General features: G+C 45.6%; 1 long non-coding RNA gene across 4 annotated transcripts; it reads right to left on the bottom strand.

The window, feature by feature from the left end:
• Positions 1 to 31,069: 31,069 nt before the first annotated feature.
• On the bottom strand, positions 31,070 to 35,285 carry LOC123063759 (uncharacterized). Of its 4 annotated transcripts, none has more exons than XR_006430550.1 (4): positions 34,789 to 35,285; positions 33,004 to 33,148; positions 32,344 to 32,883; positions 31,070 to 31,511 (listed from the first exon to the last, which is right to left on the bottom strand). It is a non-coding gene; the product is annotated as an uncharacterized lncRNA (long non-coding RNA). The 4 variants fall into 4 exon arrangements; XR_006430547.1 differs by having other exon boundaries at positions 32,344 to 32,433; XR_006430549.1 differs by having other exon boundaries at positions 33,004 to 35,285.
• Positions 35,286 to 72,089: the final 36,804 nt, after the last annotated feature.

Genomic DNA, 72,089 nt, shown 5'->3' with positions numbered 1-72,089 from the left:
TGCGGGAGAAAGTCTTCACTTTTTCTTCGCTTGTGTCATTTGCTTATTGCGCCGTAACGATGGATAATCTTCATCGTTTATCAGGATGCTTGGGTCAGCCTTGACATTGAAGGGAGGAATTTCATGAAACTTTTCATAATCTTCAGACATGTCTGTCTTGCCCTCCACTCCCAGGATATCCCTTTTTCCTGAAAGAACTATGTGGCGCTTTGGCTCATCGTATGATGTATTCGCTTCCTTATATTTTCTTTTTCTCGGTTTGGTAGACATGTCCTTCACATAGATAACATGTGCCACATCATTGGCTAGGACGAACGGTTCGTTAGTGTACCCAAGATTTTTCAGATCCACTGTTGTCATTCCGTACTGCGGGTCTTTCGTTACCCCGCCTCCTGTCAGATTGACCCATTTTCACCGAAACAAAGGGACCTTCAAATCACGTCCATAGTCAAGTTCCCATATCTCCTCTATGTAACCATAATATGTGTCCTTTGTCCTATTGGTGTTTGCTGCATTAAAGAGGACATCACTTGCACTATGGGTCTACCTGTACCCCGCCTCCTGACAGATTGACCCATTTGCACTTAAACAAAGGGACCTTAAAATCATGTCCGTAGTCAAGTTCCCATATGTCCACTATGTAACCATAATATGTGTCCTTTCTGCTCTCGGTTGCTGCATCAAAGCGGACACCGTTGTTTTGGTTGGTGCTCTTTTGATCTTGGGCGATCGTGTAAAATGTATTCCCATTTATCTCGTATCCTTTGTAAGTCAATACAGTCAAAGATGGTCCCCTGGACAACAAGTATAGCTCATCACAAACAGTGTTGTCACCTCTGAGACGTGTTTCCAACCAACTGCTGAAAGTCCTGATGTGTTCACATGTAATCCAGTCGTCGCACTGCTCCGGGTATTTGGAGCATAGACTGTTCTTGTGTTCATCGACATACGGGGTCACCAGGTAGAGTTCTGTAGAACTGTGTAGTGTGCTTGAGACCAAGAATGTCCGTCCCTGCATATTATTGAGTCACTTCCAAGAGTGCCTTTTCCAGTCAGTCTCCCCTCATACCGTGATTTAGGGAGACCTATCTTCTTAAGGCCAGGAATGAAGTCAACACAAAACCCGATAACATCCTCTGTTTGATGGCCCATGGAGATGCTTCCTTCTGGCCTAGCGCGGTTACGGACATATTTCTTTAGGACTCCCATGAACCTCTCAAAGGGGAACATATTGTGTAGAAATACGGGTCCTAGGATGACAATCTCGTCGACTAGATGAACTAGGACGTGTGTCATGATATTGAAGAAGGATGGTGCGAAGACCAGCTCGAAACTGAAAAGACATTGCGCCACATCACTCCTTAGACTTGGTACGATTTCTGGATCGATCACCTTCTGAGAGATTGCATTGAGGAATGCACATAGCTTCACAATGGCTAATCGGACGTTTTCCGGTAGAAGCCCCCTCAATGCAACCGGAAGCAGTTGCGTCATAATCATGTGGCAGTCATGAGACTTTAGGTTCTGAAACTTTTTCTCTGGCGTATTTATTATTCCCTTTATATTCAACGAGAAGCCAGTCGTGACCTTCATAATGAGCAGGCATTCAAAGAAGATTTCTTTCTGTTCTTTCGTAAGAGCACAGCTGGCAGGACCTTTATACTGCTTCGGAGGCATGCCGTCTTTTTCATGCAAACGTTGCAGGTTCTCCCGTGCCTTAGGTGTATCTTTTGTCTTCCCATACACGCCCAAGAAGCCTAGTAGGTTCACACAAAGGTTCTTCGTCACGTGCATCACATCGATTGAAGAGTGGACCTCTAGGTCTTTCCAGTAGGGTAGGTCCCAAAATATAGATTTCTTCTTCCACATGGGTGCGGGCCCCTCAGCGTCATTCGGAACAGCTAGTCCGCCGGGACCCTTTCCAAAGATTACGTGCAAATCATTGACCATAGCAAGTACGTGATCACCGGTACGCATGGCGGGCTTCTTCCGGTGATCTGCCTCGCCTTTGAAATGCTTGCCTTTCTTTCGACATTGATGGTTGGTCGGAAGAAATCGACGATGGCCCAGGTACACATTCTTCCTGCATTTGTCCAGGTATATACTTTCAGTGTCATCTAAACAGTGCGTGCATGCGTGGTATCCTTTGTTTGTCTATCCTGAAAGGTTACTGAGAGCGGGCCAATCATTGATGGTCACGAACAGCAACGCCTTTAGGTTAAATTCCTCATGTCTGTGCTCATCCCATGTACATACACTGTTTCCATTCCACGGCTGTAAAAGTTCTTCAACTAATGGCCTTAGGTACACATCAATGTCGTAGCCGGGTTGCTTAGGGCCTTGGATGAGAACTGGCATCATAATGAACTTCCGCTTCATGCACATCCAAGGAGGAAGGTTATACATACATAGAGTCACGGGCCAGGTGCTGTGATTGCTGCTCTGCTCCCCGAAAGGATTAATGCCATCCATGCTTAAAGCAAACCATACATTCCTTGGGTCCTTTGCAAACTCATGCCAGTACTTCCTCTCGATTTTTCTCCACTGCGACCCATCAGCGGGTGCTCTCAACTTCCCGTATTTCTTCCGGTCCTCACTATGCCATCGCATCAACTTGGCATGCTCTTCGTTTCTGAACAGACATTTCAACCGTGGTATTATAGGAGCATACCACATCACCTTCGCTGGAACCCTCTTCCTGGGGGGCTCGCCGTCAACATCACCAGGGTCATCTCGTCTGATCTTAGACCGCAATGCACCGCATACCGGGCATGCGTTCAGATCCTTGTATGCACCGCGATAGAGGATGCAGTCATTAGGGCATGCATGTATCTTCTCCACCTCCAATCCTAGAGGGCATACGACCTTCTTTGTTGCGTATGTACTGTCGGGCAATTCGTTATCCTTTGGAAGCTTCTTCTTCAATATTTTCAGTAGCTTCTCAAATCCTTTGTCAGCCACAGCATTCTCTGCCTTCCACTACAGCAATTCTAGTACGGTACCAAGCTTTGTGTTGCCATCTTCGCAATTGGGGTACAACCCTTTTTTGTGATCCTCTAACATGTGATCGAACTTCAGCTTGTCCTTTTGACTTTCGCATTGCGTCCTTGCATCGACAATGACCCGGCGGAGATCATCATCATCGGGCACATCGTCTGGTTCCTCTTGATCTTCAGCAGCTTCACCCGTTGCAGCATCATTGGGCACATCATCTGGTTCCTCTTGATCTTCACCAGCTCCCCCTGTTGCAGCATCACCATATTCAGGGGGCACATAGTTGTCATCGTACTCTTCTTCTTCGCCGTCTTCCATCATAACCCCTATTTCTCCGTGCCTCTTCCAAACATTATAGTGTGGCATGAAACCCTTATAAAGCAGGTGGGAGTGAAGGATTTTCCGGTTAGAGTAAGACCTCGTATTCCCACATTCAGTGCATGGACAACACATAAAACCATTCTGCTTGTTTGCCTCAGCCGCATCGAGAAACTCATGCACGCCCTTAATGTACTCGGAGGTGTGTCTGTCACCGTACATCCATTGCCGGTTCATCTGCGTGCGTTATATATAATTAAGTGTCCTAATTAATAGAAGTTCATCATCACATTAGAACCAAAGTACATACATAGTTCTCATCTAACAACATATAGCTCTCCAGAGCATCTAATTAATTAAACCATACATTGAAACTATGTAAAACATTTCAATGTTAAAACAAATGCGATCATAATCACAACCAAGGTAACAATTGATCCGACGGCATAATGATACCAAGCCCTGGTATGAATGGCATATTTTCTAATCTTTCTAATCTTCAAGCGCATTGCATCCATCTTGATCTTGTGATCATCGACGACATCCGCAACATGCAACTCCAATATCATCTTCTCCTCCTCAATTTTTTATTTTTTCCGTCAAAAAATTGTTTTCTTCTTCAACTAAATTTAACCTCTCGACAATAGGGTCGGTTGGAATTTCCGATTAACATACATCCTACATAAATAAAATCTATGTCATGTTGGTCGGCATAATTTTCATAAACAATAAATGAACCAATAGTTATAAAGATAATATATATACCACATCCGAATCATAGACAGGACGAGGGCCGATGGGGGCGGATACCAAAACCATTGCACTATATAAGATTCAATAATGAAAGTAAGAAAATAATACAAGTATCTATGTAAACATACAAGTAAGAATATTTTTTCCTTTAACAAAGAAGATAAGAACAAGAGGCTCACCATGGTGGTGCCGGCGATGAGCTTGGCGCGGGTGATCGACGGCGGTGAAGACGGGGACGGGGCGTGACAGACCGCTAAACCTAGACAAATATTGAGGAAAATGGAGCTTGAAGGTCGAGCTTGGAGAGGAGAAAGCTTAAGTAGTGTGGCTCGGGCATTCCATCGAACACCTTGTGTGCATAGGAGGTGAGCTAGAGCACCACCAAGCCCTCTCCCCCTCGGCCAGAAAAAAACAGAGCAGTGTGCTCTGCTCTTACGCAAGGGGGTATATATAGGCACCTCATTGGTCCCGGTTGGTGGCATGAACCGGGACTAAAGGGGAGCCTTTGGACCCGGTTCATGCCACCAACCGGGACCAATGGTGGTGGGCCAGGAGCGAGGCCATTGGTCCCGGTTCGTCCCACCAACCGGGACCAAAAGGTCTAGACGAACCGGGACCAATGGCCCACGTGGCCCGGCCGGCCCCCTGGGCTCACGAACCAGGTCCAATGCCCCCATGGGTCCCAGTTCTAGACTGAACCGGGACTAATGGGCTGACCCGGCCTGGACCGTTGCCCCCTTTCTACTAGTGGTACTTGATCGGTCGGATCATGAAGACGTACGACTACATCAACCGTGTTGTGCTAACGCTTCCGTTTTCAGTCTACGAGGGTATGTGGATAATACTCTCCCCTCTTATTGCTATGCATCACCATGATCTTGCGTGTGCATGCGAATTTTTTTGAAATTACTACGTTCCCCAACACCAAGATCTTGTGGATGAAGCTTTTAAAAGTGCATAACATCTCTGAAGAATTTTGAGCCGGGCGGTGAAAAACCCCGGTTCATATGGTCAGTAAAGACGATGACTTCACCATCTTTGGACTAAGGTCTTTCTTCGGCCGGGTCAGGAGCGCAGTAGGACATAATGCTCTTCTCTGGTAAATACCCAATGGTGACAAAATCCTTCAGAGTGTCATCAGTAACTGTGGAAGGGAACCAGTTGCAAATTGTCGTCGTTTTTGGCGGCATGGCAAAAGGACAAGCTAAAAAGGAAGTAATTTGCCGGTTCAAGTTAAGTGGTGGAATCACAGGTTAATGATTGCAATACAGATGAGTAATGGCGGCTTAAATAACGGCTAATGGTATATGGAGGAAAAATGAACCGGCATGGTAAGCCGCCATGACTAAAGATATTCAAAAGTTGCTAGTGACAAAAAATTGGTTAAGTACTGAGGTAAACAAGTTTCACAAACTGCAGATTTTACTTTGGATCAACGGTTGTTCAGAAAAGAAAAATAAATCTAGACCTAAAAGTCAGTGCAGATGAGTTCATAAGCTTGTACAAGATTTTTCTTCCAAGAAAGGGGATCTACTGATATTGCAAGTGGAAATAAAACGGCTACCGCATCAGTTTAACACCGTTCTCAGATCAAAGAGGCTTGCAGTATAACCTGAAGGATGAACTAACGATGAACTCTGACAAACTACAAAGAACACGAAGGAGCTCGCAAACCCTAGTACGGATCTAAGGTACGGAAAAGCAGAAACTTACAGCTGCAGATCTGTTGAGGAGGGTCGTTGCCGCTGGTCTGGATCGATTCGGGTTGATGCAGTGGCTGAGGTTGAAGAGGACGAAGAAGAATGAGGAAGACCAGTCGTGCCTATTTATAAGGAGATATGCGAACAGGCAGGCGCGAAAAACGAGGAAGGCAAATGAAAGTTATCCAGCTAGATGGACGCCTCGATTTTCGGAAAGTCATTAAGATAAAGATCCATTAAGGTGACGTCATGGCAGGTTTCCAAAATTTCCGGAGATGACGTCATGGCGGGTCACAAAGCTTTCACAGCAGTGGCAGATGGATTTTTCTAAGTGTTGGAGATTGACATGAACAAAGTTCAAATCAACCTGGGGCCTAATGTTGGGGATATGACTACGAGATATGACCCACCCAGGAGGGACTGGGTCAACCACAATGGCGGTTTACCTAAATGAAGCCCAAGAGTATACAAGATGACGGTTTACGATTAGGCTTATAATAGGCCCAAGCCTGGAGGCGGCTTAAGGCCCGTAAGTATAAACCGCCATGTATGAATAGACTTGTAATACAAGGCATGTAAGATGCGTCACCGAGCCGGACACGTTGGATGAGCCGGCCGGGACTCTGTAGGCTGCAGGGCGTCAACCCATGTATATAAGGGGACGACCCGGCAACGGCTTATGACAAGAAACAACAGATCAAGAGCCAAGTTAAGCGTATTCGCTCCTTGGTCATCAAAACCTAGCAATACCATATCAACTAGACTAGGCCTTTACCTTCACCGCAAGGGGCCGAACCAGTATAAACCTCTTGTGTCCTTTGTCCCGTTTAACCCCTTTAAGCTTCCTAGTTGTGATGGCTCCACGACTAAGTACTTTCACTAGGACATCTGTCGTGACAATTCCACGACAGTGAGGTACACAATAGGTATGGTACACATCATATCATACTTTATAGAACCTATGACTAAGGCATAGGGAATGACTTTTCATTCTATTTCTATTTTCTGCCATGGTCAGGTTTTGAGTCTTTACTCAACTTCACACCTTGCAACATAGGCAAGAACTCCTTCTTGGACTGTTCCACTTTGAACTACTTCAAAAACTTGTCAAGGTATGTACTCATTGCAAAAACTTAACAAGCGTCTTGATCTATATATGTAGATCTTGATGCTCAATATGTAGGTAGCTTCACTGAGGTCTTTCTTTGAAAAACTCCTTTCAAACACCGCTTTATGCTTTCTGTTGGGGATATTATTACTGGACGTAAACCGGCCAGGAGCAGCCGGATTAACTTTATGAAGATTAGAAGCCCATGAAGACGTAAGAATGATGGCACTTTATGAAGGCCCAAGGCCCAAAGGCGAGTTAAAGCCTGTAGATATAAACCGACCTTACTATGTAACTTGCATTGTAAGATATGAAGTACAGAGACCGAACCGGACACGTTTATGATCCGGCTTCGGGACTCTGTAAACCGGCGGGCATCAACCTATGTATATAAAGGGACGACCCGGCAGCGGTTTAGGGACATCACACAACAACTCGAGGGCCAGTCAAAGCGGATTCGCTCCCTGGTCATCGAAACCCCAGCAATACCAATCACAACTAGACGTAGGTTTTACCTTCATTGAGGGGGCCGAACTAGTATAAACTCCCCGTGTCCCCTTATTCGGTTTAACCCCTTTAAGCTAACCCGTTGCGATGGCTCAACAACTAAGTCCTTTCAGAAGGACATCTGCCGTGACAAACCCACGACAGTTGGCGCCCACCGTGGGGCTATCGCACGATGGTTTCGAGTTCTTAAAGGGTAGCTTTGATGGACTCAAGGGATATGTTGTGCGCCGGATGACGAAGAGTCGTCGCAGCAAGCTCTACATCGAAAACGCAGGATGGGGCCCGGAGGCCGATTCAATCGAATACGGGTACCGGGTCCCCTTTGGTGGGATTCACGTCTTCATCGGAAAGATTGCCGAACCGGGCCCTGAGCCGGACAGCTGCACCGACATCATCGACACGGCTCAGCGTGCAAGCCCTTCCCCGGTTCAGCCTGTGGCGAAGCATGTTTTTGTAGATGTCATCCATGGAGCAGAATATGAGGACAGACCGGCATCCTATGGAGAAACCGTTGTCTTCTCCGACGATGAGTCTTCTGGAGAGACCGAATCGTTTTATCAGTTCCAGGATGGCCGGATTGGTGGAGGTTCCGAGGGCAACAGTATTCCGGACTCCCTGATCTGCCAAACCGGGCCGCTATCTTCATGGCTGGTACACAATCAGTGCCCCACTCATCAACCGCCGCAGCAATGCTCTCCGGTTCAGCAATAGCCATGCCGGCGGGGGCAGGGAGCTCTGCGCCACCTTCTGCTCAAGTTCTGTCTGACTTCTTCGATGCTTTGGCAACATTGATGGCCGCAGAGGTGGATGCAGTAGCCCGGGATCAGCACAACGCGGAGATCACAAAGGTAAATGATCAGATAACTCAGACTAAAGCGGACCTAGCAGCAGAGAATGCTAGGATGGCTATAGAACGGGCCGAGTTGGAAGATCAGGCCTACCGGCTTAGGCTGGATCAGAATGCTTCAGAGGAAGTCATGAGAAGAAGATACCGATCGCATCTCCCGCCGAGTTATGAGCCAAGAAATCTCTTCAATACGCCAGGAGCAGGAACGAGTAACCAGCCAATATTAAACCTGGCGGAGGCGCCAGGAACAGGAGCGCCGGCTCAGCCGCGCGCGACGGACCTGCCTCGTTAGAACAACATTGTGCCATAGTATGTTCCAACACCTCCCGGGCATTACTCCAACCCGTTAGACAACATTGTGGCCACCTCTTCACGATTGGCAGCCCTCCCAACCAACGGCGAATCACCGCTTGCGATTGAGGCACGACGGGCCAAAGATCTCCTTCAAATAGCTCTAAACAGTTTTGAGAGGATTCATTCCACCCCCCCCCCCCGTCCAAGCCGGAGCTACAGCAGGCATGTTGAGGATGAACCGGCTGTATCAAGAAGTGCACGTCACCATAATTCGCCGCGAGGGCACAACCCGGCACGGGGAGGTGCTAATGCACAGGATGTGGTGGACCATGGTCACGCACGTCGAGAGGCCGAGTTAGCAGCTCTGCACGGAGCCCGTCAACCTACTCTGGTTCACCCTACCGCTTCAGTAGAGCCAGGTGTGTTATTCAGTTCCTTAGGGGTGCCATGTCTTACCCCCGCTTTGCGTAATGTGAGACTGCCCAAGGATTTCAAAGGACCTCATAAGGTGCCCAATTATACCGCCGATCTACAACCAGAGGCATGGGTTGAAAGCTACGAGATGGCAATGGAGATGTTAGATGTGGATGAAGCAGTATGTGCTAAATACTTCACCATGATGTTGTAAGGAACAGCTCGTACTTGGTTGAAGAGCTTACCAACTAACTCTGTCGGATCATGGGCCGAATTGAAGCACTGGTTTATCCAGAACATCAAAGATACTTGTAAGTAGCCCATGTCAATTATGGATCTGGACGCTTGTGTCCAAGAGGATGGGGAGTCCACAACCCATTGGGTAAAGAGGGTCTCAGCTATTTTGCATTCATCATATCGTATCAATGCAGATATCGCAGTGCTAACGTTGGAGGGCAATTGCCATTTTCTACCGCTCAAACAGAAGTTAGGAAGGCTCAAACGTCACTGCAATGATATGTCAACGCTTAGGGCCGCTTTGGTTAAATACACCAATTCAGATAATACCAAAGACCTTGACTCAGAGGAGGACAAACCGGGGAAAGGGAAAAAGAACGGCAACACCAAGGGTCAGCAGCATAATCCGGCAGGCCATGGGAACAATGGTAAGCGCAAGGCCGACAACAATTTGGACTTTGTGGCTAACACCAATGCTCAGGAGAATGGTCAGCGCCGTAAGGGCAAACAGCCCCAGAGGGCCGGAGGTTCAGGCCCCAATTTGGAGCGCCTGTTAAATCAACCATGTCCAAAGCATGGAGCAAAGGAGAAGCTAGCATCACATCTTTGGAAGGATTGTTATATCATGCGAGATTTCAAGAACTCCAATATGTTTCAGTACGATAATGGCCCGCCCGGCGGTTCAGTAGGTGGTATCCACGGGCCGGGTTATGGAGGCGGCATCTCCGGTTCAGGATTTCAGGGCAATCAAACCGGACACAACAATCAAGGGAACCGGGGCAACCAGGGAGGTTACAACCATCATGGGAACCAACAGCAGCAGCAGCAGTCGGGTTATCAGAGCAATCCTAAGCAGTTAAATAGTGAGCAGTATCATGTCTTCACCACTAGCTTGTGTAAGCGTGATCAGAAGCTTCACAAGAGGGCAGTAAACTCTGTTGAATCGGTGGTGCCTCAGTATTTGTGCTGGTCTCAGCAACCCATTTTGTGGAGTAGAGAGGATCACCCCCCCGGTTGACAATCCGGGTCATCTGGCTTTAGTGGTGGCCCCTCAAGTTGGGGGATATAAGTTCACTAAGGTACTCATGGATGGGGGAAGTAGTATCAACATTCTATACTATGATACCTTCCGTCGTATGGGGTTGACAGATAAGAATCTTAAACCGTCAAACGTCATTTTCCATGGTGTGGTGCCTAGCAAGTCTGCATATCCAATGGGCAAGATAGCCTTAGAGGTGGCTTTTGGAGATGACCATGATTCAAGATCAGAAACATTGACTTTTGAGGTGGTGAAAATCAAAAGCCCGTATCACGCTTTGTTTGGGCGACCGGCTTATGCTAAGTTCATGGCGAGGCCGTGTTATGTTTATCTACATCTTAAAATGCCAGGTCATAAGGGGACCATCACAGTACACAGGAGCAGGAAGATCGCTTTGGAATGTGAGGAAGGTGTTGCGGCTTATGTTGAGTCGGTTTGTGCCACGGAGGAGCTGAAGTTTTATAAAGACTAAGTTGATCCGGCAGATATGACCTCTTTGAAAAAGCCAACTACGGAACACGATCCGGCATTGAAATTTAAATCGGCCACAGATACTAAGATGGTTGATTTTGTTCCTCGCGATTCATCCAAGCAGTTCAGCATCAGTGCTAACCTGGATCCCAAATAGGAAAGCGCGCTCATCGAGTTCATCCGTGATAACCGGGACATCTTTGCATGGAAACCTTCTGACATGCCAGGTGTACCAAGGGATCTCGCTGAGCACACACTTAACATTGATCCTAAGTTTAAACCGGTCCGGCAGTTTCTCCGCCGCTTCAATGAAGAAAGGCGCAAGGCTATTGGTGAAGAGGTAGCTCGATTGTTGGCCGCAGGGTTTATCGTGGAGGTCTTTCACCCGGAGTGGTTGGGTAATTCGGTGTTGGTTCTTAAGAAAAACGGCACTTGGCGTATGTGTGTAGATTACACAGACTTGAACAAGGCTTGCCCTGCAAACCCCTTTGCCCTCCCTCATATTGATCAGATCATTGATGCTATGGCGGGTTTTGATCGTTTGTGTTTTCTGGATGCTTATTCTGGTTATCATCAGATCAAAATGGCAATTAAGCACCAGGAGAAGACAGCTTTCATAACTCCCTTTGGAGCCTTCTGCTATGTCTCCATGCCCTTTGGGCTTAAGAGTGCCCAAGCAACTTATCAACGTTATGTTCAGAATTGTCTTCATAAGCAAATTGGGCGTAATGTTCATGCATATGTGGATGATATTGTGATAAAATCCAGAAAGGAGGAAACATTGATAGATGATTTGAGAGAAACCTTTGACAACCTCCCGGTTTACAAGATGATGCTCAATCCGGAAAAGTGTGTCTTTGGTGTCCCGGCAGGCAAACTCTTGGGTTTTCTGGTATCAAACAGAGGCATTGAGGCTAATCCGGAAAAAATCTCAGCAATTACATCTTTGGCTAAACCGGCGTGTATCAATGACGTTGAACGTTTGGTCGGCCAGATTGCGACTTTGAGCCGGTTTATCAGTCATCTTGGGGAGAAGGCTATCCCTTTATATCAGATGCTAAAGAAAACAGATGATTTTGTCTGGAGCGAGGCGGCTGATAAAGCGTTTGAGGATCTGAAGAGGCAGTTAGCTGAACCACCTGTGCTTGCAGCACCGATCGATAAAGAGCCGTTATTGCTATATGTGGCTGCTAATGCCCGAGCTGTTAGCGTGGCTATTGTGGTGGAGCGCAAGGAAGCTGGAAAGGAGTATCCGGTTCAACGGCCGGTTTATTATATTAGTGAGGTGCCCATTGAATCAAAGAAGAGGTATCCACATTGGCAGAAGCTGGTGTATGGAGTGTTTATGGCAAGCCGGAGGCTTAAACATTATTTTTTCAGGGCCATCCTATCACAGTGGTTAGTTCAGCCCCTCTGGGAGATATCATTCAAAATAGAGAAGCAACTGGCCGGATTGCCAAGTGGGCTATTGAGCTTGGACCTCACGGGCTCAAATACATACCTGGCACAGCGATCAAATCCCAAGCACTCATGGACTTCATCAATGATTGGACGAAATTGCAGGCACCAGAGGAAAAGCCAGATAATACGTATTGGACTATTCACTTTGTTGGATCCAGACAGTTGGAAGGCTCGGGGGCTGGAGTCATACTAACTTCCCCACGAGGTGACAAGTTTTGTTATGTCCTCTGTTTAATGTTCCCTTGTACTAACAATGCAGCTGAGTATGAGGCCTTACTACACGGTCTTCGGATGGCTAAGGAGATGAACTTAAGCTGGGTTAAGTGCTTTGGGGATTCAGATCTGGTGGCTCAACAGGTGTCTGGCACTTGGGATTCTAAAGACCCACTCATGGCTGCATATCAACGAGAGGTGGACCATATAGACTGGTGAAAGAACGAAGCGGCGGACGCTTTAAGCCGCCTTGGTTCTCAGCATAAACCGGTCCCACCAAATGTTTTTCTTGACGTGCTGCATAATCCGTCGGTCAAGGTACCAACAGAGGAGGAGTTGGCTATTCCTGACTCGGAGGCTCAATTGGTGGCAGCTTTGCATGTCATACCGGATTGGACAATCCCATACCTAGCTTACATGAACCGGGGCGAGTTGCTGGAGGATGAAACATCGGCCCGACGGATAATCCGGCGTTCCAAGTCAATGACCATACTCAACGGAGAGTTACATCGTTACAACATCTTAGGGGCAATTCAGCGTTGTGTCTCTCCTCAAGAGGGTTGTGAGATTTTGCGAGAAATCCATGAAGGGGATTGTGGTCACCATGCCGGTTCAAAGTCTTTGGTAGCTAAAGCTTTTCGCCATGGTTTTTATTGGTTATCATCTCACGCTGATGCGGAGGACTTAGTCAAAAGATGTGACGGTTGTCAAAAATTCACACACCGTGCTCATATTCCGGCTTAGGAGTTGAGGATGATTCCAATAACGTGTCCGTTTGTGACTTGGGGGCTTGATATGGTTGGACCCTTTAAGTGCTCCAAGGACAAAAAGACCCACTTATTAGTGGTAGTTGACAAATTCACCAAATGGTTGGAAGCACAGCCAGTCAGTCAGTGTGATGCGGCCACGGCGGTACAATTCATGAAAAAGGTGATATTCTGGTTTGGCTTTCCACACAGTATTATAACTGATAATGGTACTAATCTGTCAAAAGGAGAGATGGGGGAATTTTGCCAACATGAGCACATCTGGCTTGATATAGCATCGGCGGCTCACCCCCAGTCTAATGGTCAAGCGGAGAGGGAAAATCAAGAAATTTTGAGAGGTATTAAACCCCGGCTTATGGTTCCTTTGAAACGGACACCGGGTTGTTGGGTTGACGAGTTACCTTCTGTGTTATGGAGCATCAACACCACACCCAACAGATCTACGAGTTACACGCCTTTCTTCATGGTTTATGGAGCGGAGGCAGTTCTTCCTAGTGACATACGTCACGACTCGCCTCGTGTGGCAGCTTATATTGAAGCTGATAATGAGACAACACGTCAGGACTCACTGGACTTGTTAGATGAGGAGCGCGATCTTGCAGCAGCATGTTCGGTGATTTATCAACAAGATCTCCGACGTTATCACAGCCGCCGGGTTAAGACCAGAACCTTTCAAGAGGGTGATTTGGTGCTCCGGCTCATCCAAGATCAGACTGATATGCACAAGTTATCCCCACCTTGGGAAGGACCCTTTGTGGTCAGCAAGAATCTGCACAACGAGTCATATTACCTCATTGATGTTCGAGAGCAAAAAGACTCACGTAAATCGGAGGAGGAGACCAAGCGGTCGTGGAATATAGCTCTTCTTCAGCCTTACTATACTTGAGCCACAAGCTCTTCTTATGTACATATTTATGACAATGTATATATTATATAATAAACCGGAGCCTCGAATAAAGCGGGGTCTCTGTTCTTATTCAATCATGTGTGAGCTTACAAGGCGCTTCTGTTGATACAACAGAGTTTTGTTAAACCGGCTTATACGGCCACACGGATATAAAGAAAATCACTAGGGGGCTTGGTCGTATCCGAACCATAGCTACACCTCTTGATCGGTTTAAACACCACAAAGGGATATCACTAGGGGGCTTGGTTGTTGTCACACCATAGCTACACCTCTTGATCGGTTTAAACACCACAAAAGGATGTCACTAGGGGACTTGGTTGTTGTCACACCATAGCTACACCTCTTGATAGGCGTTAAGCCAAAAGGAAATTATGTGGAGCCAAAGAGAGTCTGTTACATTACGCACAACTCAAACATAGGTAACCACCAAGCACAACTCACATATTACCTGGGGGCTCTTTGCTTCTCAAAGAACAATGAGTTTTGAACCCTTGTAATAGGCTATCAAGCCAGGCTTGGAAGCCAGGTGTATTCACCTAAAACCCCGGGTTATCCTGCCTCTTTAAGTAAGTCACTCCGTCCAGGTACACCTGGTATGACCCATCAAACGTTTGACAAGTCAATCCCATGGACCCTGAACTTGTCACAGTTAAATCGGTGATTGGTTAAAGATTGAGGTCCATCTAAAAAGGCTTTGTAAAATGGTTTAACTCAGTGACCTGGCAGCCCATGAAAAGCCTCGATTTGGAGCTTGGCAGCTCGTAAAAAGCCTCGCATGTTCTTTTTGAGTTATATTTTCCAAGTTTTTCACCTTTGTTAAGGTTCATAATATCTTCTGATAAACCGGTGTCCTTGACCCGGCTTGGCTTTCAACTACAAGTTGTCAGTACATGATCAGTTATAATCCGGCGTTCATTAACCTGGTCTGGTTTTGACTAACAAGTCACCAGTGTTATAAGGAAAACCCGGTGTTTATTATATCCCGATACGGTTTATTATCATAATCCGGCAAATTAAGGACGGAGTGATCAATGCTCCGGGTTGGTGTTTACACCTTTACCATACAAGCAGTTGGTCAGCCAACGAGGTATGTTGCAGATATTATTTTTTATACAAACTTTGATTATCCATCCAAGTATTGTATATTTTTGGGCATCATAACCCGTCCAGTGGTAAACCACTTGGACACTTTCAAGTTCTTGTATCCAGGAACACAAATCATCATGGGCTATGCATAAATAGATCCCAAAAAGTGGAGCAAGTTTTCACAATATCAAAGCACCACAAAACATGCTCGATGGCATGACAAATAAAGGAGTTTTTTCTATCCTATTACAAGAAGCTTCAAAACAGCTCCAATTGAATAATTGTTTTTAAGCATTGGCACACAATAGCTGGTAAATCGGCTGCCGGTTTAAGATGCTTCGGCTGGACGGTTTGATGGTTGAGGGTCATTTGGTGCAATCACTTCTTCTTCATCCCTCCCCAGACGCTGGAAATCAACCATTGACCAATCGATTCCGATTAAAGCTTGAAACACGACTTATTCATGGATAAGGCTGGAGGGGTTAATGTCAGGAGCGTAAGTATGCTTACGGATTGGAGGCACAAGTTCTTCGACTTCATGGATCTCGGCAGGCTGTCTCTTCCCTTCAGTGTCGTAAGCCGGCTGGAAATGAGATAAGTCCGTGTCTTCTGCCAGTTTGCTGGCTATTGGCCGCATTTCTTTTGTCAGCCTTCGGAGATCATCATTGTCGAAGTTTGAACCGTCCTCCTTCACACCTGGATATCCTTTAATGATATCATCCGCTTCAAGATCTGGAATCCATGCTTTGGCCCGGATTAGTGCGGTCAGCGCTCCTACTCTTGCGGCTGCCTTCTTCAGTTCGGTAATCCGGGTTGGTAACATGGTCAGCTTCTCAAGAGTTTCTTTTATCAGTGATGGCGCCGGTTTATTGTAGGCTGTAGTGCATATAGCATGCTGGGATCCAAAGTAAAGTTGTTCTATTAAGGTATGCGCCTCTTTAAGCTTCATCCGCATATCAGCACCCAGATGAGTAATGCGAGTGCATGTCATGGTTTAATATCAGCCAGACTGGTAAACAATAAGGTATCATGAATTGGACAAACAACATAAGGAGATACTTACCAAATACAGCGGACGTCATAGTGTTGATTTGCCGCTTCAAACCAGTCAGTTCATCTACAACTGGCTTCAGGGCTGCTTCGGCATCCTCGGCTCTTTTGGTTAAACCGGCCTTCTCGGTTTCCCAGTCAGCATGTTCTTTGTTAAAAGACTCCTTTAGCTTTTCCATAGTTGTCGGGGCTTTGGTCAACTCCTCCTTGGCTTTCACAGCCTCTGCTTGCTGGGACTTCACGTTCTCTTGCAAATCAGCAGTTCGGGCGTCTCTATTGCTTAGCTCGGTCTGTAACAGCGAAGATATGTCAACAACAGGATATGTTTTTTCTAAGTACTAAGTGTATAACAAGTTATGCACTTCGTACTTGGGGGCTAATGCCTATTTGCTCTGTTATCAATACATCTTTTATAAGTCTCTAGAACAATGCAAGCATTATCCTTGACACTTGGGGTCTAATGTACATCTGTTCAAAATGGACGCATGGATTTCAAGACCCAGATTACCTCGCAAAGCTAAACCGACCCTTGGGGGCTACACTGAGGAAAGCTACATAATTGCATTGGTAAAGTATCGGTTTTGTTTTCACTAAGGGCCTTACATTTTGAGGGTCAGCAGGAGAGGATTAAAGTATTACAAAGTCCCGGTTTAAGATTAACATCATAAAACGGCCCTTGGGGGCTACCTGGGCTAGTGTTTCAACTTTGGAATCAAGAAATAAAGGGAGATGAAAATACCTCATAGAGTTCCTTCATCAGGTTCACCAAACCGGCTTCATAGTCACGGTTTGAGTGCAGACGGTTTAAGAAACCGGAGTGAAGTTCTTCAGCACTGAGATGAGCATAGCTTGATAAGTTAGTGCTCCATTTACCCTTTTCCCTGGCAACACACTCTTCTCTGGCACTATGTTGGGCCAAGATTACAGGATGGCCAGGAGAGCTGTGGCCCATGCCAGTAATGATAACATCATCTCCTTGGCCATCAGTAGTTTTTGCGGGTGATGATGGAGTATCAGTACCTCTCACTGGACTAGCCCGGTTTGGAGCTGTCGGTTCAATGTCAGGCATAGCAGGATCAGCTTCTGGTTGTTCATCAATATTCTGGTCTTGAAGGGGCGGTTCATCAAAGGTAGCTTCAGGATGAGGACCCTCCAGTTCATGAGTTTGGTCCGGTTCTCCTATTTGCTCTTCTTCAAAAACCACTTGGTCTTCTGACGGATTGTTGACCCGAGCTTTCTTGTTGGGTATGGCTTTGGCTCTGCAAACAAAATTAAAAAAAGGTTTAGCATCTTATTCAAGATTTGCAATGCATTTGAAGAAAGAGTTTGAATGCTTACCCAACTATAGTTTTAAGAGGAGGGAGTTGGGTTGCTGTTGATTGGCTAGAAGATGAGGGAGGTGTCACCTGATAATTTGAATCGGATGGATTAAGAGGTTGTCTGAAATAACTTGCATGGGGATAAAAATTGTCAAAAGCGGGGGAGACCTCAGATCGGCGCTTTCGAACCGGGGTATCAGGTAAACCGGCTGAAGTGACCTCTTGGCCACTGTGTCAGGTCGTCCGGCGAGCTTCATGCTGCTGCGTCTTCAAAATAAATGTTGGATCCAAGTAAGCAAGAGGATGAGAAAAGCTTACTTTCCGGACTGCTTGACGTGTTTTTTGTGTTGGCATAGAGTCTGAACCGGAGGAAAGGGTAATTACCTCTACATCATTAGCCTGGCTGCCTTCTATGTCCTCCTGATAAAGATCATTGTTAATGAGGTGCATGAAAAGGGAGCCATGTGAATCAAGTTCTACCTCAACTTCCGGATCATCTACATCTTCATCAAGTTCCATGTTGATCCGGTCAGCCGTTTTCCGCTTTGAGGTATGCTTGACGGCTTTGGTTTTGGGACGGGATGGCTTTGCCGCTTTATCTGCGGATTTCCGCTTCCAGAAGGGATCATCACCCTATTCATAAAAACAGAGGAAAGTTTACAATTTGAACAATTTAAAAGATATCAAAGATAAAAAGGAAGCATAGTGCTTACAGCAGGCGGTTTATTTTGAGTGTAGAAGGGGTTCAATCCGGTTTGGCGACAGACTGATTCCGGTTCATTCAAAATTTTCTTAGCACCTTCAGTGACCTCTTCATTGGTTATCTGAATGTTGATGTGGCGTTGGGGGTCTTCAACCTTAGTGGTATACTCACACATTAAACCAGGGCGGCGGCTTAGTGGCAAGACGCTCCAAGATATCCAGCAACGCACAAAATCAACGCCTGATAAACCGTTGACCATAAAGGCCCGGAGCTTGGCGAGTTGAGGGGCATATTTGGCTCGTTTTGCAGAACTTAAACGTTGCGGCATTGGATGAGTGTTGGAAAGCCGGTGATCACGGTAGCCTGGAAGAGGGTTCTCATCTTCAGGAGAGGTATCTATGCAGTAGAACCAAGTCTGGTTCCATTCCTTAGGGTTACTGTGCAGTTTGGCATGAAGGAATTCAACTTCCTTCCACTTTTGAATAGAGACACCACCAAGTTCAGATGAAAAAAGTCCCGGAACAGCTCACCAGTTGGTTCTTCTTGTAAGTACACTTCACAGAAGACTTGTAAGTTGCATTGATTGGACACCGAGTTGGGTCCGATATCTTGAGGATGGAGTTGGAAACTAGCAAGAACATCCCGGAAAAACTTCGACCCGGGCGGTTTGAAACCACGGCCTATGTGGTCGACAAAGACCACTACCTCACCCTGCCTCGGGGTAGGAGGATTCTCTATTCCTGGAACTTGCCACTGAATTTCCGTTTTCTTGGGCAAGGTGCCGATACTGACCATTCCGTTCAACTGTTCTTCCGTGATCCGGGAAGGAGCCTAGTTGCAAGCGGCAAACAGTTTGGCCATTGTGAAACGAAAAGCTGGAAAAGAAATGCTGGTTTACAAATCATTCATGATGATATGCAAGATGCAATGGGATAAAGATATACAGATATGTGAAATTGCGTAAACCGAAGACTGATACAATAATAACTGACAAGGTCATATCAAGGGTATACATGTGTTGTTAAACTGGACTGTTACAATGAATGTAAAGGGGGTTTGCCGGTTTACCAGGGGACTAATGGGATGAGATAGATTGTTTTTACAAGGGTAACCCGCCTACATGGTAAAGAGGATACAGATCTAAGATGAAAAGGGCTAAGTAAGGTAAAACAGATTTCATAGTTTGGCATGGAAATTTCAGATCTACCGTGCGTTGGATAATAAAAATATATTATGTTCTAATTTCAAGTGCTCAAAAGGCTCAGTAAGTTCAGATGAGTTTGATATCAAGCAGGTGCCTTAACAAGAAAAAGGGAGTTTAAACTACAAAGGGCACTGAAAACGTTTAAATCTAACTGGCCATTGGTGTTACTAAAGGAGGAACAGTTTCAGGTTATGAAGAACACCGAACCCTAATGGCAGATCTGGGGTGAGGAGAGGAGAAACTTACTGGTGCAGGAGGAAGCAGCGGAGGATCACCACGTGTCTCTGGTAAAGATCAGGCTGATGCAGCGGCCTTTGTCGAAGCAGAGGTGAAGCTCCGTGACGGCAGCGGCGCTCAGGGGCAGAGGTGTCGCGAGGAGGAAGACGAAGTGAAGGAGATGAAGGGGAAAAAGGAGAAGGACCCGTGGTCTTATTTATAAGGTGAAGCGATAAAGCGACAAGTGCGGAAATCGAGGAGCTGGAAATGGATAATTATTAAGGATGATGCCTCGAGGGTTGAAACAATCATTAATGAAGAGCATCTTCAGCTTCAACAGGTAGATGAGATCATAAGATTGGTTGCGGATTTAAAGGATGACGTCACGGCAATTTACCAGATTTATACAAAGATGCCAGAGCAAGAATTTTTCTAAGTGTTGAAGATTGACATGAACAAATTCAAACCAATCTGGGGCCTAATGTTGGGGATATTATTACTGGACGTAAACCGGCCAGGAGCAGCCGGATTAACTTTATGAAGATTAGAAGCCCATGAAGATGTAAGAATGATGGCGCTTTATGAAGGCCCAAGGCCCAAAGGCGAGTTAAAGCCTGTATATATAAACCGACCTTATTATGTAACTTGCATTGTAAGATAGGAAGTATAGAGACCAAACCGGACACGTTTATGATCCGTCTTATTAGAAAGGCTGTAGTGCTCCCACTCACTTTCTTGTAAATACAGGCTTCACCACAAGTCTGTATAAAACTATATGCTTTCATCAACTTATCAAAGTGTGTATTCCTACTCCAAGATGCTTGCACCAGTCCATAGATGGATTGCTGGAGCTTGCAGATTTTGTTAGCACCATTAGGATTGACAAAACCTTCTGGTTGCATCATATACAACTCTTCTTTAAGATATCCATTAAGGAATGAAGTTTTGACATCCATTTGCCAAATTTCATAATCATAAAATGCGGAAATTACTAACATGATTTAGACAGACTTAAGCATCGCTACGGGTGAGAAGGTCTCATCGTAGTCAACTCCTTGAACTTGTCGAAAACCTTTCGCAACAAGTCGATCTTTATAGATAGTAACACTACCATCACCGTCCGTCTTCCTCTTGAAGATCCATTTATTCTCTATGGCTTGCCGATCATCGGGCAAGTCAACCAAAGTCCACATTTTGTTCTCATACATGGATCCCATCTCAGATTTCATGGCCTCAAGCCATTTCGCGGAATCTAGGCTCATCATCGCTTCCTCATAGTTCATAGGTTCGTCATGGTCTAGTAACATGACTTCCAGAACAGGATTACCGTACCACTCTAGTGCAGATCGTACTCTGATTGACCTACAAGGTTCGGTAGTAACTTGATCTGAAGTTTTATGATCATCATCATTAGCTTCCTCAATAATTGGTGTAGGAATCCATGGAACTGATTTCCGTGATGAACTACTTTCCAATTAGAGAGCAGGTACAATTACCTCATCAAGTTCTACTTTCCTCCCACTCACTTCTTTCAAGAGAAACTTCTTCTCTAGAAAGGATCCATTCTTAGCAACGAAAATCTTGCCTTCGGATCTTTGATAGAAGGTGTACCCAACAGTCTCCTTTGGGTATCCTATGAAGACGCATTTCTCTGTTTTGGGTTCGAGCTTATCAGGTTGAAGCTTTTTCACATAAGCATCGCAAACCCAAACTTTAAGAAACAACAACTGAGGTTTCTTGCCAAACCACTACTCATACGGGGTCGTCTCAACGGATTTAGATGGTGCCCTATTTAACGTGAATGCAGTTGTCTCTAATGCATAACCCCAAAACGATAGTGGTAAATCGGTAAGAGACATCATAGATTGCACCATATCTAATAAAGTACGACTACGACGTTCGGACACACCATTACACTGTTGTAACAACCTGGATTTTGGCCCTTTTCTTTTTCTTTTGATTTAATTGGTTTTTGCTCTGTTTTTGTTTTTTGAGTGGTTTTGTGGCCTCGTCACCTGGGAAATCATCCTCATTTCGTCTCCCAAGTGACTCATGATTCTCAAAACCTTGCTAAGATCGTGTCACTTCACTCCATGACCAAACCCTAATTTCTTTCTCTAGGGAAAATTCCTTTTTTCTATTAAAGGAATAACCCATCTGCCCTAGGTTGTGAAGCAACCTATATTTCTACTCATCCAAAAATCCCCAAATAATTCTTATAAATTGTTTGGGTCATATCTTCCTCAAATATGGAAAAAAATTCATTAGCCATATTTGTCATCATGCTCAATAAATTCATTTCCTATTTTGTCCTAAATGGCACATTGTGAAGCAAGTGCTATTTATCTTTTCCCATTTGACCCCAAACTTTTTGGACATCTTTTCCTGTCCAAATAATTGACCTGTGCCGAAATTAAAATTTAGTTTCCCAGCCAAACTTCCTTAGTGATTTTTCAAACTTTCTGCCAGACAGAAGGCATTGTGAAGGACGTACTAGCTAGGGTTATCCAAATGAGTAGAAATTTGGCACACTCCTTAATGTGCTCATATTAGCACACTCCTACAAATTTAAGCTCCATCCCTTGCTATATGTGAGCACAAGACCAAATCTTTGGTTCTGGCAACATTCTCAGATTGTGAAGCAAGTATATTTTATATTCCTTCATTTTGCCTGACAATTTTCCAGAGCATTTTCATGAACATAAAACTTCTCTCCACAAAAATTTGGACCAATTCATTATGCCAATACTCCTCTAGAATATTTTCAAGTTTTTGTCCAGAGGAGATGTTTGTGAAGCAAGTACCACTTTGACTTGTCCAATTGGTATGAAACTTTTACAATATCTTAGTATGGCCAAATCATTAGGCCTTGCCAAATTTGAGCTCAAGTGGCATCACCATATGAGTGCATCATCCTAATCTAGTTTCTGGACCAGTTTATGTGGTTGTTAAGCAACTACATTAAATCTTGATACTAATCCTCTCCAAGTTACCAGGGTGAAAGTCCTTCTTACCCTAAACCTACCAGACTACTCCATTGCCTCCAATCACTTCCCTGTTGATCAGCAGTACATGACTAAGTTTACTGCAGTAAACTTCAGAGGTTAGTCAGCTTTTAACCTGAGCAGTTTGTACCGAGCTACCACATCAATTGTAACCTACCCTGGATGAACTACGCACTAGACAATGTTTGCAAGCCTTTGGCACTTTCTCCTCGCCGGCTCACGCGGTCACTACCTCTCCGGCATGCCGTAGCCACGTCCAGGATGGCTTCTTGCTTGGGCCCCTCCTCCTCTCGTCGCCTTCGCGCTCGTGAGCATGTCCAACGGCTTCACCGCGTCGTCGCCATCCCCTTGGAGTCTTCTCCCCCTCCGTCAGCCCCTCCATCAGCTCTCGTCGCTGCGCACCCACGGACGCACTGTGGCCGACCGAGCCTTAATGGCGTCGTGGCCGCTTCTCCTCCGCGCCCTCGGTCCCTCTTGCACTATGCATCGATGTAGCTCGTTCGCACCCCTCTCTTCGTGATCCCGTGCCCTCCTATGCCCGCTGAGCCTCGCCAGAGCTTTGGCCGAGCTCGAGCGGCGGCACCCGAGTCACGGCCAAGCGTCCATGGCCTCCCCTCCCTCGCCCAGCTATATATTGTAGCGACCTCAAACGGTCAAGTCTCTATGCTTTAGTGTCATCCCTGGATCGGTAATGCTGACACACACAGTACTCCAAGGATTTATAACAGAGTAGCAATCACACACTTATTACATTGAATGTCTCCAAAAGAGAACTTATTACAATAAATATGGCTTAAGGCCATCTAATACGATAGCAACGGAAGGCTTGGAAGATAAAGTGAATCCATCAACTCCAACGGCATAGCTGAGCTGCACGGCAATGACCTAGCGAACCTTACTCCTCGTCTGAAAAGTCTGCAACATGATACGTTGCAGCCTGAAAACGGGTCAGCACATGGAATATGTTGGCAATGTAACACAGTATAGCAATCAACAGAATAATGCTAACACTATATGCATATATGGCTGGTGTAGGCTCTATGGTTATAAAGTTTTTTGCGAAAAGCCAATTTTTCCCTACAACAAAGGAATAAGTTTCATTTTAACTATCATGGTAGTTGAAACATCACTGAGAAGGTTCCTCCAACTCAATCCCAATTAAGGTAATTCATTAAACCCAGTCAAATTATATTAAGAGTGATGAGATACAATAGGGTAATCCAAATATTAGATACTCAAGATGTCCATAACCGGGGACACGGCTAACCATGATTAGATTGTACACTCTGCAGAGGTTTGCGCACTTTTACCCACAAGACTCGATCTCCTCCGTTGGATTTCTCGCACTACATGGTGTTTTAGAAACGGATGACCGAGACACAGTCTTTCAAAAGCATTAACTCTTTACTCTGGGTGGACAGTTACACCTACTTTCCCTCTACATCTGCTAGCCCACCACTGAAAGAGGTCACACAACTTACTCAAACTATGCCAGAGCCCATAATGGCTTGTGGCTGCACACGGAAGTTTCTAGCATGAAAAATCTTAAGATCCCTTTGAGCCTGGGTGGCGGACCGTAGGAAAATCACACGGGTACTCCGGGATATCCTAGGACAACACTGGATTCTCCAGGAGCCCAAACAAGCAATCCACCCAGATGTGTATTAAAGTTGCCACCTTAAGTTGAACCATTAATTAACAATCTCACATCTGTCATGGATACACTCGAACCCAATCCATGTCTACGAGCATAGCATAGCAATATAAGCATAACGTAGAAGTAACTCCCAAGGGTTTGATAATAAAACAGGGCAATAGGTTCTACCTCATCAACTACTTCCCAAACCCACAAGTTAAATCACATCCTAATCATGTAGTGTTTGAGGATTGGAACTAATGCATAAAAACTGGGTATGAAAAGAGTATGATCAATGTGTTACTTGCCTTGCTGACGATCCGCAAAACCTAGGGACTCGTAGTAGCACGCTTCGCACTCCGGGAATTCTATCACAAACAAACAATAGCATACATAAGCAATCAATCAAAGATGCACGGGTAAAACTCGAATAAGAAGAACTAACCAAAAAGTTCAACTTAAGAACTCCGGTTTGCAAAAGGAATCAAAACAAACGGAGCAACGAAACTCAAACTGCGAAAGAAACAAGATCCGATTACTAATCTGAACTGGAGTCAAATTTTACCGTACCAAAATCTTGTTCAAGTTGGTTAAACAGAAAGAGGGTTTCGAGATGAAGAACTAGGCGCTTGAATCGCCTGATTCCGATAAACGAGCGAAAAAATAAACTAAAACAAAAATCGGATCAGAAATCACGATCGAAAATAATTATGGAAAACCCGAGAAAAAGAAAACGGACGAACAGGCTAACGAACGAACGTTCGTTGTCTGTGACTAACGGGCGAAAACCGTTCCTTAAAAACGAACGTACATACGAACGTCCGCTAAATAAACTAAACCAAGAAAACCAATGAACCGATCTAAAAAAGGTAACTAGGGTTTTTTTTAAACTGACGGTTTTTACCTAAACCGAAAAAACCCGAACGGCGAGATTTGCAAACTCCGGCGGCTTCCGGCGAGCAGGGCGGTGGCGCGGGCGACGACGGGATGGCGCGGGTGCTGCGGCGGCGAGGGGGGCGGCGCGCGGGGCGGCAAGGCGGCGGCGCTAGGCGGCTTGGCGGCAGCGGCTGCGCTGCTGCTGCTAGGGGCTGCGGTGGCGGGGTGGCGTGGTGAAGTGGGGGTGGGGGTGGTGGCTTATAAGGAAGGGAGGGCGGCGGTGGCTTTGCGGGAGGGGTTGGTGGCGGCGGGTCCAAGACGGACACGTCCTGGTGGCAGCCGCGCTGCTCGGGAGTCCTCTCCCGAGCTGGTGCGGGGAGGCGCGCGGCTGGGCCTCGGCCCTGTGCGGTCCGACGGGAGTTCTTTTAAAATACATATTCCACCGAAATAAAATCCTAGAAAAATAAATAAAAATCTAAAAATACCAAAACCAATTTTCACCGTCTTAATAAAATATTTAGAACAGGGTGAAGATTTTCTTGGCCTAAAATGCAATTTTGAAAAATGCACATTTTTTCTTATTCAAAATAAAATACCAATAAAATCCAAATAAATCAAAAAGTTGATTTTAATATTTTTCCTCCAATATTTTGTTTATTTTGGAGAAGTCATATTTTCTCCTTCTCATATATTTTAATATTAAATATTTTCGGAGAGAAAAATAATAAAACCAATGATCCTCGTTTCGATATTTGATAAAAGTCAAATATGAAAACGGTGAAATCCCCAACTCTCTCCGAGGGTCCTTGAGCTGCTTAGAATTTCGAGGATCGCGAAAGGAAATGCAACAAAATATGATATGCATGAATGACCTATGTATAACATTCCAAATTGAAAATTTGGGATGTTACAAACCTACCCCCCCCTTAAGATGAATTTCGCCCTTGAGATTCGGGTTGGTTAGAAAATAGGTGTGGGTCGTCTTTGCGAAGATCATCCTCTCGTTCCCAGGTGGCTTCACTAAACTTTGCAAAACTTGATAACTTTACTACGAGTAACTCGGCTGGCAAACTCAAGAATTTTGACTAGTTTCTCTTCATAGGTCAAATCACTGTCCAACTGAATTGCCTCCAGGGGTACTGTAGCTCTCAGCAGTATATCAGCCATCTCAGCATGACACTTCTTCAACTGGGAAACGGGAAACACATCATGAACTCCTGACAGTCCTGCGGGTAACTCCAACTTGTAGGCAACCTCTCCCTTGCGTTCCAAAATATGATATGGTCCCACAAATCTCGGGGCTAACTTTCCCTTAACTCCAAAATGTTTAACACCTCACAAAGGTGAAACTCACAAATATGCTCTGTCTCCGATTTCATAGACTACCTCCTTGCATTTTGAATCTGCATAACTCTTCTGCCTTGACTGAGCTACCTTCAGTCTATCTCGAATCAGTTTAACCTTCTCTTCAGATTCCTTAATCAAATCCGGTCCAAACAACTGGCGGTCTCCAACTTCATCCCACATCAATGGTGTTCGGAATCTTCTCCCATACAAGGCTTCGAATGGTGCCATTTTCGAACTGGCCTTATAGCTGTTGTTGTATGAGAACTCTACGTAGGGCAGGTTGTCATCCCAACTAGATCCGTAGTCTAGTGCACAAGCTCTCAACATGTCCTCCAGAATCTGATTGATTCTCTCAGTCTGTCCATCTGTCTGCGGATGAAAAGATGTACTGAACTCCAGTCTGGTGCCCAAGGTCTGGTGCAACTGATGCCAAAATTTTGAAGTGAACTGCGTTCCTCTATCTGATACGATGGTCCTTGGAACTCCATGCAGACATAGGATCCTGGTCATGTATATCTTGGCCAACTTCGCACTTGTATACGTGGTTTTCACTGGGATAAAGTGAGCCACTTTGGTCAAGCGGTCAACTACTACCCATATAGAATCATATCCTGTTTTGGTCCTGGGCAGTCCGGTGATAAAAATCCATGCCAAGCTTATCCCACTTCCATTCGGGTATTGGCATCTTCGAATATATTGACTTTCAAAGGGTACGAGATAAATGGGAATACATTTTAGATGATCGTCCAAGATAAAAAGAGCACCAACCAAAACAGTGGTGTCCGCTTTAATGCAGCAAACACCAATAGGCCAAAGGACACATATTTTGGTTACATAGAGGAGATATGGGAACTTGACTATGGACGTGATTTGAAGGTCCCTTTGTTTCGGTGCAAATGGGTCAATCTGACAGGAGGCGGGGTAACGAAAGACCCGCAGTACAGAATGACAACAGTGGATCTCAACAATCTTGTGTACGCAGATGAACCATTAGTCCTAGCCAATGATGTGGTGTGGGTTTTCTATGTGAAGGACATGTCTACGAGGCTGAGAAAAAGAAAAGATAAGGAAGCGAATACATCATATGATGAGCCAAAGCGCCACATAGTGCTTTCAGGGAAAAGAAACATCATGGGAGTGGAGGACAAGACAAACATATCAGAAGATTATGAAAAGTTCCATGAAACTGCTCCCTTCACAGTGAATATTGACCCAAGCATCCAGTTAAATGATGAAGATTGTCCATGGTTTACAGCGCAAAGGGAGACACGCGAAGAAAAAGTTTTACACCCAAAGATCCCACTCTGGGATGTGACCGGATTCACTGTCATCACTTTCTTCTCTAGTGAGTTTCCGGACTGATACATCTGGAAAGTCCCACTTCGGACAAACCGGAGAGAATCTTTATAATAGTTAGGGTACTTGTGTGTTTTGGCATTTGAAATGCGAAGAAATACAATGTACAAACAAATATTATGCACCGTTCAACTCCAGACTTTTTGTGTGTTCGGTATGCACCATTCAAAGCCATGTCATCAATTTTCAACCATTTCTGACTTCATTTGCTATTTTTCATGTATTTACTGATTTTTTAGCTAAACGACCCTGAAATTGAAAAGCACTACAAATGAAATTTTAAAAGGTTGACAGTTGGCATGATATCATCATTTCATCCACATAGCATGTTTTAAAAAGTTGAGAGGGTTGCGGCAAAAACTAGATGCACTTCGTGTACAAAATGGACAATCTCTTTCGAAGTATCAGAGTTTTGGACAAAAACTAATTTGTTACAAAGGCATTTCATTTTTCAAACTTATTTCAACTCCAGCATTTTTTTGCATTCAGTATGCACCATTGAAAGCCACATGATCAATTTTTAACCCTTTCTGACTTCATTTGCTATTTTTCATGCATTTAGTAACTTTTTGAGCTAAACGACCCTAAAATGGAAAAGCACTACAAATGAACTCTGAAAAGGTTGACAGTTGGCATTGGTATCATCATTTTACCCACTTAGCATGTGCTAAAAAGTTGAGTGGGTTACGGTAAACACTGGATGCACTTTGTGTACAAAATGGACAATCTCTTTCGAAGTATCAGGGTTTCGGACGAAAACTCATCTGTTACAAAGGCATTTCATTTTTTTAAATAACATAAGAATTACCAAATTGAATATAATGATAAAACACACTAATATTAAATAACATAAAAAGAATCACTGAAAAATCTATTTTTAAAGTAAAGTTATTCACAAACTAGTGATTCACAAAATTTTCAAATAATTGAAATTGAAACTATCCAAATTTGAAAACTACCGGCACTAACAGAAATTATATAATTTTTGAGACCTAAAGAAAGAAGATTCACTAAAAAAATCCTAAATAAATCAAAAAACAACTCAGAAACAAAAAAATAAAGGAGAAAACAAAAAAAATGAAAAATAAATAAATGAAAAAAAGCCGCCTACTAGGCCACAACAGCTTGCATACGACTAGAAACCAAGTTATAGTTGGTCCAGGATGCAGGCTCACAAGGCCCAGTAGGCCCAAAAGGGCAGCACGGGTAAGGTAGGCCCAGAAGGCCTGCTTTAGAGAGGATTTTGATGCAGTGGCTGCGCCGGGGCTTATAAACAGGTGCTGGCTCCTCTCAACTAGCGAGGTGGGACTAAACATCCACCGCGCCCCTCGCCTGGCAGCACACCACCTTTAGTCCCGGTTGGTGGCTCCAATAGCGACTAAAGGGGGGCGCATATATATAGGGAATGGATTTGCTACCCACACTAGCTCTAGTGGTTGTTATCGGAACCGTTGGTTGGCTTTAGGATCCGCACTTTTAGGTGGATAAGGTTTCGATTTTCTGGATTACTGAATTTTGCCACGGCATATTAGGAATGGTCGGCTAGACCTTTCTGTGGTGGCAGGCCCGAAGATGGCAACCTACTCTGTGGCTATGGCATGCGCAGTCAGAGTAGGAGCAGCTTTGCGTTTCTGAAAATGCAGACCGCGACATGAACTACTTCGGGTATCTTACAAATTTGACAAACGGTGGCAATTTACTGAAAGTTCTTGGTCCGGCATGAAGGACGCTCATTGTACGAACTGCCATTTCTATCTAGTCAAAAGGTTCGGCACCTTATGGAACTAGGAATTGGACTGCAACGTGTCCTGTCATTTTTCGTCTAGCAAAAGGTAGGACGGTGCTGCACCGTTCACACCGGTAATGGAATTGCGGCACCATGAATTTGTTTTCGCGAGGAAAAGCCGCGTGTTCGACCACGAATACGTTTTCCAACGTGTCACACTCTAGCAGTTTACTACGCTGTCCAGAGCGGTTCTCTTTTTTTAAGTACTCCCTGCAGTCCAAAGCGCTTCTCTTTTTTTAAGTAAAGAAGTCCAAAGCAGTTCTGTAGGCACCAATAGCATCTGGAATCATACCACATTCCATAGGGCATGATGGTTTCTAGAGTATGAGTGAAAATCTAATGGTTATGAGGAAAATAAGATTCACACATGTATAATCGTCCAAAACCTCATCAAGGCTTAATGACACCCAAAAAATGCTGAGTTCAGGCAAGAAAAGGTCGAGATCCAGATTGGAGATCTGAAGAGAAGAGAAAACACTGCTCCATTGGTTGCTTCAACAAGTTCAACAAGGAATAAATAAAATTTCTGCGCGCGCAGAGACACACATGTGGAAACTGCACAAAAATCGATGGTAGTATTGCAAAAGTATCTGTTATTAGTATTGTGTACTGAAAAACATCATGCTAGCTGGGCAAGCCAAGATGCACTGTACTTCAACAATCTTCTAAAATGACCAAAAAATTCCAGATCAGAACATAAGGAAGCGTAGGAGCAACAGAAGATGAAGAGGGTGAGGCGGGCCGCATTGTATTATTATCAAGAAAGCTAGCTCTACAAAGTCGAGTGCTGATTAGATGAGGATAATTAATTCATAAGGTTTTGCCCACGCACACATGAGTCTAATAAAAAAATCCATACATCCAGAAGCAACTGGATCACGGAAACGACAGAAGCGGTCGCCAAAGAGATAAACAAAAATAAACCAAAGCTGCAGTTTAGAGGGAAAGCTCGGCAACCACCATAGGATGATGGGGAAGGGAGGTCGTGACCGTCCTAGTGGTAGTGGGCAGCGGAGTTGCTCGAGGTGAGCTCGGCGGCCGACGCACGCGTAGCGGCACGAACCTCGACGAACACCGGTTATACCGCAAATAGGGCCGAAGCAGCCACCTGAGTGGTGGCCGATGAAGGAGAGGACGCGGCGGTGGTGGGGATCCCACTACGACGACCTCGTGGACCTGTTGTGCTCGGCGGAGGTCGAGGAGGACCTGATCCGGCGACGGTGCGGACTTATCGACCTTGAGCAGATCTAGGAGGACGAGCTCGTGGTCGTGCCCAGGGCGGCTGGATCTGATGGATGAGAGGGAGGAGATGACCTCGTGGCCGAGGCCGGGGCAGTTTGTAGAAGGGATGGGGGTCACGCCGGCTAGACAGGGGGAGGAAGGAAGGATACTTTTTCTGGGGGAGGAACAGCAGTGTTCGGCTCCTCTGCAGTCACGTTATTACTGCACGGGTACTGTACCAACCCACATCAGCCATTCATTTAAATCTCACGGCTCTCATTACCTCCACTTGATTCTGTTAATAAATGGAAACAAACACCTAATTATGTGGTAGAAAATCTCGTTCGGTTGCAAGATTGGCGCCAAACAGAACCACAAAGACTCACATTGGCGCCAAACAAAACACCACCCTAATAATCGCGTTGGCAACAAACAGCGATCTATTTGCCTTCGTCCTGCTCATCTTCCCCGTTCCTCTTGTTCGTCCTTGTAAAAGAACACGGCGGAGGTACGTTCATCTGTGGTCTTTAGGTGGCGAGATCAACTCCCTTTTGCCTCCCTTCAAAAAAAAACTCCCTTTTGCCTTATCTCTCTTCTGATCGTCCCCCATGTTCAGAGTGAAACCAAGGCAAGCTGATCTGTAGGCGATGCAGATTATCTCCATTTTGTCTTCCTTCTACTAGCAACAAAAAAGAAGACAATAAATCAGAAGGTATGTGACATACACTCTGATTGTATTCATGTTCTCAAGGCACACAACTCGTAGATTGAGTTTGTGATGCTACTATTTTCTTAATAGAGGATGATAAGGACAAGATGCAAAACTTATTTTCTGTATCTTTTAGAGTATGTTAGAGTGAAAAGAAATAATTTTCATAGAGGTGATCTCTATTGTTTTGGACTAGCTCAAGATAAAATGCATGAATGTATCCAAATATTTACTATGACTGTATTAATGTTCTCAAGACAGCAAGGGAATTTTTGGACTGAGTTCGCTATGATATCACAGATTACACAAAAAGGAGAAGAGAAGGTCCAATGGAGAATATGACTACCTCTAATGACGACGCTAACAGGTACCGACAATTTTATTAAATTCTCATGTCATATCACCTTATGATTGTAGTGTAAGCATACAAAAAAATAAGTTATGTGTAATTTTTATAGGAAAAATGTGATTCCTAGTTGGATGCCTCAGATTGGTATGAAATTTAATTCCACAAAAGAGGCTTGGAACTTTTGGACATGTTATGGAGGTCATATTGGTTTTGATGTAAGGATAAATTATGAAAACAAGAGCAAACTCGATGGAGTAATCACTTCAGCAAGATATGTTTGTTCCAATGAGGGCTACAGAAGAAAAGACAAAAGGGATAATAATACAAAGCGTCCTCGTGCAGAAACAAGGACCGGCTGCAATGTTCGAATGGGAATCACTATAGACCGAGAAGCAGGAAATTATGAGGTGCATGAGTTAGTTGTTGAACACATCCATGTGTTGCAATTACCTGGGGCAAGCCACTTGATGCCATCACAGAGGAAAATTTCGGCCTTGCAAGCATTTGAAATTGAAACAGCGGATGATTCAGGAATTGTACCTAAAAAAGCCCATGAGTTAGCAAATCGACAAGTTGGTAGTCCACTGAACCTTGGCTACACATGTCGTGATCGCAAGAACCACTTGCGAACCAGGCGTCAAAGGGACTTGATGTATGGTGAAGTTGGAAGTATGCTCAAGTATTTTAGAGATAAAAAGAATGAGAATCCTGCATTTGAATATGACATGTAACTAGATTGTGATGAAAATATAGCAAATATCTTTTGGGCTGATGCAAGGATGATCATTGACTATGCTCATTTCGGTGATGTTGTTACCTTCGATACAACATTTGGGACAAACAAAGAGTAGAGACCCTTCGGTGTGTTTGTTGGCTTCAACCATTTTAGAGAAATGGTCATTTTTGGTGCTGCACTTTTATATGATGAGACATTTGAATCATTCAAATGGCTGTTCAACACGTTCCTATCAGTGCATAACAAAAAGCAACCTAGAACAATCTTTACTGATCAAGATGTAGCAATGGGTAATGCAATTCGGGCAGTATTTATCGAAGTATGGCATGGCTTGTGCACTTTTCACATAATGCAAAATGCCATCAGACACTTACCTCATAAGAAAAAAGACGAGGAAGGACCAAATGTACTTGCTGATTTCAGTGCTTGCATGTACAAGTATGAGGAAGAGGAAGCCTTTGAAGAAGCTTTCAATGCCATAAGAAGCAATGTGGAAACACAAACTTGGTTGGACAGTATCTACAAAGTAAAAGAGAAATGGGCAAGATGTTACATGAGGAATGCTTACACTATAGGCATGAGAAGCACACAATTAAGTGAGAGCTTGAACAGTGACTTGAAAGACCATCTAAAATATGCTCTTTACATCCTTCGGTTTTTCAAGCACGTAGAGAGGGTTGTGCAAGGAAAAAGAGATAACGAGGTAAATGAGGAATACGAGTCTAGGAAAAAATTACCTAGAGTCAGAATGAGGACTCCTATGGTAATACAAGCTAGCAAAGTTTACACACCATGCATATTTGAAGATTTTCAGAATGAGTATGAAAGATCCATCTCAGCATACATCAAGCCATCGGAAGAACACAATGCATATACTGTTGCAATTGCAAGTCTTGACCCAGAATTCCCATATAAAGAAGAGTGCAAAGTACTAGTTGATTATGAAGAGCAAAAAGTTTTCTGCAATTGTGGGCAATTTGAAAGAGTTGGTATATTGTGCAGTCATGCTTTGAAAGCCCTTGATGTCATGAATATTAAGTATCTTCCAGGCCACTATATTTTGAAGCGATGGACTCGAGAAGCGCGAAGCGGCACTATTGAAAACAGCCATGGAAACATTGTTTTGGAAGATCCTAGATCAGAAGATAGACAACAGTTGAAGTTTTTCATGCACGAGTTCCTTGGCATAGCTTCACAAGCAGTAACATCAGAAGAGTGTATCAAACTAGTAGATGATGCTTTGAGGATTCTTAGGAAGCAAGTTGAAGAGAAAACTCGCACTACTACATGCAGAACTGAAGATATATCTAAAGAACCAGAGGATTGTTTAAAGGATGCTTCCCTAAAGAAAAAGGAAATTCCGAAGAAAAATTCAAGAAGAAAGAAAACATGGCTTGGCAACCAGCACCCCAATAAAAAGAAGGAGACAACTATAGCAGTACCGAAAAATCAAACTCATTCTGTAAATCTCTTGCACCTATCTAACTACACTACTTATTTAATAGACTGATATAGTAACAAGTCAACTAATATTTGTTTTGATTTTTGTTTTTATGTTTGCATAGAGAGGAAAGAATGACATTCCAGTAGCACAGTATCAAGCACCTATAGAGCAAATGACTGGAACAAATGCAAATGGTTTGCAAGAATATGGGTACTATGCTCGTCTACTAACGGTATTTCCACTTATCATGTCTAACATTCCTTAAATTCGTTGGTAAACAATATGACTTTTTATTAATTAGTTATATCTCCCTTTAATTTGCAGAGTGAAGCTGGTGATCTTTGGAACTTATAAAACTATCCTGGGATATAACGATAGGTTGATGCATGTCTGTTATGTTGTCTTGCCAGATGAGATTATGCAGAAGGCATAACTGAATCAGCATACATGAGACCCAATGTGTTGAGTGCTCACTACTTCAATTGGTTTAATTTCAATTGACTCCTAGTTTCCGAAGACAGAACAATCAGTTTAGTTTCATTTAATTGCAACAATGATCTGTTGAGTACTTATCACTTTTAAATATTCCAATGACATGCTCAGCTCTCTCTTGCTATGCTTTCACGCCTGGGTCATCGAGAAATAGCAGCAGTACGGTATGAACTAATGATGAAGAAAGGAATAAATTAGTTCTAGGTAACAAGAAGTAATTGACCTTTGGTTTTGCTACTGGGGCTTGGCCAGGCAGGAGGGCGCCGAGGTCCAGCTATCGCGACCCTGCCGTCAGAGGCCTCGTGCAGCCGTAAGATAGCACGGCGGCCCAGGCATGCCCCTCGTCTGGTTGCTACCCTCATCCTCGTCCAGGTCGGCCGTGCTGCTCCGGGACATCGCCGGCGTCGTATTCCTTCTCGAGCTCGTTGGGAGGAGGCTCCAGCTTGCCGTTGTCGTCAGGCTCGTAGATCTCGTCGTTGCTCTGCTGCTTGTGTACTTCGCCGTCTCCCTGCTGCTAGCAGCGGGATACGTGTGGCGGTGAAGCTGCGCCGTCTCCAGTCAGCTCTCGCAGCAGCCCTCCGGCCATCCCTTGCAGCTGGCTCGGCCGGGGTGGAGCAGTCTTGTGGATTTGGGGAAACGGTGGCCAAGCTTCACTAGAGGAAGAAACAGTGGCCGAGCTTCACTAGAGGAAAGGGATAAGACAGTATAGTTTTTTATTTATGAGACCAGCAGTTCCTCGTTGCAGAGCCATATATAGGATTAAAATAGACGGCTGATCCTAGCAGCTACAACACGCGTGCAGTATTAACTATACTATACTGCAGAGGAGCCGAACTCGGAACAGCAATGCAGGATAGGGTCACGGCCTCTCGGTGATTAGATGAATATATATATATATGGTTGGTAAATTATTTTTATATCAACTCTCATACTATATTAGTTTAGTTTAAAGATTCTTGGCCGCATTAGAGCATTTACATTTACATATGATAAATATGACTCGTTAAACGTCCGCGGACATGCCTGGACAATTCGCCGACAGTAATCAGGCACTCTTAAATAGTATTGTTCATGCTGGTGTATCTCATATCCGTTCCTCTATATCCATACTAAACCATGCAACTTCGATTAAACTACGTAATCAGCAAACGGACATAGGCAAGCACAATACTTTCACAACAAGATCACGATTGGATGTTCAGAGGACCACCAAAATTCACATAAACGACGGATAACTTGAAACTACATCTAAAACTTGAAATTGAACTAAAGAAAAGCGGATCTTCACCACTTACAGGCCGTCCCCTTCCCCTTTCGATCACCGGCGCAGCTGTAGCTCACTCTGTGCGTTCGGTTTATTCGGTTTGCATAGTTCGGTTTATACGGTTTTCCGGTTTGTACGGTATTGATACTTCGGTTTATACGGTATGGAATTAAAATACGGTTCGGTTTTGGTATATACCAAATTATTTTGGTATGGTTTCGGTATATACCATAATAACCAAAGTTGACGCGAATTTGAAAATGACATACTATATTTAACAAATTTATAATTCAAAACACATACTCTTTTAATAAAAATGACATATAACTTTATATAAGTATATATGCATGCCTCAATTCATGCCTTGAAAGGTTATGGACGTGATTAGCATTTTTGCAAGAGAGAAAAAATATACTACATTACAGGAAAAAAAGTGATGTTCTTTGCAGGAAAGTTTACTCCTATACAAGAAAAATGACTACTTGTATCATTGTTTGCCTCAAGAAATATAAATATATTTTTATTTCGGTTTTTCGGTAGATACCATAAAAACCGAAATTCAAAACGGTATCAAAAGTTCATACCACATCGAAACCAGAAACCATAAAAACAATAAATTCGGTTCGGTTCGGTTTATTTTCGGTATGGTTTTTCGGTTCGGTTTGAAAATGCACAGAGTGAGCTGTAGCCGTCCGCGGATGGTGGAGGATCGTCCAAGTCGGAGGAGGATGGCGCAGCTGTAGGCCCTTGAGGCATCACACGACCCGGTCCTACTGGTGCTTGAGCTTCGCCACCCGAGCTGCCTCCGCTTCACGTCGTCCTTTGTCTCGCGCTCGGACCGCTCGATAACTAGCCGGAGAGCCTTCGCGTTCTTCTGGCGGAGCCGCCGAGCATCCATCTCCGCTGTCGTAAGTGACCGGTGGTAGACCCACGCGAGGAGCCGCTCGTCCTCATCGGGCCACAGAGCTCCCCGATGCATCTGTCTTCCTTGCCCGTTGCCTCTCGCGATGGGCGGCGCACGCCTTCGACTCCAGGATGCGCGTCCGGGCCGGCGGGGCGGGCACAAGCACCCACCGTTGCCCGTGTGGGGGAGCAGCAGTCGATGGGGGCAGGAGATGGCGTGGGGGAGGCACGGACGGAGCATCCCACCCGAGCCAAGCGCGGGCCGGGAGTAGCCAGCGCCGGCGTCCTTGCCGCGCTGACGGGGGAGAGGCGAACCCTCCTCTTCCCTCCATGTCACGTCGCCCCGGTTCCATGGATGTGGAACACCGGTTGTTTGCAAATCATATTTCACTTTGAGTTGTAGTTCTTTAAGGTTCTTCATGGTGAACACACCTCCTCCCTCCGTGTCACATCGCCCGGTTCCATGGATGTGGAACATCGGTTCTTTGCAAATCGTATTTCAATTCGAAGTGTAGTTTTTGAAGGTTCTTCGTGTAGAACCCAACTCCTTCCTCTGTGTGACGTCGCCCGGTTCCGTTGATGTGGAACACCGGTTCTTTGTGAATCGTATTCCAGTTTGAATTGTATTTTTGAAGTTTCTTCACGGCAAACACACCACCTTCATCTGTGTCACGTCCCCTGGTTTCGTAGATCCGGAACGCCGGTTCTTTGCAAATCGTATTTCAGTTCGAAGTGTAGTTTTTGAAGGTTCTTCATGGCGAACACACCTCCTCCCTCCGTGTCACGTCGCCTGGTTCCATGGATGTGGAACATCGGTTCTTTGCAAACCATATTTCAGTTTGAGTCATAGTTTTTGAAGATTCTTCATGGCGAACACACCTCTTCCCTCTGTGTCACGTTGCCCGGTTCCATGGATGTCGAACATCGGTTCTTTGCAAACCATATTTCAGTTTGAGTCATAGTTTTTGAAGGTTCTTCATGGCGAACACACCTTCTCCCTCCGTGTCACGTCGCCCGGTTCCAAGGATGTGGAACGCCGATTCTTTGCAAATTGTATTTCAGTTCGAAGTGTAGTTTTTGAAGGTTCTTCATGTAGAATCCAACTCCTTCCTCCGTGTGACGTCGCCCGGTTCCGCAAAGAAAGATTCCTCGTGGTGGGTTGGCGTGGTGCCGACAATATAAAATGGAGGTTCTTGATGTAATGTAAGCGTTTTGCGGTGATCATTTTTCATCTAAACTAATATTTTTATCATCCTCGTGGTGCGAAAAATGTGGTACGCGTGAAACCCACAAAGGGAGGGCCCCCCTTGTGCGGACATGTAAGGTTCATCCTACAGAGAAAGTTCTCGAACACAAAAAAAGGGTTCTCGGGGTGGGTGGGTGTGGTTTCGATATTGTAAATCGAAGGTTCTTCACGTAATGTAAGTGTTTGTAGTGATCATTTTTCATCTAACCCAACGTGCATGCTCCCATCCTTTCTCATCATCCTCGTAGGGCAAAAATCTGGTGCGCGTGAAACACACGAAAGGGAGGGTGGGCAGGCAATTGACGAAATAGGGTTTCCCCCCCCCCCCTTTGTATTACAAAGCAAACCATCACCGATACAACTAGATAGGTGTTGGGGCGGAAGCAGCACATGCACGCACAAAAGAAAAAAAAAGAGAAAAAGAAAAGAAACAAATGCCGACACCGGCGGATCAACAAAAATGAAGAAGCTTCGCGACCGCTGCGCCCACCGGGGATCCTCCACCAAGCTCCTATACTCCGAAGTGCTGGTACCAATCAACACCTCCAAGAAGGGACGCGACAATGACGACGCTGCTGCCAAGAGTTTCCCTGGTACGCGACGAGGAGAGAGGAAGGGTACCCCCCGATGCCCTCCAGGAAGCTCCGGCGATACCCTCAGGCACCACCGCATCGGTGTCAGCTCGCCGACAGGGATCTATCCCGATCCCAACCTTCACCTCGGGCGCTCCGAAGCACGCCACCAAACAAATCACCACTCTGCGCCAAAACGGTCTTGAAGCTTCCGCGTCGTCTCACCACGGCGCCGCGAAAGGGGCCTGCTCAACGAAGAAGAGGAGCTGGGACTAGGGACAACAGCATCGTCAGTGCACGGGAGGGCCCAACGTCCACCGTCAACGACGGTAACCGATCGGACGCAACAATAGTAGCATACCAGGCCCGTGAGCCCATAGGCCCGACCGGGACCTCAAGCCCGTAAAGCTCCCGCCGTCGCGCTGCAGAAGGCACACCGCCGGCAGCTGAACTAAGCGAAGATGACCGGGTTATGTAACTATTCACCATAACCCCCCCCCCCCCCCCCCCCCCCCCCCCCCCGCGTGCGGTTGTGTTGATTAACCTATTCAAAAGAGAACATAATCTTTTTATCATATTAATCTAAAAATGTGGTGTATAAGGTTGATTACGGAGTGGTCACTAATCGTTTGCATGTCGTAGCGCGCCTAGAACGTAAAGAAGGGTGGGGATGGAGGAAGTTGCTGTTGTAATGCCTGGCTATGACAGGTAGCTTTGGCTTTAAGGGCATTTCTAGCCGATTCCTAAATCGCGTTACTGAAGTGAAAAACAGTATACTCCTCTAAACCGGATCTAGTTGATCGCCTAAAACCCATAGAGAAGTAAGAAAAATTACTCCAAGCGGCCGCCAAGGAGTAAATTAACTCGTCCCCTTGGTGCTGCTCACTCCACCGCCCCCATGTCGCCTTATCTACTCCCCTGTCGCCCATACACGCTACACGAGACCCATCCACAGTCGACATTGCCGACCATGGCGGCCATGGCGCCGAAGAAGGCGACGGCGGGAACAACGACTGCAATATAGGTATCGGTGGGCGCGTGGCAGTGGGGTCGGCGGGAGCATGTACGGTGCCTAGACGACGACACATACACGTACCCTTGATCGGGGGTCTGTCCAGAGCTAAGTGGAGATCGTTGAATAATCCGATTGCTGAATTACTAAGGTTTAGCTTGACTGACATTTAATTTTTTTATGAAAACGACACCGAGTTTCAGTTTGTATGTTTCAGTAGTATACTTTGAATCCATTTTGTGTTTGTTTGCATCGGATTAGTTTTTAAGCTTAAAATTTGTGGAGTAATTTTACTTCACTGAAACAAACTCGGCGGTTTTTTAGGGGTCGGCTAGGTTGGATCAAAAAAATAAACACAAACGATGTTAACATAAACGTATTAAAAAACAACAGCAGAAAAAGCAGGGGTGCAAGTTCGTGGTCCTACGTGAAGTAAATGGATTGTTAACTAGTATGCTAGTGTACTCACGTGAGATCATGATCTCTAGGGCTCACGGATGCTCCTGTGGCGGCATGTAATCGTCTGTCATACACCCAGTTCGACATCACTATAAAAATACCAACGTCAGGCATTGAAATCATTCAACATCCATTGGGCCAAACGCCTCAACCCATCACCCTCCTCCTGTCGTCCGAAGTTCTGCAGTTAGCAGCCATGTCCATCGGTAGCTGCCTCGTCTCGGTTCGCGAGCAGCAGGAGAGCCCTTCTCCCCTACGCGGGGAACCCGCTGGACTACGAGCAAGCTGTATTTTGCAGCCGCGGCGCGAAGGCAGCCCGCCTGACCTTATGGACAGACACCAACCCGGCCCAGAGATACCTTTCTTGCTCACGAGTGACGGTGAGTGCGCAGTTCGTCTTTTTCGTGTCACAGGGCTTGGTCAATGGACGACGACATGTGTGAAAAGCTGAGCTTTGTTGTGGATGCAGGTTTGCCGCCGTCCTCACTGGCACTTCCGGAAAATATGCATATATGTTTTTATATTAGAATAACATAGATGGTGGTTTTGGCTTGGGCGAGTGCGTGAACTGCTCCAAATGCAGACAAATATGGCGCTACCTACACAGTCGTCTCTGCTGTCCAACGGGGTCTAGCAAGAAACCGGCCAGGCAAGCACCAACGGATCTGCCACTCTACTCCGGGCAGCCTTGGTGCAAGATGAGACCCACAAGCACCACCGCTTCCTCCACTGGTCCTCCTCCTATCGAGATTCTGGTCGCACCAAGTCAGCCATAGATCTGATATCCATGGCATCCTCCCTTTGAACTCCATGTTCCTCCTTCCATCATCCACCCCTTGTCGGCACGGCATTGGAGGAGAGGAAACGGAATGGCGGCGTCGCCATCGCCAGAGAGGGTCACGGTGTCTCCTCCTCTAGCAACTTCGATCACGGCCAGAGAGGAGAGGAGGAGACGGATCTTGTTGGAAATATGAGCAAATTACTACGAGATTCAATCTGAATAAACAGAAGATAAATCATGACCACAGCAGCAGAGATTGAACTAATCATGCGAACTAGCATAGCAGATGAACATATCACATCTAGGGCACATACTAGAAGCATGAGTTCTATCACGACCTCGAACAGGAAGGATAGAATCACATACGGTGCAGCGGGTGCAGCACCGCCGGCGTTGACGTTGTCGCCCATGTCGTCGAGGATGAGGTTGCTGAGGTTGGGGAAGAAGTCGTCGCTGCCAGCAGTCGCGCGAGTGCGCTCCCCAAAAACCTGATCGCCCCTCTCCCGTACAGGATCACGAGAGGCGGGGTTCCGGAGGCCTGCTGTCCCTTCTCGCGGTGCACGCCGGAAGGAGGGATGGAACGGTGGTGAGAAACCATACGAAGCGGCAGCGGCTAGGGTAGATGTCTGCCTGACTATATAGTGCGGGCCGGGTAGGTCGTGGGAGTAAACCCCACGTCCGAGTCGTCACGATCCAAAAGAATCGGAAACGGTTCAGTAATTAACGTGTCCGTTAATTATTAATTAATGACTCATTAATTTTCCCATGCAGCAAAAATATAGATAGCTCTGTCCTCGGCTCGGCTCAATCCCGCAACCCGCGGCGCGGCGCGGCGCGGCGCGGCGCGTCGTGACGAGGCATGGCGTGGCGAGGAGGAGGAGCGCGCGTGTAGGTCTCCTCTTCTCATGCTCATACAAGTGGTAGAAGAGCTCACCTTATAAAGAGGTGCAACTCTCTCTCAACTTCCGGGGTGGGACTAAACTTTAGCCTCACTCACTCCACTCACATGTGTGCATGAATGGGCCAAGAGAATTTCAGAATTTTAGTTGGGCTTTGGGCCAAAGGCCTACTAGCAAAATTCCAACAATCCCCCACAAAGTCTCATTGGCACATCTCATAAGTTAGTTTCAAAACATTGTTTTATATATCGGTGCTTAGTGGAGACTGTGAAGTTGAACTTCCACTTAGAAATTTATGCTACACTAGATCACAACTTGAATAGTGGACTATGCCTTGAACTACAAGTTTTCTGTGAAACTAGTTTCACACAAATTCTTGATCGATACTGGGCTGCCGCAAGGCTTCCCCGCGGGTGGAGCGTGTACGTCATACTCCAGGGCCTTTCATGAATTTATTAGAGAAGACCCAATTCTCACAGACTGCGACGTTAACAGTCAAATTCATATAGGTGTGTTCCTCAGAAGATGTTCTACAGGACAACATCTCTGCTTACCCGAATAAGCCACTTGGAATATATTAAGATAAGTATCAACCTGTCATGCAGATCAGGAGAGTATTGCATCTTCATGGAGTGGGATAATTAATACAGGGATACTCTCCTCCCAGCTGACCAACAGCTTGTCTCCCACTTCTACTTCACGGGATCTTCGATCACATAGAGTGGGTTACCACTATGGACAACTCATGCGGTGGGTCTCAAACCCATCTCCATCGATGCATTATCTATCACATTACGTGATAGACCCTTTGTGAAGGGATCTGCCAAGTTTTTCGATGTTTGGATATAATCCAACGTAATAACTCTGGAGTTCCTCAATTTTCTGACAGATTTTAGTCTCCTCTTCACATGCCTTGAGGACTTCATATTGTGCTTAGAACTTTTTATCTTGACGATCACAGTTTGATTATCACAGTTCATCAGGATAGGGGGTATTGGTTTTTCAACCATAGGTAAGTCCATCAAGAGTTCACGAAGCCACTCTGCTTCAACAGTGGCAGTGTCTAATGCTGTGAGTTCTGCTTCCATAGTTGACCTCGTTAAGATGGTCTGCTTGCAAGACTTCCAGGAAACAGCGCCACCACCAAGTGTAAAAATATAACCACTTGTGGCCTTAATCTCATCAGCATCAGATATCTAGTTTGAGTCACTATAACCCTCCAGTACCCTTGGATACCCGGTGTAGTGAATCCCATAGCTCGTGGTGCCTTTCAAATAGCGCATAACTCTCTCAAGCGCATGCCAATGATCATCTCCCGGTTTTGACACAAACCGACTCAGCTTGCTCACAGCAAAAGAGATGTCAGGCCTCGTGGCACTCGCCAAATACATAAGCGAGCCAATAATCTGAGAATACCTCAGTTGATCTCTAGCAATCCGTCGATTCTTTCGAAGAAACACACTAGCATCATATGGAGTTGGAGAAGGCGTGCAGTCGCTATACCCAAAACGACTCAAGACCTTTTCCACATAATGAGACTGAAGCAGTGTGATCCCACCATTCTCATCTCTCAATAGCTTGATGTTTAAGATAACATCAGCTACTCCTAGATCCTTCATCTCAAAACAGCGAGATAAGAAATCCTTAACCTCCTTGATTAAATCAAGTTTGGTTCCAAAGATCAATATGTCGTTGACATACAGACAAAGAATAACTCCTTCGCCCCCACCATAGAGATAGTACATGCACTTGTCACCATCGTTTACTATAAAGCCGGCAGCAGTTAATGTTCTTTCGAACTTCTCATGCCACTCCTTAGGAGCTTGTTTAAGGCCATATAAAGACTTTAATAACTTGCACACCTTTCCTTCCTGACCAGGTACTACAAAACCATCTGGCTGATCCATGTAAATTTCCTCCTTCAACTCTCCATTGAGGAAAGCCGTCTTAACGTCCATTTGATGAACGAGAAGACCATGTGAGGCAGCCAGTGATAGTAGCACCCGAATTGTGGTCAGTCTAGCCACGGGTGAGTAAGTATCAAAGAAGTCTTCACCTTCTTTCTGGGTATAACCCTTGGCCACAAGCCGTGCCTTGTACTTTTCAATCGTACCATCAGGTCTAAGCTTCTTCTTGAACACCCACTTACATCCTACAGGTTTGCACCCATAAGGACGGTCAGTGATCTCCCAGGTACCGTTAGCTAAGATGGAATCCATCTCGCTACGTACAGCTTCCTTCCAGTAGTCAGCATCAGGAGATGCATAGGCTTCTGAAATAGTCCTGGGTGTGTCATCCACGAGGTACACAATGAAACCATCACCAAAAGACTTTGCAGTCCTCTGTCTCTTACTCCTCACAGGAGTTCCATTGTTACCCTCAACAGGATTCTCAACGTGTTCCATCGCAATGGTGGGTTCAGGAATTATAGTGAATTCCTCACTAGATGGAGTAGGTATCTCCTGATTTGATGAACTCGACATATCCTTCATAGGAAATATGTCCTCAAAGAAAGTTGCATCATTTGATTCCATAATCGTACCAACATGCATGTCGGATACCTCAGATTTTATTATCAAAAATCTATAGCCGATGCGATGAAAAGCATAGCCCAGAAGAACACAATCCACGGTTTTTGGTCCAAGCTTGCGCTTCTTGGGAATTGGTATATTGACTTTCGCCAAACAACCCCAAGTACATAGGTAAGAGAGTTTCAACCTTTTCCTTTCCCATTCCTCAAATGGAGTCATGGTCTTATGATTTGTGGGAACTTAGTTTAGGACATGACACGCAGTCATTAGCGCCTCCCCCACCATTCCTTGGATAGACCCGAAGTGTCTAACATGGTGTTAACCATATCAGTTAGAGTTCGGTCCTTTCTTTCGGCTACCCCATTTGACTGGGGTGAGTAGGGAGGTGTCCTCTCATGGATTATACCATGTTCCACACAAAACAGATCAAATTCATTGGAAAAATACTCTCCACCACGATCGGACCTAAGCCGTTTAATTTTTCGATCAAGTTGGTTCTCTGCCTCAGCTTTATAGTTTTTAAAGACAGTCAAAGCCTCATCTTTTGATTTCAGAAGATACACATAACAATTTCTAGTGGAGTCATCAATCAACGTCATGAAGTATCTCTTTCCACCTTTTGTCAACACGCCATTCATCTCACAAAGATCAGAATGTATAAGCTCTAGTGGCGCCAAGTCTCTTGCCTCTGCAGTCTTATGGGACTTGCGAGGTTGCTTAGCTTGCACACATACTTGGCACTTGGAGCCTTTGACAGTAGAGATTTTCGGAATTAAATTCATATTGGCTAACCGCGTCATGCAACCAAAGTTAATATGACAGAGTCGTGAATGCCAAATATCGGACTCATTATTATGGCAAACATTATTAATAACTTTAGTGCAAATATCTGACAAAGATAGGCGGAACAAGCCTCCGCACTCATAGCCTTTTCCAATAAATTGTCCACACTTAGAAATTACAACTTTATTGGATTCGAAAACCAACTTAAAACCATCTCGGCATAAACGGGAACCGCTAACGAGATTTTTATTGATGGACGGCACATGATGAACGTTCTTCAGACGCACAGTCTTCCCCGAAGTAAACTTTAGATCGACCGTACCAACACCTTGAACGATGGCATGTGACCCGTTCCCCATCAGCACGGGTGAAGTCCCTGTTGCCTGGTAAGAAGAAAACATGGAGGCGTCAGCACAAACATGTACATTGGCACCGGTGTCAATTAACCAATCAGGGGATTGAAATACTGAAAGGATGGTAGGAAAAATACCATACCCTGATTCCTTCATATCAGTATCACCGATGACAACATTAGCGGACTTGCCGCTCTTCTCATGTTCGCGCTCCTCAAAGCGGTTAGGACACTTCAGAGCCCAGTGATTAGGATCACCGCAGACATGGCAAAGTCCCTTCCCCTTCTTATGAGAATTCTTCTTGAAGTTGGTAGAATGTGATGGCTTGTTCTTTGTATCAAACTTGCCTTTGCCCTGAGTTTTGTTCTTATTGTTTTTGAACTTGTTGGGCTGGGAGTTCTTCTTCTGTACCATGTGGGCACTAGAACCTCCCTCAGCAACTCGAGCACGTGTGTCCTTTGCTCTCGCCTTCTCTTCAACATCAAGAGTACCAATGAGATCCGCAACGGAAAACTCCTGTCTCTTGTGTTTCAGGGAAGTAGGAAAATTGTTCCACGAAGGTGGAAGCTTGGCAATGATGCCTCTAGCAACAAATTTGTCCGGCAACACACACTTGAAGTACTCAAGTTCTTTTGCGAGCGACTATATCTCATGAGCCTGCTGTACAACAAAGCGCTCATCAGTCATCTTGTAGTCATAGAATTGCTCCATGACGTACAACTCGCTGCCGGTGTCCAAGGCACCAAACTTGGCCTCGAGCGCAGCCCACATGTCCTTGCCGTTGTCAAACGACATATACGAATCCACAATGGAGTCATCAAGAACACTCAGAAGAGCGCCTTTAAAGAGGGTATCGATTTTCTCAAAAGCTTCCAACTGTGCTGGATTAAGATCGCCCTCATGCTTGCCCTTGGTGGCATCATAGCAGCCCATGGTCTGAAACCAGTAGACTGCTCTTGTGCGCCACCTCTTATATTGCGCCCCCTTAAAGGCAGGCGGCTTCAGATGCGCAGCAAAACCACTCGGAGTAAATTGCCTATAATCAGGTTTTTGGATTGTTGGAAATATGAGCAAATTACTACGAGATTTAATCTGAATAAACAGAAGATAAATCATGACCACAGCAGCAGAGATTAAACTAATCATGCGAACTAGCATAGCAGATGAACATATCACATCTAGGGTACATACTAGAAGCATGAATTCTACCACGATCTCGAACAGGAAGGATAGAATCACATACGATGCAGCGGGTGCAGCACCGCCGGCGTTGACGTTGTCGCCCATGTCGTCGAGGACGAGGTTGCCAAGGTCGGGGAAGAAGTTGTCGCTGCCAGCAGTCGTGCGAGTGCGCTCCCCAAAAACCTGATCGCCCCTCTCCCGTACAGGATCACGAGAGGCGGGGTTCCGGAGGCCTGCTGTCCCTTCTCGCGGTGCACGCCGGAAGGAGGGATGGAACGGTGGTGAGAAACCATACGAAGCGGCAGCGGCTAGGGTAGACGTCTGCCTGACTATATAGTGCGGGCCGGGTAGGTCGAATCGGAAACGTTCAGTAATTAACGCGTCCGTTAATTATTAATTAATGACTCATTAATTTTCCCATGCAGCAAAAATATAGATAGCTCTGTCCTCGGCTCGGCTCAATCCCGCAACCCGCGGCGCGGCGCGGCGCGGCGCGGCGCGTCGCGTCGTGACGAGGCGAGCGAGGAGGAGGAGCGCGCGTGTAGGTCTCCTCTTCTCATGCTCATACAAGTGGTAGAAGAGCTTACCTTATAAAGAGGTGCAACTCTCTCTCAACTTCCGGGGTGGGACTAAACTTTAGCCTCACTCACTCCACTCACATGTGTGCATGAATGGGCCAAGAGAATTTCAGAGTTTTAGTTGGGCTTTGGGCCAAAGGCCTACTAGCAAAATTCCAACAGATCTAGCCAACGTTGGGTTGGGTTGCGGCCGTGGAGGAGCAAGAGAAAGGGTTGACGGTGGGCTAGATGCTTGGATGTCATCTGAGGTGGAGAGGACAGAGTAGGAGAGAGAGGAACACGGTGACCCGACGGCCGTGGGGGCAGAAAGCAGGATGTGCATAGATGATAGAGAAAGAACGTTTTTTCCTTGAGAAACACTCCAACGATAGAACCCTGCTTTCTCTAAAAACGCCTAAGAGAAAAAACTTACGGATAGAAAATATCCAAACCTTTGCTGGATGGTTCTCCAAACACATCCCGGAACAGTTCGAGCCGAAGGTGAACTGGTCCCTATTTGTCCCTGCCTGCCGGGCTGCCATTGCGACAGCCTAGCTAGTGCATGCGCACTATTGTCTTCACATAGACAACGTGGTCCATCTATCTCTATAAGAGGAAATAAACATCAAACGATGTATATCATGAAAATGCAAATGAGGTAAGGGGAGGGTCCAGATCCCAACACGCATGTGCGCTTGTGATTGCAGTCGTCCCAGCAAAGTTTCATAAGTTTGCTTTTCCATATATATATATATATATCACCCCACTGCCACTAACCAAACCGCAACGAAGCCCACCCCACCTCCCCGCACAACACCCACACCTCCCTCTTCCCCCATCCAAACCCCCACCTACCTCCACCTTCTACCGGTGTCGCCGCCATCGGATCACCACCCCGGTGTCGGTGCCGCCCCTGTAGTCTTGTCCACCTTCTACCTCCCGGCGCCCCCCCCCCCCCCCGCATTCCCCTCCATCTTCTTGCGCTTGACCTCCTAGAACGAACCCCGCGTGGCTGCCAGCGTGGATCCAGCCACGCCAACCTCGGGCACCTCGCGTAGCTGCCGGCGTGGATCGGCCACCGCGCCCCTAGGCGTCACGGGCAGCTGTCGGCATGGATCCGGGAGCGCCGCCCCTCGGCGACCCCGACCTCCAACGCCGTCTTCTCCCCTTCAGGCAAGGCAACCACGGCACGGGATCCCCTTCCCCAGTGGCGGCCCCACCACTACGGGCCTTCCCTCCTCCCTGATGAGCTCCGTGATGCAGTTACAGTCGAGGAGCGCACTGCAGTTTGTCAGCACCCCCGAGCTTCCGTGCCCGGATCATGTACCACAGCCACCGGCCTCCGTCCGTCGACAACATGCTTCACCGGTGGTGCCACCAATCTTGACATGCGGCGAGGTCCCTCCATCCGCCGCCACTACCCCCTTCCCAAATTCTGTTGACCGCTTGGCGGATCCGCGAGCTCGTGGCCGAAACCGTTGCCATCGGCTCTCCGGCGTTGAATTCAGCAGCCCCATTCACCTCTCCTTCCTTCCCTTTCAATGGCGTGGGTGCTGAAGTTCACCACCTCCTATCCTCCAGGTACATCCTTCCTTCCCCTTTCGCTTACTTCTCCTCGCTCCCTGATCTCTAATGCAAGTTCCGGCCACAGGGGGCGCCAGCGCGCGAGGGGCAGTCTTGTGCCTGTGCTCAACCTCGACAACACATCAAGATCCCAGCGATCCCAGGAGCGTGCGTTGATGTTCAGAAAGGTGATACGTCTCCAACGTATCTATAATTTTTGATTGCTCCATGCTATATTATCTACTATTTTGGAAACTATTGGGCTTTATTATACACTTTTATATTATTTTTGGGACTAACCTACTAACCGGAGGCCCAGCCCAGAATTGCTGTTTTTTTTGCCTATTTTAGGGTTTCGAAGAAAAGGAATATCAAATAGAGTCCAAACGAAATGAAACCTTCTGGAACGTGATTTTCTCACCGAACATGATCCAGGAGACTTGGACCCTACATCAAGCAACCAACAGGGAGGCCACGAGGTAGGGGGCGCGCCTAACCCCCCCCCCTCCCCAGGCGCGCCCTCCACCCTTGTGGGCCCCCTGTTGCTCCACCGACGTACTCCTTCCTCCTATATATACCTACGTACCCCCAAACGATCAGATACGGAGCCAAAACCCTAATTCCACCGCCATAAATTTCTGTATCCACGAGATCCCATCTTGGGGCCTGTTCTGGAGCTCCGCCGGAGGGGGCATCCATCACGGAGGGCTTCTACATCAACACCATAGCCTCTCCGGTGAAGTGTGAGTAGTTTACCTCAGACCTTCGGGCCCATAGTTATTATCTAGATGGCTTCTTCTCTCTTTTTGGATCTCAATACAATGTTCTCCCCCTCTCTTGTGGAGATCTATTCGATGTAATCTTCTTTTTGCGGTGTGTTTGTTGAGACCGATGAAGTGTGGGTTTATGATCAAGATTATCTATGAACAATATTTGAATCTTCTCTGAATTCTTTTATGTATGATTGCTTATCTTTGCAAGTCTCTTCGAATTATCAGTTTGGTTTGGCCTACTAGATTGATCTTCTTGCAATGGGAGAAGTGCTTAGCTTTGGGTTCAATCTTGCGGTGTCCTTTCCAAGTGACAGTAGGGGCAGCAAGGCACGTATTGTATTGTTGCCATCGAGGATAACAAGATGGGGTTTTTTTATCATATTGCATGAATTTATCCCTCCACATCATGTCATCTTGCTTAAGGCGTTACTCTGTTTTCATGAACTTAATACTCTAGATGCATGCTGGATAGTGGTCGATGAGTGGAGTAATAGTAGTAGATGCAGGCAGGAGTCGGTCTACTTGTCTCGGACGTGATGCCTATATACATGATCATACCTAGATATTCTCATAACTATGCTCAATTCTGTCAATTGCTCAACAGTAATTCGTTCACCCACCGTAAAATACTTATGCTCTTGAGAGAAGCCACTAGTGAAACCTATGGCCCCCGGGTCTATCTTCATCATATTAATCTTCCAATACTTAGTTATTTCCTTTGCTTTTTACTTTGCTTTTATTTTACTTTGCATCTTTATCACAAAAATACCAAAAGTATTATTCTATCATATCTATCAGATCTCACTCTCGTAAGTGACCGTGAAGGGATTGACAACCCCTTATCGCGTTGGTTGCGAGGAGTTATTTGTTTTTGTGCAGGTACGAGGGACTCGCGCGCAGCCTCCTACTGGATTGATACCTTGGTTCTCAAAAACCGAGGGAAATACTTACGCTACTTTGCTGCATCATCCTTTCCTCTTCAAGGAAATCCAACGCAGTGCTCAAGAGGTAGCAAAAGGGATAACTTGTTTTTTCTGTTGGATTTTGGTTGTGCATCTGAAGCCCCGTGTGGTCCAGCATTGTAGTTTGAAGTTTGATGCCTTTGTGTGGTCCCCTCGAGCCTCTTCATTTGCTCCCCACTAATGAACATGCAAACATGGGTGAGGTGAAGTTTGCCGTTTCCAGTTTGCTCACTTGATTTTGGGAATTTCATGTCTCGCAGTTCAGTTTGCTATCTTTTTACAGGAGAGGAAAAGTGCGTCGAAAAAGAGCAAGAAAAGTGTTGTTGTCCACCGTCGATGAGAGCCCAATGGGCACTATGATGCAGTTCTGTCCACCTCCGCATGCAGCCCAGAAAAAATCTATGGCCTAATTGTGTTTTTATTTTAAGAAAAGAGTCAAGTGGACTACGGTTGGTTGTTCTGAAGTGTCCTACAGTAGAAGGAGAACCAACCCTTCTACTCTACTTCTGAACAAAAGTTCAGTCCGGCACATACGTGCATGCAGTCAGGCAGGAACGCGGGCGGCGGTTGTGATCAGAAGGAGTACACTTCTAATATGTGTGGGAGTTCGCTTTGAACTCTCTTGAAGCTCACTCGGGCTCAAGACAACACACGTATCACATGCCTCGTTCAAAAATTGTAGCAAAAGCAGTACAGTCAAACCCGAGTGCAGTTACTTTGTCGGTATTGCAGTGCGGTTTTTGATTTGAAGCAGTGCATGTGATATGTTGTTTTCGATTTGGTTGACAATGCAATGTGATTCACTTACTCCGAGTGTGAAGGGCCGAAAAATTAATATGGTTCACTTCTTGATGCAGTGCAGTTCGCTCGCTCAATCCATATGGTCCACTTGTTCGGTCTACGCTCATAGAAAATATTAAGTTTGGAAAAAACTCAAGCGATTCACTTTTGGTAGTGTCGCGGCCCGTTTTACGGTAGTCTTGAGGTTCACTTTTTATAGTATTGTGGTTCACCAAAATAAGTGTGCTTTTCTGTCTGATGCAGTACGGCCCGTTTACGCTAGTCTGATCCAACCGCCGCGGTTCACCAACACTCGACATGAAGTGCACCCCACCCCGTTTAGGAAAATTTATGTCCCACAAAAAAGAAATCATGCAGTGCACTTGTTTGTCCAATGAAGTGCGGTTTTTAGTCTAAAAGAAGTGCGGTTTTCTGTCTGATGCAGTACATACGATGATTTTGGGGTCGCGAAAAAACAGAGTGTCCGCTAAAAAGCCAACCGAGCTGCCTAGTAAAAAACCGCCACTTCTGCTCAACGAGGCCACGAACCCCCACCCCCTCTCCCCACACCGCTCGCACGACCGCACCTACCTCCCGATCCCCTCTGCAATCTTCCTCCCGTCACCAACCTCCCACCACGCCGCCCAGGATCCCCACCACCGGCCACCGCGCTGCGCACCACGCACCCCCCTCCGCCGGCCGCCGCTTGAGCTATCCCGCCCCGTGCCGTGCATCCCCTTCCCTCCCTTCCCAAAGCCACACGACGGCATGGATCCCACACCTCCCATCCCGACCTCCCTCCCGACGAGGCCCCAGCCGCCCCTCCCCAGACCACCGCCGCCACCCCTCCACAACCAGCCGCCGCGCCGCCCCTACCTATGCCGACGTCGCTCCGCCCCTCCCCAGGCCGCCACCGCGCCCCTGCCCGCGGCGGTTGGATCCAGCTATCCTAATCCCGGCAACCTCCTGCCGCGACGCGGTGGCCAGATGCACCACGCGCCTCCTTCATCCAGCGCCGCGGATCCACCCGCCCGACGACTGGATCCGCCACCTAGCGTCGACAGTCCAGCGCTATCCCGCTCCCCTCTCGGTTCACCAGTGGAGGCAGCCATGTATGTGGGTGTCGAGCTAGTGCAGTTCGCCGGCGATGCATGGCGCGGTGCACCTCGCCGTGCGGTGCAGTCCAGAAGAGTTTTGATCATCCTTTTTTCTTGGATTTTGGATGTGCAACTCAGCAGCTACTCCTCCCTCCACCTCCCCTCTTCCATTCCCTGACAGGAGGACGATGAGGCGCACGACCCTGCTGTCTCTGGCCAAGGCGAGGATGGCCACATGGCGATGTGCATCCCGACCTAGGGTCCATCTGATGCGTGAAGTTCGATGCTCCCCTTCTTTTTTTGGACTTGTGCCATGCAGTCTTCTGCTTGTGGTGCTTGCTATGCACTACAGTATAATTTTGCAGTGAAAATATTTGTATTTCTTTCACAATAGATGCAGTTCTTAGTAAATCACTTTGTGGTTCAGTTTGCGAAAAAGGAGAAAAAGGAAAATAATGCATCAATATTGCAGTGCGATTTTGGTCACGCGGCGGTGCATTTTCGGTGGTTATGCAGTGCGAGGTGTGCACGCATGCAGTCCGGTCACATCAGTTTTCTTGCAAAATGCAGCACAATTGTTTGTTAGTGTGCCCCGACACAGATTTGTGAATTTCTGTTGCAATTCACTCAGCATAATATTTGTGCTTGAATCCAGTGGAGTCGCATTGTGTGAAAGTTGGTGTGGCTCGCTGTCGTGCGCGCTACAGTTTTGTGTTTTTTTAGTGGTGCAATGTTGTACTCCCTCCGTTCCTAAATACTTGTCTTTCTAGGCATTTCAACAAGTGACTACATACGGAGCAAAATGAGTGAATTTACACTCTAAAATATGTCTACATACATCCGTATGTAGTAGTCATTTGAAATGTCTAGAAAGACAAATATTTAGGAACAGAGGGAGTATTAGTGGAAGTGTGGCTGGTAGACTCAGGGGGGCCCCACTGGAGGTTCACTTATTTTTCTGATGCAACTTGTTTTCTTTGTGGGACGATTGAAACAAGTAGTTCACTCCATTTGTGTAGCAGCTCATTACCCCTATGTATGAAGTGCAATTTGTTTCGTATGTTTCAAAATTCATTCGACTAGATCAACACTTGCAGTCCGTTTGGTCCTTGGATGTGGCTCACTATTGAGAGCGATGTCGTTCACTTGCGCCCAACATAAAAAAGTGCGAAAATTTTAGCGAAACAACAAGATAACAATGCGGTTCACTTCGATATATGTCGCGGTTCACTTGCCCTCACCTTTGCGGTACACTTGTTCATAAAAAGAAAGAAAAAAAGACAACAAAAACTCGTTTGAGAAAAATTTACGTTCGACAAAAGAAATCATATAGTTCACTTGATCGTCTGATGCAGTGTGGTTTTTAGTCTAAAGAAGTGCGGTTTGCTACCTTGTTTGGGAAAATTTATATCTCACAAAAGAGAAATCATGCAGTGCACTTGTCCATCTGATAAAGTGCGGGTTTTAGTCTGAAGAAGTGTGGTTTCCTACCTCGTTTGGGAAACATTTACGTCCCACCAAAAAGAAATCATGCAGTGCACTTGTCGGTCTGATGAAGTGTGGTTTTTGGTCTGAAAGCGGTGCGGTTTTCTCTCTGATGCAGTACATACGTCGATTTTGGGTTGCGAAAAAACAGAGTGTCCGCATTTCATTAAAATTAAAATTACACTTAAATCGTCAGGAATCAGAGAGAGTGTTCTACATTAAAAAGTTACGCCTCGTCGATATCTTTCCAACGGCGTATAATTTGAATCACTTCAACCAACGGTTTGCAAAAAATTTGCGAAAAACGGCCGCTGCGTCCAGTCGTCAGTTACACGGTTTTTAAAATTAACTAAATACCGTAAGGAATCTCAAAACCATTTCAACATATGAAAGTTGCGCCTCGTCCTTAGCTTTCCAACGGCGTATCATATGTCTCGTTTCGACAAATGGTTAGAAAACTGGAGCGAAAACAGTATCGAAAATTTCAAAAAGTTTGAAAACAGAATTCCGCGATTTAGTAAATTTGAAACTTCTTTTAAACCGTAACGAATTAGAGAAAATAATAGATATGAAAAAGATGCGCCTCAACGATATCTTTCCAACGCTGTATCATTTGCTTCATTCCGCAAGCGGTTTAGAAGAAATCGCGAAAAAAGACTCGTTGTCACTTGTCATGGGACGCATCATTTTCAAAACTGCTCTTAAACCGTGGGAATCTCGAAAAGCGTTCAACATGATCGAAGCTGGTGAGCATGTCCATATATGACACAAACCATCCTTTTTTGCTCAGAGTTCAGAAGGCATCTTTCAATAGAGCTCAGTTTGCTCGGCCTTGCCCTCGCCGTAAGTCCAAAACTGGCTCGGTTCCTATTTAAACGAACAATTAGAACAACAAGATTCACTAAAGCAGTGTGACAGATTGACTCAGAAAGAAAAGAAATCTTGCAAACACGCAGACGCTTGATCCATTCAATCTCCACGGAGGCCAATGCGGCATTCAAGGAGTTTTAACTTGACGAAGAAATTAGACAGCAACTTGATGACAACAAGAGAGACGGTGCGCTTCAGCCCGGGTCGTATATAGTGCATATATGCACTTGTCAGCCCGGGTCGACGCCACACGCACCAGCAACTCAAATGCATATCGATATTGATGCATCAATCTAGCTGTAGTACTGTACTTATTATGATCTTGATTCTCCGTTAATTTGTTCATATATATAGTAAGAAGAAGCTAGTATATCTGTTGCTGTCATTTTGGTTTTTTCTAGTTTGTCACAACTGCCAATCCAATTAAGCCTACTGGTTACATATGTGAAGAGGGAAGAGGCTAGTGTTATTTATGTTAGTTTTTTTTAATCAGACCCAAAGGAACCGGAATTCATTAAGAAGAAAGAAGAGAGTTGCTCTGTTAATTAACGGAAAACCGAATGAAAATCGTCACAACACGCCCGTAAAAGCAAGGCACCCCCGGGCGACCTGGCAACTGACGCAAGAACGCACAAAAGCCGTGGAGGAGAAAAGCGTTGTCGAGGTTACAACCTGGTGTTATCGTCATCATACCTTCGTGGGGGCGACTCTCCGACTCCAACATCAACAACCACCAATGTAGCCGTCACCACAAACAAGTGCCAAGGCCTGCGCCGGCCGGTGCCAAACAGTCAACCTCACGCGCCGATGACCAAGCGGGCTTGAGTCTGTCAATGAGCATTGCAAGAGAAAAGCGGTGAGCCCGCGCCATAACTGACCAGCCACCTCAAGCCATCATCACCTCAATGACCCTCCTCGGCAACTCCGACTTCAAAGAGACAAAAAGGCACGACGACCCCTCAAAAACGCCAGATAAGATCGACTACCAGAACACAACTGCAACCTAGACTCTGCCCGACGCCGCCATCGTTGCCGCACAAGAAGTCACACAAACATTCACATTACCAGATGGGCAGCTGCTGACCACAATGGCGCGAGTGTCCAGCCGATGGAGCGTGCGAAGGGGCCTGAAGCTCTTTAGGGCAACGCCCCAAAGAGGGAAGGGATCATGTCGACACCGTCGCCCGACCGGCTGAGGCTTAGGCACCCGAAGAGCAAGATTCGAGTGTTTACGAGGATACCACTCCCCACCGCGACACCTCTAGGGAGGAAGACCGGGGGGGGGGGGGAGCCGGCGGCGGGGGCTAGGTTTTCGTCCATCTCACCTCAGTCGTGATGACATGGCTTTTTATATTGTTATGAATGAATTATAATATATTAGTTCTAAACCATTAGTGCACTATATCTCATATCCAGGGCTTCAAAAAAAACAAATGGCATATATTTCGTGTTGCACTGTTTACCCTTTCATTTGTTTCACTATTCAATACATGAACTACACGTAATGGTCAACCTAACGGTCAAAGCTAATGGTGTTCATTTTTATGCCACGTCAGACCTGACGAGTGGGCCAGCATTGTCATAATGGCGTTTAAAAAATAACAACTCAATCACTTGGGTTTTTAGGAACAGCGAACCAAAATTGTGGTAGCATTTTGGAAAATTAAGAAAAGTGGTAGTTTTCTGTAACCCTAGCCCGTAATATGGTAGTTTTTTGCTATTGACTCGATTTAATGTTACCATTTTTTAACATATGAGCCACTCTAACTAAGAAGAAATCATACATGGCAAAGGGAAATTAAAATGACAAAGGATAAACTAGAACATGGTGCAACACAATTATATACCACACATAAAGTCTCTAGGTATGAAGACACCTCTGCCCAATAGTCCACACAGAAGCAACTTGTTTGTGCTGCCAATAGAACAAAAAGGATGTGTGTTACTCCCTCTGTTCACTATTATAAGACATTTTGGATATTTCAGTATGAATTACATGCGGATTGAAAAGAGTGAACAAAGACACTAAAACTCATGTATATACATCCAATTTAGACATAAGTTAGAACAACTTATAATAGTGAATGTAGGGAGCACTAGATATGAGATACTAATGGTTTAGAACAAATATATTATAACTTGATGTGTGACCACATATAAAGTGGCATGTACTAAGCATCATTGTTAGCTAAAATGGCACCAACATCTTCTCAACCAATAATTCAAAGTGTAGAGTCCATATGCTCCATATCTTAAAGATAACGCCATGGTGTTCATAACCCTAGCTACCGATATGGGGTCTGTCAGGGCCACTTGGGAGTAAAGGTCTCCACCGGCTAAACGTTGTGGGGCCCTTGCCTTGGGATGCCCATAGTAGTAGTGAAGTGGTGCTCGATGAAGAAATTGAACAAGACAATGTTAGTACACTGAGTTACCCTTCAAAAAAAGTTGTTAGTACAGTGAACGATGCATTGTCTACTAATAATAGCACTTGATCTGAGATATACAAGTTGATGCAGATGATTTGAAAACAAAATGACAACTTGACGAGAACACACGATGTCCACTTTGTAGCTGACTGATTCTAGGTTAAGTTTTTATTTGTTAACCACTATTAATATTTGTATTATAAGTCTTAATCATGTATTCAAAAAAAATGATGATCATGTATAGAAATATTGGTGATGTATTTTAAAATGTAAAATATGTATAAATATGTGGATAATGTGTTTAACATTTCATAATGGCAATAATTATTATTACGTAAAATTTACATTTTTATATGTTTTTATACAAGAAAAATTGTATACATGTTAGATATTTATAAATAGTTTGGTTATTTTTAATAACTTTTGTAATATCTATGTTTTTGTATACAGGACCAACATTTTTATATACACTTTTAACTTTTTTAAAACAGAGTCAATAATTTTTCATTTTAACAAAGTAAAAATAACCAGAACCATCGAAAACCAAAAAATAAACGAAGGAAATCAAAAGAAAAAAATAAATAAAAACAAAGAAAACATTGCGAAAAGAATGCAAAACATTAAAAACCCAGAAAAATAAATAAAATGAAGAACTGATAAAAATAAGAAAGATAAAAAAATAAACCAAGAAAAAGAAGAATAAAATAAAAAAAGTGAAAACCAGGAAAGAAGCAAAAAATGATGTAAAACAGATAAAGAAACAAAGAAAATCAGGAAAACTCAGAAAAATAGAAAATCGGTGAAAAATTGAGAAAAAAAAGTTATACTAGGTCAGCCATTCGCGCATCATTGAAAACTTCCGTCGATGGGAGCTATCATCTCCGTATAAGCAAGATATAGGTCCCACAGATTAATTGAGCATCTTTATCTCACTCGAAGCAAGAAACATAGTCATGTCGCCTCAAGGGAGGAAATCTCTAGTGAGTGGACCCGATAGAATATTCCACATGTGTTGTTTCGTTATGTACCTCCGTTTTGTTACTTCTTTGTCATTTTCCTTTTCTCTTTACTCTTAATTATATTCCAATAAACATATTTCAAAAATTAGTTCAGTTTTTCTAAATATTCCCCGCTCATTAAAAATGTTCACAAAATGTAACAAAAATCTTGAAATTTAGCAAAAAAGATGTAGCAGTAAAAAACAAATTGCTCGTGACCTTAAGAATTGAGTTCACACTTTAAAAAGTGTGTTTCATCATATATTTTAGAATTGTTCGGGAGATGAAAATTTTCACTTATTTTTTAAAAAGGTTTTGGGCCCTCGAAATGTTCAAAAATATGCTCATGAAATTTTTGAAATAATTTCAGTGTTGTGTGCATAAGACATGATCACCATGTAATTTGCAAAATGTACGATGTACATTTGTTAAATGTTCAATGTGTATCTGAAAAATGTACAACTTGTATAAGAAAAATGTTCAACATGTATTAAAAACTCGACATGTATTTGAAAATAGAAAATAGGAACAACAATGAAAAATAAAGAGAAGGAAAAATCCAAAAAAACTGAAAATAATAAGAAATCAATGGAGAAATACACAAAAACAAGAGAGAAAAAAAATTAAAACTGGTCAGAATATTCCCAAGAATGGTGAAAGGTTACCAAAACAGGCACCTAAATCATTCGAAAATCAATGCTATACGGCCGGCGCATTCTGACGATGTAGGTGATTTGTGCTTCTGTCCCACAATATATGATGTGCTTGCTCAGGCGCTCCCTATATGTCCTATGCGCGGAGCAGCGTTAGCTCTCTAGCGAAAAAAATGTCTTCCATTTTTCCCCTTTTTTATTGCTTTTACTTATGTTTCCAAAATATAAAGTCCTTCAATTTTAAAAAGTTCATCGTTCATTCATAAAACATTTATACATCATAAACAAATGTTGTAGTGATAGCATTTAATAAACTTATCTGACATTTTTTGCTGATATTCAAAATTGTTTATGTAATTTATGGAAAAATTATAATTCAAACAAATGTGACATTAAAAAAATGTGTTCACGTGTTACAAAAAAATATTTTTGACATTTGAAATGGATGTTTATGCGAAGTAAAAAATATGCTTCATACCATTAAAAACAGTGCCTGAGATAGTGCCTCGAAAAGTGCAAGTATTGTGGTTATGTAATAGATAAACATAATTCTTGAAAAGTAGTACGTCGATTAGTAAAAGTTCTGCTTTTTAGGGACATTTTTATTTCACATGGATTTATTTTAAGATATGTTCCAAATTTGAAATGATCCTTAAAAATAAAAAAATGTTCATGGAATTTTAAAAAATATTCACAATTTATAAAAAATGTTAACAATCTAACAACATGCTCCTGAATTTTCAAAATATCTATGAATTTAAAAGCTGTTCAGAAATATTAAATCATATTAAGGAATTATAAAATATTCCAAATGTTTAAATGTTTTCATGAAGTTAAGAAAATGTTAACAAATTGAATGATATACAAAAATTATAAAAATGGAAGAAAATTGCTAGAAAGACGGAAAGACCTGCGTCACCTTCTGAAAACCAAAAAGGGAAACTGCATTGACACCAATTTTTTCTTGTATTAATAATAAATAAATTCATCCGCCATGACACTGTCAATCTATTTAAAAGTAGGACCACCCGTTTTATTAGAGAAATATTTTTTGGTTAAAGGAAAGCAAGGACAGACACTCACTTGAGAGTCCCAAGCAGGCCGACGAGGGCCCTTTCTTTCATACTGGGCGAAAAGAAAGTCTTCTCTCTTCCAAAACAAGGTTGAGTCGAGTCGAGTTCCAAAGAAGAGAAGAGAAATCATGCGCGAGCGCGATGCACCACCAACTCAAACGGACAGCCGAACCTCCCCCGTCCCTCCAGCAGAAGCAGAAGCAGCAGCAGCTCAAGCACCACTCTCGCACACCCGCACCTATTCGACAAAATGCCTGAGCCGACACGCCACACGCATGCATACAACGCCATCATTCGGGCCTTGGTACAACGTTATGATGATGAATGATGATGATACAAACTGATACCGTTAACCATGTATTTGCAGATGCTAGTGTATCACTTCTTCTTTTTTATCCACGATGCGGCTATATCTCCCATGTGTCGGAGCACGACTTAGAGACATAACCGCATAGTAGGCATGTTGCAAGAGGGGTAATCTTTACACATCCCATATACATAATAAGAAAGGGATAAAAAGTTGGCTTACAATCGCCACTTCACACAATACATAAATATAGCATTACATCATCCAGAATACAATCAAGGTCCGACTATGGAACCAAATAAAGAAAGACCACCCCAAATGCTAGATCCCTGATCGCCCCGACTGGGCTCCACTACTGATCAACTGGAAACGAAACAACACAACGAACACGATCTTAATCGAGCTCCCACTTGAGCTGGGTAGCGTCACCTGCACTGGAATCATCGGCACCTGCAACTGTTTGGAAGTATCTGTGAGCCACGAGGACTTAGCAATCTCACACCCGCGAGATCAAGACTATTTAAGCTTATAGGTAGAAAAAGGTAGTGAGGTGGAGCTGCAGCAAGCACTAGCATATATGATGGCTAACTTACGCAAATGAGAGCGAGAAGAGAAGCAAAGCACGGTCGATAAGCTATCATGATCAAGAAGTGATCCTGAAACTACTTACGTTCAAACATAACACGAGACTGTGTTCTCTTCCCGGACCCCGCCGAAAAGGTACCATCACGGCTACACACGCGGTTGATTAATTTTAATTAAGTTAAGTGTCAGGTTCTCTACAATCGAACATTAACGAATTCCCATCTGCCCATAACCGCGGGCACGGCTTTCGAAAATTCAAAACCCTGCAGGGGTGTCCCAACTTAGCCCATCACAAGCTCTCACGGTCAACGAAGGATATTCCATCTCCCAGGAAGACCCGATCAGAATCGGAATCCCGGTTACAAGACATTTCGACAATGGTAAAACAAGACCAGCAAAGCCGCCCGATGTGCCGACAAATCCCGATAGGAGTCGCACGTATCTCGTTCTCAGGGCACACCGGATGAGCAATCCGTACAACTAAAACCAACCCTCAAGTTTCCCCGAGGTGGCGCTGCAAGGAGTTCTAGTTTGGACCAACACTCAGAGGAGCACTGACCCGGGGGTTTAAAATAAAGATGACCCTTGAGTCTGCAGAACCCAAGGGAAAAAGGCTTAGGTGGCAAATGGTAAAACCAAGGTTGGGCCTTGCTGGAGGAGTTTTATTCAAGGCGAACTGTCAAGGGGTTCCCATTATAACCCAACCGCGTAAGGAACACAAAATCAAGGAACAAAACACTGTTATGACGGAAACTAGGGCGGCAAGAGTGGAACAAAACACCAGGCATAAGGCCGAGCCTTTCACCCTTTACCAAGTATATAGATGCATTAATTAAATAAGAGATATTGTGATATCCCAACATATCCATGTTCCAACATGGAACAAACTTCATCTTCACCTGCAACTAGCAACGCTATAAGAGGGGCTGAGCAAAGCGGTAACATAGCTAAACAACTGTTTGCTAGGAAAGGTGGGTTAGAGGTTTGACATGGCAATATGGGAAGCATGATAAAGCAAGTGGTAGGTATCGCGGCATAGCAATAGAGTGAGAAACTAGCAAGCAAAGATAGAAGTGGTTTCGAGGGTATGGTCATCTTGCCTGCAATCCCGTAATGAAGAAGAACGAGTCTATGAAGAAGACAAACGGACGAAGTTGAACGGATCCTCACAACTCCGGAACGAAACCGAAGCTAACGAGAGAAGCAACCTGGAAAGAAGCAGGCAACATAGTAAAGAACCATCACATAATGATGGCATGATGCACAACCAAGTATGATGTATGTCCGATTTAATGAAGCGTGGCATGGCAATATGCACAAACAATACTACAAATTAAGTAGAGCTCAATAAACGAGTTGCATATTAACGAAATGCCACGTGACTTATTTAGTTCTCTCCCATTTAAATACTCAACAATATTTAATGTTGATTAACATGGCAAGAGGTGAAGCATAATAAAACTACCTAACTAGGCAAGTTTAAATGAGGCCGGAACAACAAGCAACAATTCCGAAAAACCTCATATGCATTTAGCAATTGAAGCAAGCAACAATTTAAACATTCTTGAAGTTGTTATCATGATGCGGATGACATATGCAAGTTTATGCAATTTTATGAAAATGTTGATAAGAGCATATTATGAAGCATTTGTCATCGCGGCGGAAACGAAATCGGTGCCACGACAACGACTCCGAAAATGATGCCACGGCAACACATCGGTTCTGGTAGCTCATGGAGATACCGATGCAAAAGGAAAAGTGACGGAAGCTTGTCAAAAGATGGTGGGGTGATCCCGGTAACCGGGTGTCCCACGAGATGACGGCATGGCAACGGGGAACATGCAAGAAACACGTCGGGCATGGTGCAAACGCGAGAATTTCATACAACACACCATTCGTTCACGGGCGTCGTCTCGGTGGTTATACCTTTGAAGCGTGCATTTTCAGAAAGGATCAAGTCGGCGTAGAGGAAGTAGTGGAAGTAGACGTTCTCGTGACGGTAGTGGAAGTAGTGGTACACATCTCAAGCTGAAATTGACAAAGGTGTGGTTGTTGGAAATATGCCCTAGAGGCAATAATAAATTAGTTATTATTATATTTCCTTGTTCATGATAATCGTTTATTATCGATGCTAGAATTGTATTGATAGGAAACTCAGATACATGTGTGGATACATAGACAACACCATGTCCCTAGTAAGCCTCTAGTTGACTAGCTCATTGATCAATAGATGGTTACGGTTTCCTGACCATGGACATTGGATGTCGTTGATAACGGGATCACATCATTGGGAGAATGATGTGATGGACAAGACCCAATCCTAAGCCTAGCACAAAGATCGTGTAGTTCGTATGCTAAAGCTTTTCTAATGTCAAGTATCATTTCCTTAGACCATGAGATTGCGCAACTCCCGGATACCGTAGGAATACTTTGGGTGTGCCAAACGTCACAACATAACTGGGTGGCTATAAAGGTACACTACAGGTATCTCCGAAAGTGTCTGTTGGGTTGGCACGAATCGAGACTGGGATTTGTCACTCCGTGTGACGGAGAGGTATCTCTGGGCCCACTTGGTAGGACATCATCATAATGTGCACAATGTGATCAAGGAGTTGATCACGGGATGATGTGTTACGGAACGAGTAAAGAGACTTGCCGGTAACGAGATTGAACAAGGTATCGGGATACCGCCGATCGAATCTCGGGCAAGTACAATACCGCTAGACAAAGGGAATTGAATATGGGATTGATCGAATCCTCGACATCGTGGTTCATCCAATGAGATCATCATGGAACATGTGGGAACCAACATGGGTATCCAGATCCCGCTGTTGGTTATTGACCGGAGAACGTCTCGGTCATGTCTGCATGGTTCCCGAACCCGTAGGGTCTACACACTTAAGGTTCGATGACGCTAGGGTTATAAAGGAAGTTTGTATGTGGTTACCGAATGTTGTTTGGAGTCCCGGATGAGATCCCGGACGTCACGAGGAGTTCCGGAATGGTCCGAAGGTAAAGATTTATATATGGGAAGTCCTGTTTTGGTCACCGGAAAAGTTTCGGGTTTTATCGGTAACGTACCGGGACCACCGGGAGGGTCCCGGGGGTCCACCAAATGGGGCCACCAGCCCCAGAAGGTTGTGTGGGCCAAGTGTGGGAGGGGACCAGCCCCAGGTGGGCTGGTGCGCCCCCCCCACCAAGGCCCAAGGCGCAAGGAGAGTGGGAGGGGGCAAACCCTAGGTCTAGATGGGCCTTAAGGCCCACCCTAGGTGCGCCCCCCCTCTCTCCCCTCTTGGCCGCCCCCTCAAACCCATCTAGGGCTGCCGCCCCTCTAGGGGTGGGAACCCTAGAGGGGGCGCACCCTCCTCCCCTCCTCCTATAAATAGTTGAGGTTTGGGGCTGCCCAACAGATGATGATTTGATCTCCCCCTGTTGGTGCAGCCCTACCCCTCTTCCTCCTCGTCTCTTGCGATTCTTGGCGAAGCCCTGCTGGAGTACCACGCTCCTCCACCACCACCACGCCGTTGTGCTGCTGCTGGATGGAGTCTTCCTCAACCTCTCCCTCTCTCCTTGCTGTATCAAGGCATGGGAGACGTCACCGGGCTGTACGTGTGTTGAACGCGGAGGTGCCGTCCGTTCGGCACTAGCATCTCCGGTGATTTGGATCATGACGAGTCCGACTCCTTCAACCCCGTTCTCTTGAACGCTTCCGCATAGCGATCTACAAGGGTATGTAGATGCACTCTCCTTCCCCTCGTTGCTGGTTTCTCCATAGATAGATCTTGGTGACACGTAGGAAAATTTTGAATTTCTGCTACATTCCCCAATAGTGGTCTGATCAAGCTGTGGCTGCTTTGGGTACAGAAAATTTATACAGTGGTCTCAACCTACTTGGAAGATGGGGCAGCTACGAGGTGCTGCCCCCATTGTACATGCCCTAAGTACGACACCTGCCACAGCTAAGCACTGCTGAGCACGATCACGTGATAAATGCTAGCAGTGGCAGGCGAAAAGTCGGACACGCCACTATTCTTGCAGGCAGCCGTGGCGGGCATGACAAAAGCCCCGCCATAGATAAATGCCTGCAACCGGCACCAATTTTTTTACCAAGACATTAGCTGTGGTGGGCTACAGATCATGCCCGCCACAACTAAGTTACCTATGTCTGTCCAAATTTGACTCAAATATTGCCGCCCACCACCCCAAAGTAGTAGTGGCGGGTCGTCTGGTGTGCCGATCGCACAAGATCACTATCTGCACGCGTGCCCCTTCCCCTAACCCACTTCACTCTCACTCTCACTCCCCTCATCTCGCTCTTTCTACCGCCATCGTCGCCTCACCGTACGTCGTCACCCTTGTCGCCCTCTCCCATCACCCCGTCGCCCTGGCCGTCGATTTGCCACCCCATCACCCTCGCCCTTGATCTGCCCTGTCGCCCTCCGCTCCGGCCAGTAATCCGTCGTGGTCCTCGTCTCTCTTTCTGTTCCTCCTCCTCGCCACCTGTCGGTGTCAAAACCGGCGGATCTCGGGTAGGGGGTCCCGAACTGTGCGTCTAGGCCGGATGATAACAGGAGGCAAGGGACACGAAGTTTTAACCAGGTTCGGGCCCTCTTGATGGAGGTAAAACCCTACGTCCTGCTTGATTAATATTGATGATACGGGTAGTACAAGAGTATATCTATCGCGAGATCGGAGAGGCTAAACCCTAGAAGCTAGCCTATGGTATGATTGTTGTTCTGTATGTTGTATCTTCTATCGACTAGCCTGGCCCTGGTTTATATAATGCACCAGAGGCCTGGGTTAACAAGAGTCCTAGCCGAATACGCCGGTGGGGAGAAGTCCTTGTCTTGATCGCCAAGTCTTTGTGGAATCTTCCTTGTATGCGGCAGCTGTCCAAACTGGCACATGAGTATACGGCCATGGGGGGCCTCAGCCCAATCTAATAGATCGGGAGACGACGTGGTGAGTACCCCCTAGTCCAGGACACCGTCAGTAGCCCCCTGAACCGGTCTTCAACTTAGGGACGCTCCTCGATTCTTCCGAACTGTTCTTCATCTTCGGTCGTCGGTCTTGAAAACTGGTTCAACAAATCTTCTTTATCTTCGATCTTGAGGATCGCCGAAATGCATTCGACGAGTTTACACGTCGGGTATCCGAGGAGCCCCTTTAAGTTTCCGGCCTTTACCAATGCCTTGTTATTTTTATGCCACACCTCGGGTTTGAAGTTGTTCCCGGGCGGCAGCGTCCTCTTGCGTCCGAGCTCCAACGCCGGACTGTATTCGAGGTATCTTTTGCAACCAAGCACCAACGCCGAACCGCTTCCCAGCTCTACGCCGGAATGTATCCGAGCTCCAATGCCGGACTATGTATCCGAGCTCCAACACCGGACTGTATATCCGAGCTCCAACGCCGAACTGTATCCGAGCTCCAACGCCGGACTATATCCGAGGTGTCGTAAATCACCTTGGTTCAAAGAAGTTTGAGGGAGTTTAGCCGAGCTTAATGCCAGAAATGCCCTCTATGGAGCCAGCCACTAGTGCCCGAGCTTTATGCCGGGCTGCTTCCGAGGTGGTGCACCACCCCGAATGTGGGCCGATTTTTGTGAATATTTTTATTGGTGCAATTTATTCTCTGCCGAGATATATAGCCAGTAGCCCTCAAGGTGTGTATCGGTCTAAAACCCGAGATGCACCTGAAGGATGATGTAAGACCGCTGATCCCAGTAGCCGCTGAGACTCAGGTTGATTTGCAAAATCGGCCTAAGGATCAAGTCCAAGCTCGGCAGCATACTTCGGGACACTAAAAGCGGCGTGCTCAGTCCTCGAGACTCAGGTTGGGTGCGGCTGACCAACCTGAGGATCAAAATCTCCTCGGAAACTATATTGCACATAAAATTTTCTGCATTAGACAAGCAATGCAGTAGCCCCCGAGACACTGGTCGGGTGGTAACACAAGATTAGGGGATCAATGTGCCCCTTTAATATTTGTAAATAATAATCCCGAAGCCCAGTAGCCCCCGAGCCTTAATGCGGGCACGGGTGGCCGAATTAAGGATCAATATCCATAGTAAAATCGCAAATTATGTGTAATGACTCTATGTATCCAAGTACTTTACGTCATTAATGCTCGGGTCCGCATTGTACAAAACTTTGTTGACCGACCATCGGCTTCCACCTCCTCGGCCAGTAGCCGAGGAGTGTTTGTCCTACTTTATAAAGCCTTTATGAGGGCAAAGATTTACAACAAACAAGGCAATCTGGCCATACGGTTTTATAAACAAAGGTACGCAGAGAGTTATATTACTGTTTAACAGAAGAAATGTCTTCCAAAGAAAATAGTCCCGCTATCGGTTCCTTTCTTTGGGTTTTCATGCTAAGCATGATCATTAAACCTTAGCTCTAATGTAAGAGCAAAAATATTGAGGATTTAGTTTGGGAGGCCAGTTAATAGCCCCCGGTAGTGTTCGGTGACAGTCGGGGTCAAGCCGTAAACACTTCGGCCAATGTTATGAACGGCCCATCATTTAACATAGTCATCGGATTGCTGACCAGTTTACGCTTATTGTGAAAGTCAGTTTTCGGCTTTCTCCACTAAGGTGCTTAACCATGTGAGCTGGAAGCACAATCGCAGTGGTTCTCCCTTTGCACGCCTAGCCGAACAAAACAGAACGTAGGAAGCAAGTGCAGGAGCCGGGCAACCCAACTATTGACCGAAGACATAATTCGAAACCGATGCATATATAGCAATATCTGAGAATGTTTTTGCCGAATCCCTAAAGGTGTCCGGCGTTGCACTGCGAGACTAATGCTGGAAAAGCACAAATAGTTTAAAAGTGCCAAAAAGCTTGGAAAACCAAGAAACTTCAGTAAAAACATGACGTCCGAACAATATCAAGTGTTCGGTGCCAATCCTAAAGTTGGTCTTAGAAAAAAGAAGTGCTTCTGTCGTGCTTTAACATGATACATCCTATCTCAAGACTTCGAGCGGGTCAGCCTACGGCTTCAACCTCCTATCCCGAGGGCAGAGTACTTCTCATCAGGCCAGTTTAGCAAACTAAACTCTAGCGGCTTTGAGAGAGAAATTAGGCTCCCCGGCTAGTGACCGCACACTCGTGTCGAAAAAAGGAGTGATAAATAATAATAATAAAACTTTGCAATGACTAAGAAGAAGAACACTTATTATAAAACGGCTCAAATAAACTTAAGAGCCCCCAAGTGACTTGGGTAGAAGAATGATTGCATGTACCAAAGTACTTATATCGTATCTATGTTCAACCGAACTTTAAACGTGTCTTAACCGACCGTCAACTTCTCCCTCTTCGGTCAAGGACCGAAACGTGTTATGTACTCCATCGGTCAAGAATATCGACGGTGTTTTCAATAACCAGGCAATCAGGCCATAAGGCTGTAACAGACAAAGCGCGCTCAGAAAACTTATGCTATATTACCGTGAAGTGTAAGAAGCATCTTCGAAGAAAATAGTACCCCCGCCGATACCTTTTTTCGGTGCTCATTGCTATTATGACACTTGTGCAATAGATTTTTTGTACTCATGAGTTCCGTTGTGTGCCGACCATCATTGAAAACTATAAGAGCGCTAGCTTTCGGCTTCACCCAGTCTGAGGTCCGGCTCAGGCGACCCGATCGTGACAATCGCAGAGGTGCTCCCTTTACTCCCTAGCCGAACAATCAGGAACGTAGGGGTAAACACAGGAGCGAGGCAACCCAGCTTGCAAATCGCTTAAGTCAATATGGTGCATATTGTGGCGTAATACACGAACAAGGAACGAAGCCGTACAAGTATAATCATATGCAAGTGGAAAAGCTTCATGAAGGAAGCCCCCAAATGAATTGGGTATTTGAATTTATGCGTCACAAACAAAGTTTGAACAAGGAAATTTTTTACAAGCAACTTTTTTCCAAAAAAGTATAATGCTTGGTCGAACCGAACACAAGTTAGAAATTAAAGGTTTGAGCATGAAAGCGACTTAGCTGGTTAATGTGTTCGGTATTGATGACGCGGTCCGAGCTTGATGCGGGGCAAGGTTCCATCCCCCAAGCTGGTCCCGAGGTGGCGGAGCGGAGAGCTCGACACGCCGAAGTGGTGACATAGCACGGTCAATGCAGACCAGCAGAGTGACGCCGAAGTCCCCGGATCATTTTCCTGAGCACAAAAAATAGTGCAAATCAGAGATAATAGTAATAATGATAATTAAAAAAAATGTTGCATAATAAATACTTTATGCAAAGTGAGGAATAGAAGAAATATGGCCTAGCGCCAAAGTCAATGTCGATGCAGGGCGTCGGCGTGATGTAGTAAAGGCGTGGCAAAGCCTGAATTCACAGGTCGGTCCAAGCTCCGGATGCGGCGTTTGTCGGACTATGTACGAAAACTGATCGAACCACCACGCGACCCTCGTTAATGCGGTCACCATTTGATAGACCTGTGTACATATCATGGACAAACCAGAGTAATAATTCCTTGGGAAAAATGAACCCAAACAAGCAAAAAATACTGGGATTAATAGCACCTGGTTTATTTGTTGTAGCAATCCGAAGGAAGGTGATTCCCAAAATTGGGACTCGCTCCGCACACCCATTGCCTGATGGGCGATAAAACGACGGCATGCCAATGCTGGTAAAGGTTGACTCGCCGAGGCAAAGCCCTCGGCCCAGCTAACGTGACGGAGCTGGTCGGCTAATGACGCCGAAGTGTCCGGAGTAGGTTGATGAAGAGATGGCGAAGCCCCCGGTCCAGCCGAGATGTCGAAGCCTCGACGTCAGCCGATGAGTCGAAGTAGGTCGGCATGATGGACACCAGCTTGAAGAAGCAATAGTGCGGCCCTGTCGATGCAGGTCGTGACGTGGTCGATGCCGGCTTGATGAAGCGACTGTGCGGCGATGCCGGTATGCCCGCTCCGTGTAATCCGTAGGGCGGCGATGTTGATGATGACTTATCCTTCGCGATGCCGGACTCTTGTTCGGCTTGCCGAGATGATGATCCAAAGAAGTTGAGCTCCGCTAAAGTGACGACGTGTCTAGCGCAGGTCGGCAGCCGTGGAGTAATATTGCCGGACTGGTTTGAGACCAGCATGATGTTGAAGATCATGTTCAAAAGATCTTAAAGTTAGTGGGATGTGTTCGGGAACAAAACACAATACCCCGTACAAAACTTCCTTCAAAACGGATGTCCGAAATCCCTTTCATAAAAAAGATGAACTCGGGTCGGATTCGTTTTCGCGTAAAAAACAGATCCGAAAAGTGATGCACTAATCGGAAGGTTCCCGGAGTTTGGACGGTCGGATCGAGCTGAAATTCTGAGAGGTGGTAGATATACGAATTCCGCAGCCGATCAACGGTTGGATCTTCCAAAGGACGTCCGAGCTAGAAGCTGGACACCACGCACTAAACTCATCCAAATTCCCATCCAGATTTGACAGGGCTCCGGTATATCATGGATTGCCAGAGATTCCTCCATCGGAACTCGACGAATTTTTCCAGGGTTTTTATAGACTCAATTCCGCACAATTTCACCAAAGCGATCGTCAAAGCGATACTCGAGGAGGTGGTGGCGGCAGATACGAGTTCGCTGTCCAAAAAAAAGCACGGTCGCTTGAGGGCAATGTTGGCGTTGAGCCCCCGAGCTCCATAGATGATTCCTCCGTGATCTTGATAGAGATCGGAGTTGATGTTTGATGAAGGCCCTCGTCTGAACATGGTGATCCGAACACGGGGTGCAATTCTTGGTCGAACCAAGGTGACCAGTCGAACTGGTGACGAAGACGCCGAAGTCGCAATTGATCTACAGGCGAGCCATCGATCCTTTTGTCGATCACACAGCGGAACTCTCAATGAAAGCACCAATGTCGGTGTCAAAACCGGCGGATCTCGGGTAGGGGGTCCCGAACTGTGCGTCTAGGCCGGATGGTAACAGGAGGCAAGGGACACGAAGTTTTACCCAGGTCCGGGCCCTCTTGATGGAGGTAAAACCCTACATCCTGCTTGATTAATATTGATGATATGGGTAGTACAAGAGTAGATCTACCGCGAGATCGGAGAGGCTAAACCCTAGAAGCTAGCCTATGGTATGATTGTTGTTCTGTATGTTGTATCTTCTATCGACTAGCCTGGCCATGGTTTATATAATGCACCAGAGGCCTAGGTTAACAAGAGTCCTAGCCGAATACGCCGGTGGGGAGAAGTCCTTGTCTTGATCGCCAAGTCTTTGTGGAATCTTCCTTGTATGCGACAGCTGTCCAAACTGGCTCATGAGTATACGGCCATGGGGGGCCTCGGCCCAATCTAATAGATCGGGAGACGATGTGGTGAGTACCCCCTAGTCCAGGACACCGTCACCACCCATCGCGACGGCCGCCACAGACACGGACAACTGTGGCAACAACCACATTCGACTAGGGTTAGGGGTCTTACTATTAGTTCGTTATTGTATTGAGTACAATTTGTTCATATTAAGTTCATATTAGGGTTAGGGGTGTTATAATTAGGAGAGGTATATTGGTCTCTTGGGTGAACTAGCAATAGACGGTCACAATCTAATATTTCCTGAACTCCATTATAGTTGTAGTTTATATTTCCTGAACTCCATTAAGGCACACATCAAAACAAATTGTAGATTTAAAGTTGAGGTTAGCAATCAAAAGTAACTACTATTAAAGGAGGATCGAACGTCGTGATGGTTCGACCTCCTTCGACCCCCTCCTCCCTTCAAACGAAAACCATCGCGCGAGGGCCACACGCCCGCAGCAGCCCAAAATCGCCAACTCAGCGCACGTATGAGATCCACATCCAAAAAGCAGACACGAAAAACAATCTACCAAAAACCTCACGCACCACACGGCCTGACCCAATCTCCATCTCCAGAACAAGACCTCTCTCCCAGTCCCGAACTACCCACGAAAAACAAGAGAAAATTTCGCAATCTCCACGACACCCACGATCTCCCCCGATCCAGGCGACGAACATCCCTGCCGCCCTACACCTTGCCATGGGTCCGCCGCGTCTTCATCTTAGACGAGCAGCCGGGAGATGGGAAGTGGGCCCGTCCTTTGACGAGGGGGTATCACCGGAGGTCCTATCTGCCTCTTCCCTTCGCCCAGGCACGCCGACCCGTCGTTAACTAGTGGCGGAGGTGTCGACGAGTTCGTCCCGAGCCTGCGCGTGGAGCACGTCAATGGCTCCATGCCAATCCTGCTGTTACTCAACATCGACCTCGAGACGGCCGGCTGGGGGTTCCTTCTTGCCGTTGAGGACTCCCACGACTGAGTCCACAGTGCCACCTGCTTCGGCTGGATCGGGGGTAGTACAAGTACAACTACCAGTAAGCTCCTTTTCTTCCCTTTCCTCTCTGAAATCTGTTTAGTTCTCTTCTTGATCTTGTTCCTAATACA

Source organism: Triticum aestivum, chromosome 3A, assembly GCF_018294505.1.
Source record: "Triticum aestivum cultivar Chinese Spring chromosome 3A, IWGSC CS RefSeq v2.1, whole genome shotgun sequence".
Lineage (NCBI taxonomy): Eukaryota > Viridiplantae > Streptophyta > Magnoliopsida > Poales > Poaceae > Triticum > Triticum aestivum.
The sequence above is the reverse complement of the archived record's forward strand: the minus strand, read 5'-3'. Positions and strand labels throughout refer to the sequence as shown.